This window comes from Rousettus aegyptiacus, unplaced genomic scaffold (assembly GCF_014176215.1).
Source record: "Rousettus aegyptiacus isolate mRouAeg1 unplaced genomic scaffold, mRouAeg1.p scaffold_m13_p_7, whole genome shotgun sequence".
NCBI classification, from domain to species: Eukaryota; Metazoa; Chordata; class Mammalia; order Chiroptera; family Pteropodidae; genus Rousettus; species Rousettus aegyptiacus.
Genome location: NW_023416310.1, coordinates 61,319,843 through 61,391,931, shown reverse-complemented (window position 1 = coordinate 61,391,931; position 72,089 = coordinate 61,319,843). Strand labels below are relative to the sequence as shown.

The 72,089-nt window shown below is 34.6% G+C and overlaps 1 pseudogene; it reads left to right on the top strand.

Moving 5' to 3' along the window:
* The first annotated feature begins 30,511 nt into the window (after positions 1-30,511).
* On the top strand, positions 30,512-30,629 carry LOC118606150 (annotated as a pseudogene).
* Positions 30,630-72,089: the final 41,460 nt, after the last annotated feature.

The window sequence follows — 72,089 nt, the reverse complement described above, 5'->3', positions numbered from 1 at the left end:
AAGAAAGATGTAAAGTCAATAATCTAAGCTACCATTTTAGGAAACTAGAAAACGAGAAGTAAATTCTATCTAAACTAAGCAGAAGAAAAATAGTACAAATTAGGGTGGAAATCAATGTAATTTAAAGTAGGAAATCAATAGAGAAAATCAACAAAACCAAGAATTGGTTCTTCCTTAACTTAATAAAAATATAGATAAAAAACTTACAACAGTTATCATCCATAATAGTGAGAAATGAATGCTTTTCCCCAGGTGTTTTCTCTCACTATTCCAAAATGCTGGAAGTCTTAGCTAATGCAATAAGACAAGAGAAGGAAATAGTAGGTATAGAGATTGGAATGAAGAAATAAAACTGTCTTCATTCACATATGGCATGACTGTCTATGCAGAAATTATTGAAACATGGCAAAATAGAAGTCTGATATGCAAAAGTCAATTGCTTTCCTGTGTACATTTACAAAAACACAGTTAATAAAAGAGTTGTATCTTAAATATACAAAGAACTCTCAAAACAGAATAATAAGAAAAACCCCAATATAAAAGTGAGTAAAAGATTCTGATACCTCATCAAAGATACGCAGATGGCAAGTAAGTACATGGGAAGATGCTCAGTATCATATGTCATTAAGGGATTGCACAATAAATAACAATGCGATGCCACTACACAGCTGTCACATTTTTTATAATGCTAAAATGTAAAGCAGATGCAATACCAAAGGCTGGCAAGGATGGGCAGCAGCAGGAACTTTATTCACTGCTGGTAGAAATGCAAACTGGTGCAGACATTCTAAAAGACAATTCAGCAATTACACCCACCTTGATATTTATTCAAATGAGTTGAAAACTTATGTCCACACACAAACCTTCATATGAATGTTTATAGTAGTTTTATTCAGAAATGCCACAAATATGAAGCAAGCGATATGTCCTTCAATAGAAGAATGGGTAAGCAAACTATGGTATATCCATACAGTGGAATGTTATTCAGCAATAAAAAGAAATGAAATAGTAAGCCATAAAAAGACATGGAGAAATCCTAAATGCATATTACTAAGCTAAGGAAGCCAATGCACATGCATCTACGTTATGACTTTCCGAAAAAAGCAAAAATTTAATCACAGTGAATAGATCAGTGGCTGTTAGGAGTTAGGAGAAGGGGAGAGAAATAAATGGGTGGAGCATAGGTGATTTTTAGGGCAATGAAACGAATGATTCTGTGTGATACTAAGGAAAGATACATGACATTATCTGAAAACCTATAGTACCGTACAATGCAAAAAGTGAAACCTAACATAAACTATGTACTTGGTTAATAGTAATATATCAATATTGGTTCATCAGTTGTAACAAACGTACCACAATAAAACGCAGCATTAATAAAGGGGAAACTGAGTATAAGGTGGAGATGGGTTTTATGGGAACTCTGTCTTTTATGGTCAATTTTTCAGTAACCTTAAAACTGCTCTAAAAATTAATATATTACTCAAAAAATAGATGTAAAAACACAAGAAAATTTTATAACATAGACTTCTGAAAACCTTTATTTATCTACAGAATGTGTGTGTTTTTTTTTTAATAGCAAAGTTTAATAGATTTGTGAGGGGCAATATCTTTATTGACATATTAAATTAAAAATGACAGATTCATCTATGCTGTATATTCACAGCTGGTTGTCATATGCAAATATAGAATATCTTCTATTCTCTTGGGTGGTATTGTGCATCGATTTATTTTTAAGGTAAAAAAAACGGATTCACTTTCCATATAGTTCATATATATGTCACCAGTTCTTCACACTACATAAATTGATCCTGGAACATCTGTGAGAAGCCTTAAATACCTCCTGTGCCCCCAAGGGAGTAAATATGACTCATATATAAACAGACACTTTTTTAATATTTAAAATCCCTATCAATTTTATGGCAACTATAAATAACCATTAATTTACAACCCTAAAACTAATTTCTTCGATTATGCTTCATATAATTATATATATTTTAAATGCAAATATTTGCTTATAAATATTATTCAAAGAACTAATAAGCTCTTTTAAATACCAAAATATCTCACTTTCTCTAATTATGATAATTTTATAGCTGGATAAATAGCATGTCAGACTGTTTGCTCCTCCCTTACCCATTGTGGTGCACTCAAATGGGAAATCTAAAAAATAAAGTCTGTGGCAGATTTTCCAACTGGCTTCTGCTTTGAACATTGAATGCTAAGAAAATGTGTGTTTTCCTATGCAGCTACCATACACAGAATCATTCAAAATATAAGATACACTATTTTATATTGCAAAGGTATTTATAATTGTTCTATAGTCATAGTTTTCTCATAGCAGTTATAGCACTAATATTAGTTATTAATTAGAGGAGTACATTATATTTACATATGAGAATATGGTCTTGCTATAATAGATGAGATTGGTTAATTTAAAAACTAATTTTCTGCTTTCATTAACCACAATCATTTCTATGGAGATTCTGTTCATACGAGGCCATATTTTTCCTTTCTACACCCTTTATATTGCCCTGTGCTTGCCATGCCTTAATAGCAGTGCATTTCAAAGTTTGGGCATTTGCATAGAAACTTTCTATAGAGCACAAATGCAGTCTCTCTATCCCTGTCTAATTGTCTTTCTGCCTGTCTGTCTTTCTTTCTCTATCGCACTCTCCCTTTCTCACACACACACATATATACATACACACTCACAAACACACAAATGTGTGTGTGACACAAACATTTCCCAAAGCAATATTTAAACTTAGCATGTGCAAATGGCTGACAAGGTACAGTAATTAAAAGAAAATAGGGTTAACTGAGCTAGAATATGTAAAATAGAGTGCCAGACATAGCAGTTCTCAGAAAATACTTGTTGAATGAAATTAATGAACATTGAATGTTTGGCAGTGTTATTTACAGTTTATGAATTGTTAGATATAAGTTTTAAGATGCAGAGATTATGGAGATGATCAAATATGTATATTGGACTAAAACATGCCAGAGGACATTTAAGAGGCATATGGCACAGTACATGAATTAAAGAAATGTTTAACGATCATCTGCTACTCAAGGAGTTGGAGATAAAGACAGCTGTGAACAAAAGAGACAACTATCTCTGCCCTCGCAGAGCTAACATTCAAGTGGCCAAAGACAGGTCTCGAAGAAGGTAAATAAGAAAAATGTGAGCTGCTGTTGAGTGTTATGAAAAAAGCAAAACAGAAAACAATGAGGGCAGGGCCAGTGCCATGTTATTTAGGGTTTACTAGCGGGAAAGTTCTCACAGAGACATAAATGTTTGAGTAAAGAATTAAACAAGATAGCTGCATGAGTACCAGGAGAAGATGTGGATTGGGCAGAGAGAAGAGCAAGTGCAAAGGCCCTGGGGCAGAGGGTGCCTGGCATGGTGAGAAACAGGAGTCCAGTTCAAGTTAGAGAGGCAGAAGGAAGGGAGACAATGCTTGGAGATTTAGCATGAATTGGAGGACAGATCCTAAAGCAGTTTGGAGACTGTTTTAAGCAATTTTAATTACCTCAGAGAAAAATTAGAAACAGAGGGTTTAAGAAGAGGAATCACATGGTCTAACTTTAGGATTTAAGAGACCCCTACACAGAGCAAACAATCAAGCTATTGCATGGTCTGACCTAAATCCGTATATGAGGTGTGACAGGCAGAATAATAGCGCCCTGTAAAGATGTCTACATCTTTATACCCAGAACTTATGAATATGTTAAGCCACATAGTAAAGGGAAATTAAAGTTGCTGATGGAATTACGGTGGCTAGTCAGCTGACCTTGAGGAGGTTATCCTGGGTTATCTGGGTGGGCCCAATGAATCATAAGGTCCTTATACAAGTAAGAGGGAGGCAAAGGAATCAACCAGAGAGAGATCTGAAGATGCTAGACTGAAGGCTTTGACATGGAGGAGGGAGCCGCAAGCCACGGGATGTGGGAAAGCTGGAAGAGCCACAGAAATGGATGAATTTTTAGATCTTCCAGAAGGAGGAGCTGCTATGCCAATGAGATCATTTCAGGTTTCAAACCTCTAGAACTGCAATAGAATAAATGTGGGCTGTTTTAAGACACTATGTTTGTGGTAATTGGTTATGCAATAGGAAACTAATACACGAGGTATTTTAATAAACCGGGCTTAGGACAGCCACAGAAAGATGTGAGAAAAGGCCTGGAAAGGTCCTTAACGGGCTTCCAAACTCTCCCCAGGTCCCAGCATGTCCTTAGAAGAGGTGCTGTGCTTCTCAGGGGTCCTACTTCTCTGCTAGTTTTCTGCTGCTTCCTTCCAATTACTAGCTGTATTTTGTAGTTTTAGTTACCTTTAGAATCTTTTTCAATACTGACCAATAAAGTCATCTAAACATTTGTATCATGATCCTATTATTGTGAAATATGGTTGTGTGCATGTGTGCATGCATGCACGAGTATGTGTATGCCTGCCTCTATAAATGCAAAGGGAAAGAAACTTCTGCAATATGTGTTGCAAATAAACAAGAGCTGGAGTTGGACGTCCAGAAGAAACTTCTTTTTTCTACTTCAGATGTTTTTCATGGAAAGTGGTAGACAAGAATAATTTACACACAAACACACACACGCATTCACTGTGTACTAAATACAAATTCTATTTTATAATTTTGTCAATGTTTCAATCAAGGATACAGCAAAGACATTTTGAAGTCCCTGCTACCAACCTGAAATGTTGGTGAGTTTTTGGTTGGCCAGATATCAGACGTTAGGTAGATCGTTTTGACTGTGGGAAGTCAGAGTAAGATGTTTTTCCTCTTGGTCAATCAGAAACAAAAATGAGGATAAATGAGTAGCAATGTAGACCTCAAAATCATATACTCTTTTTAGTCAAAACAAATATGGAAAATTTCATATGGTGCTGTCAGCTGTATTCTTCGGTGATAGATCAATGAAGAGATTTATAAAGATGAGTGTAATTTAGGCAGCCTGAATCGGCATAAGGAAAATGAAAAGAAAAGAAAAAAAGAAAAAAAAACATTGAAATGGGGCTTATCTTATTTACTCAGCAGTTGATAAAGCCTGACAAGTTAATTAACTCACTTTTATTAAGGTTACAATATCATGTGATATTTCGGTTATAATACACTTAACCAATGTAGACAATATTTTTAAAAAATACTACTGAAAAAAACAGCAATTAAAAGTTCATATTTTAAAAATTATTTAAACCAAGTGACCTATATTAAGTAAAATGAATTAATAAAATTTTGTCCATAAGACTATTTTTAAAACATGAAACCACCGTAGAATGATGGCAGAATATCAGGAATGGTTTAACATGTTCAGAACAGGAATGAGAATAAATATTTTATAACATAATACAAAGGTATTAATATTTAAAACCCTTCATACTTTACAAAATTCTCAATGTAATTTATGTTTCTGAAATAATGATATCAAGTTGATATACTTGGTGCATTTTTCAGGTATTTTCGCAGATTAAGAGTATATGTTTGTTATCCCAAACCCATCTTAACTAATTTCATTCTCAGGGTCAAAAACTTTCTGAAAATAACTGCTCTTGGATGTTCATTATTAATAGTGTTCCTCTCTCGTTAATAGTTTATGGTGAGCTCCTCAGAATATTATGAGACTGTAAAAATTCTTTCCCAATAAATGTGTCTATAGTAATAAATTGAATGCAAGTTATAGTCTATGAGTTCCACATTGATTTATGCTTGTCGTAACAAGTAGCTGTGCATGGTCTGTACAACCTAGCGGAGTGCGGTGTGTGGCTGACTATTAGTCGGTGCATGAGATACAGAAATAATCCAAACTTGGAGGAAATAAATAGAAAATTATATCAGAATATTTTATTTAATTTCTAAACCAAACCTGAATAGGAAACCTCTTCTTATTCAACAATTTATTCTTCCAGAAAACTCTTTTATTTGAGATAGGAACTAGAGTCACTAGAATGTGCTTCTGGAAGTGATTAAGGTTTAAAGATGAGACGTGCAACTGAGATTTTTGGTATATATACACTTGGTGCATTTTCATACCTAGTAAAACCTTGCATCTTGTCTTCTTGTGGTTCTGTTGTACATATCATGGACATAGGTTTCCATATCTAAAGTGAAGAAAATCTCTTTAAATTTTAATTATGAACACTGCAATATCCCATTCTTATGCAATCTATAAATTCTGGATGTAACAACTTAGTTTAAATATCAGGATAAAAAATGAAAAATTTAGTTTATCATGATATTCCCAAACGTACTAATGATCAGTATTTTCATATTCAGGATAAAATATCAAGATAACGAATTATGTTTACCCACGTTTTTTGTTGGATTTTCTCAACCTTGGTTAGTTACTTTGACATCATGTATTTCTCTCTCTTAAACTGAGATGTGAATCAAAAACAAATGAAACATTTTGAATTATTTCACATTTAATCATTATTTACAAATAGATATTTTTGGCATGACTTTATGTTAGATCTAAAATAAGCAATTAGTACGTTTAAATCAAAGAGTGCATTTAAGTTAGGATGTATACTGTGGGTTGAATAATATAAAATATTTTAAATAGTTTCACATGATTTATCATCTTCAACACAAGTTTGTCATACTACAGTTGATGACAAGTAGAACATCTCGCCCACAGGTGAGAAATGAGAAATTCAAAGGCCAATTGAACATAGTATAATTTCACTGTGGGTCAGTGCAAATTTACGCAACACAGGTGTTTCCATAATCTCAGTGCATTGGAAAAGGACAGTATTCCATGCTCAACAATGTTCAAAGTTCCATCTGGGTACTTTGCTGCTATCATAATAATATGTAACTTATTGAAATGTAAAAATTATATAAGTAAACTCCTAAATTATCTTGAAAAATGCCTTGCCTTCTTGTGTAAGAATGTTTGGGATCCTTAATACACTTACGTTCACTTTTGAGTTATCTTAGTAGAACCTATTTTAATAAAATTTTGATGACAGATTACCTCAAATTTCAAGAATAAAATGTACCATTTAAATAGTGCAATGACTTTTTAAGAACAGAAAAAAATGTATGAGGTAATTTTACATCTTATAATAGAAATATGATGACATATTATATTAACAAATATATATTAAAACAAAAACTAGAGTAGAAGAGTAACCCTTCTTTCTCTTTAGGCAATGCTCATAAATTTCTAAAATTGCCTCTGTAACTTTCTTTGTAATGTAATGTTATTTATGTCCTCTGTTTCACCAAAGCTATACAAACTCTCTGGAAAAACATGGAATTGACTTTTGCATTGCTGGAACATTAGTTTCCTAGCTTTTCAAAAATACCAGTACTTCTTTTAGAAAGTCAATCTCTTCATAAATTAAAGATGACATAATTACTTGTTAAATTAGAATAAAATATCAAGGTATTTGAAAAAGAAAAGATACCTCACAAAATTATCAAAGAGTACAACAAAAGTTCAAGTTTAGAAAACAAAATCTTTTGTTTGAATTAGCCTACCTAATCATTGGTCACAAAAGGAGGCAGTGGGGAATTGGTCCAATCGATCGATAAATTTATTTGATATATACAACGCAAGCAAAAGAAGGTTCGATGTGCTTTGCTTAGTTTTAACTTCATATTAATGGGTTGGTTTGAATTCCCCCCTGTGCGTGTCCAGCCCTGTCTCTTTCCTCAGCCCTAGCCTCCAGCTAATTGTGCTGGACCTTTCTTAACCGACAGACTCCCCACATCCTTGCTCACCATGCCAGGACACCGTTTAATCTCTCATTTGTCAACAGGTTATGACTCACCAAGTAAATTAGGAGATTTGAATAAACTATAAATCACACAATTCACAAATACTGCAAGATAAGTATTCTAACTTTATAGATAACATGTTTTGTATATTTTTCCGACATAAATGTTAAAAATTGGGTCTTTTAGACTATAGAAATAAGAAGCAAACATACATTCTTGAGGGATTTAGGGAGTTGAATGGCACACATGTGTCCCTATAGCCCTCTTTACCTCCCTATACTGGCAGCCTTGCTGTTCAGAGGCCAGAATGGCCACCACCCTGCTCTTCCTGGGGTACGTTTGAAAAAAGGCAATCCTCCCAAGAAAATACTACCCATCTCTGTGTCAGCTCCAAACAAACTACAGCTATTCTTGAGAGTCAATCATTTCTGCCCATTTCCTTTCTCTTCACTCTCTCCATTTTCCTCTCCTCTTATAAGTCCCTTTTCTCCCTCTCATTCTTCCTCCGCAGGCTGGCAAGTCTGATAAATATCCACGTCATGACCGAGCATCATTACTCTGTGAACTCTTTCGAGAGTTTAAGTCAGTAAATATTTTCTCCAAAAACATGTAATATAAATGGCCAGAAAATAAATGCTGTGGTTTACCATGTTAAGGAATTTATACAAATTTATATTGAAATTATACTCTGTGTAAATTACAATACCATGAAATAGTAGCCATTTTCCCCAAAGACATATATATGACAAAAAAAATGTCTTTCTAGTAATAAATAATAGCATTAAAGGCAGTGAAGCAGTCATAAAACACAGCCCCTTTGGCATCCCTTAACCACCAAACACAATCATAGAGTCTGTATTAAATGGAACTTAATTAAAGTGCAATGCCTCTTCTAGAACTGGAGTAACTTTTCAATCTGTGACTTTTAAATGCTGTCAGAAGAGGAGTCGAGTATTTCATACACTGATGGGAAATATTGCACAAGAGAAGAGAAATGAGAGGGTAACAAGTTAAAAAGTAAAGGCCGCGGACCATGACACCCAGCAAGTTAAACTTCTAACACATGGCTGAGATGCTCAGGAGGCGACTGTGAGGTCACAGTTCCCTTTATTAGTTGCTTAAAAGAACACATATGAATAAAGATTTCCATAGTGAAACGTGCTACTAATTTATTGAATAACTTAACATTTGCTTTTTTCTCAGTTTTCTTTGGTAAATGCTTTGAAATGATGGTTGGGATTATATGAAAAATTTGACTTGAAAATCCACATTCTGTAATTTGCTTCTATCTCCTGTAAAATAGGAAATGATAACATGAGCTTTCAATGCTTAACAAGGATGTTGTTATAAAAGGCTAATTAAAATGCATTCAACAGTTCGCAAAATTTAAAGAATATAACAAAATTGGTTAGTTATGAAAACTTCATATCATTCAGAGAATCAAATGTGGTATATAAAAATAGAATTTTTTGTATTGTTAATATGACCATAATCATTCTGATTGCTCTAAGTCTTCTTGTATTTAAATGCAAAAGACTGCATCTCTAAAAGCCATGTCTGTACTGTGATAATACTCAGTACAAAGGTAAAGATTCTATTAAGCAGCCTTTTGGCTTCCTTCTAATAAATCACGGCAAAAATACTTTTGAAGTCTATAGTTTTCTATTTTATGCTACTAAATCTTTTACTTTTCTAAATGATCTTGCTAAATCTTAATCTACCTAGAGCCTTTATAATAATATTAAAGAAAAATTTATTTAATCTTTTTTTGTTACCTCTACAGAATCACAATTCTGCAAATGAAGGAGGCCAAAACACTCATTGGGATAACCATGTACTAAACTTTATTTTCATATATGGCAAGAACATATTGATAAATCTAACACATGTCTGAGCTCAGTTACTCTCCCACCTTATTGGAAAGTCTGCTCTCTGAACATATTTGTTTGTGTACACAGGTGACTCACCCATGCCAAATCTCAGGGGTACACCTAGATTCACCAGCACTTTCCGCATGAGCCTATGCTTCAGGTTAAGGCTGCCATTGCTTAGGAAGTTGGTGTCAATTGGCCATCCTTACAGGATTAGAAATCTATCTCTGTGGGCCCACAGGTATGGATGGGAACTGTAGTGTGCTTCCATTTACCTTACTTCAAACGTTGATTACTTTTGTGAGTCACCTATATGATAGAAAACAGTGTGATTTGAAAGGAAGTTCCAGAGGGTCCTACGTTAAAACCTAGGTCTTTAACCTCAGGATACCATGTCATTGGCAAGAAGACTGCTTTCACCATGATGGGCCTCCACAGCTAGGTTAGGGGGATAAGGAATGCTTGTATTATATTCCAGTTATCATTTCCTAAATTGGTATCTCTTCGAAGAAATTAAACCACTCTGGCTATTGAAGCTGCTTGGAAATGAGAATAAATAGAACACGTTAGCCTCACTGCAGTAATCAGTCACATTAACTGAAACAGGCAAATCTATCTGAGGGGCACACTGGTCAGATTTTATACATCAAATAATTATTGAGCATTTGCTACATCTAGGCTTTCCTTTAAGCTGTGGGATATCTATGGCGAGGTGAACCTTCGGCCCACACAATGCTTACATTCTGGAGGACGTGGTGGTGGGATAGGGCTTCTGGCACTTCTGACGGCAAATGCTTTTTCAGGGTCAAGTTTATTTTCCTGGTAGACTTTATATTATGACTGTATTGCAATGACAAATGTTTACTTCCAGCATTATATCCAGGTCAACAGTAGAGATGATGAATGTCCCTTCATATCTGAGGACACGCTGACATGGGTTTTAAAGACTTTTCAGGAAGAATCAGGATTCATCAATAAATTAGGCATAAAAACTTCGGCACTTGCCATAGAATCTATTATGCTCTTTTAACAATTGTAAAGAGCTTAGGTTCCTTAAAGAAACTCATTTTATAAGTCCTAAAGAAATTAAGAATCCTTCAGAGTAATTCTTGTTTTAATAAACTTGAAGATTGTGATATTGTCTTTAAAAAAACTAGAGATCTCCTAGTAATGAATAAGATTGCACCCCTGTGATATCAAAGTTACTGGTATCTATTACGGTATCTTAGGACTCCTGTTTTTCTCTACTTCCCACTCAAACCTTGGAGATGACTTTAACTTCTACACTAAAGAGTTTTGTGCAATCTATGGTTATAATAGCTACTTCCTTAAGAAAGGAATAACATTTAATTATTTTTGGCTTTAGGAAAAGAAATTCTATTACAGTCTCTTTTTATTGTTTGTCTTCTTTATAATATGTGCTAATCTAAGAATAATTGAAAATTTGTACTAAATTTTATGTTAATCTATTTAAACATATATTCCTAATTTGAAAATAATAGGTATCATGGTGTTTTAAAGATTAAATGGTAAGAGTCTAGTATTAGTTCAGTTCTTAAAACAGACCTCATAACTAGAAGTAGATATGTCCTTAAAAATAAACTCAGGATGTTACTTATTTACTCAGTAATAGGATAAAGGTCTCTCAAATCTAAATCTTCCCATATTTATGGAGAAATATTGCATTCCACTGCTCTTTTGGTTCTATTGATAATATGTGAAAAGATTTGGGTACATTTAAGTCTAATCAGGAGAAAAATTAAATAATTTAATGGGCAAAAAATCTGTACTGCCTAGTTCCTGTCCTCAGATAAATGTGTGTGTTGGGGTGGGGTGAGTCAGAGACAGAGATATAGATAGTGAAATGCTAAAGAGACACAGAATAATAATTTTGGAGAAAATTAAGCAGTACCAAAAGAAATAGGGGGTTGTTTCTTATTTAGCAAGGAAAAGTAACTTTTTTTACAACCCAAGTTCGAGAGATAATGTACCTGGAAGCACCAATGTTCACATTCTCTGGGTCTGGGCTTTTCCCCTAAATGTAGAAGGTGAAAGATAAGCCCACGATAAGTAATATTTAAACCCGAATTAATTTTATTGTTGCACACAAGATTCTGCGAATTCCTTAATTCATTGTACAATCTAATTACAGCTTCATTTCTCCGAGGGAAAATATATTACCCTATCTTGTCAAGTTGCTTTTTGATTATTATCTTCTATGGCTACTGCAGAGCTGGATCGCAGCCCAGTCGTTTCTTTCACTCTAGTCCCCTCTGTATTGGACACTGAGTACTGCAGTAGGTTTGATCATACTGCATTTAATATTGATTATGGAGTCTAGCAAATGAAATGAAATACTCAGGCTCGGATGTTGTGGATACATTCCTCACATGTATTCACAATAATGCACCTTTGTTAATGGATTCAAATTGCAAGGGAGGTTTCACATTTAAAATTCACTGGGTTTACAGCCATATGATGGTTAAAGAAAAATAAAACAATCTGCATCCAATTTTTTTCTGAAACATTTATATATCACTAGCCATCAGCAAAAAGTGTTTTGGTTATTTATTTATTTTTTTCCAACCCTGTGGATATGTTCTTTACTGGGCGCTGCTTAGAATTTTTTTTTTTTAACAAATCCTCTGTGCTTCCCTACAAATCCTGATTAATGTTGAGGTGGCTGCTGTCAAAGAAAACAACGGAGGGATTCTTGCCTTGGAGAGGAGACCAAGTATAAGCAAAGGGATAAAAATGCAGAGAAAAAAAGCTCTGAATTCCTTCCGTTTCTGCTTTCTCTTTTTCTCTTTCTTTTGAGCTCTGGGCTTTTCTTTTCTTTCTCACTGTCTCTGTTCCAGATGCGTCTCTTCTTTTACTACACGTTCCTGTATAAACTCAGAGAAACGCTTCCAGGGCACTGGAGACAGTCCTCTGTAGAATGTGTGCCATCCACTGTCCAGAAAACAGTCTCAATAACAAGGAATCCTAAGTGTTCCTGTTTGCTGCTCCCGCCTCCAGCATCCATTGCGTCTGCCTTCAGAGCCATGCTCCAGAGTGGCTCTGAGTACTTGGGAAGGCTAAGGTTTCTGCCAAGGTGAACACACAATTGCAGCAGTGACGCCACAGTTTGACCACAGTAACAAGCCTCAGGGGGAGTGCAGAGGCCCCGTGTGCCCACTCCCCCCCCCATCACCTGCAGACCACCACCTGTTCCCACTCTGGTGACTTTGATACTGTATGGAACTCAGCTAGGGTCATGGGCCACAGAGACTTCCTGGTTTCCAAGGCTTCCAATTACTCAAGGGTATCTTTATCAGAAAGCTACTGTTTTCCTTTTTAAATTAAACATGCTACCTTTATTTTTAAAGTTAACAGTCAGTGAACAATTTTGCTGTGCTTTTGTGGGAGGGATTTACTTTTTATTTTTTAAGTTAAAGACATAAAAGTAAATCTAAATCACTTTTACAGACACTAGATATGATTTTTATCCATTTGGGGACGATTTTAAAAAACGAGTCCCAATCGTGCAAACATAAAACTTTAATGTGCTCATAGGTACATTGCACGGACTTGAGCATTGCATTTGGTTCTGCAATATTGACTTCAATTGCACACGATTTGTTGCCCTTGACTAGATTCTGAATCCCTGCCCCAACCAAATTGAAAACATTTGATAGGTGCTATTGAGACAATTTTTAATTCACCTTTTTAAAAGAAAGCCTTTGATCAAAAAATTGGAATTTCTGTATTAATCTCTTTGAACTACATATGGAGATCAGTGTTCAAGCTTATTTTTTCAGACAAAACTTTAAGGAGGGAGTGCATTATCCACTTGTTAAGTTCTTCAGTGCTTTTTGAAAAATCTTTAAAAGAATTTTCCATGAACTGAAGTTTTATTGCATTTCCGATTGGAGACATGAAGAACATTTAATATAGGCATATGAAAAAGAAGCCACCAGGGGAAAAAAAATGAAACACTGAAGAGATTCATAGTTGATTCAGTATCCAAGACAGATAAGACCCCAGTGACATTGGATATCAGATGAGGCAAATGTCCATTCTAATAAAATAAAGAGGGAATCTTTGAAGACAAATACATCTTCTGCCTAAAGAAACCACTTGTACTCCACATTGGATGAGAATGCCCTGCTCAGTGTGACTTGGGTTTAAAGAATTTTGGAGGCCATGACAGTTTAGCTTTCTCCCTGATCAATATTTAAGGCTTCTTATCCCGTCCCAGACACTGTTTGCTTTATTTTAACACGAGTATTTTCAATCTTACAAACACAGGTATATAGAAAAGTTCTCTTCTCCATTAAGGGCTTTCACTGACATTTGGTTTCATTGTGTGCATTAAATCTGTGTTAAAACACAACCACCCAATGTTAACAAAAACGGCAGTGAGGGACCTCTGATTTGCTAGCGTATTTCCTTTTAATCAAAGACACCTGTTTTTTTACAGCCCTAACTCCAAATGATTCAATCTTCTTCTTTTTTTTTTTTTTCCATTTTTTTTCTCCACTCCCCCTACCCTCTTTTGAATAGAAGACCTTCCTCTTCTCTAGCTGGTACCATCAAAATGCATTGGTCTCCTCTGCCCTCCCAAACAAAAGATGTAAACAATATTCATGCCGGGAGAATATAACTTAAGCAATTCACAGAGTATACAAACATTTATTGGTACAAAACCTGCAACATGAGTTTTTTGTTAAATTTTAACAGTGTTTTCTCAAATCTTCAAAGCTTGCCTTGATGGTTTGCTGAAGTAATTGAACCGCTCTTGAGTTGTTTTATATAGGACATCTTATCTTTCTTTCTTTACCCAGGCTGTGGCTTCTTTTCTATTCCCATGAAATCCGTGTACACACTTTAGAAGCCCTCCTGAACAAGCTGGCTTCTAACTTTCACAGAGCCCTTAGCACAATTTGAATACGAAAGAGATACTGAATAAAAAGCTTTAATCTCTTGTCTGTTATGCTGCTTCCTTGCCTCTCTTCATCCCCTCCTCTTCCAAGGGCTTTTCTGTGTGAGGAAAAGCAACACTTTCTGTTGAAAGTGAAGCGTGAGGCTCAAGAAGATGCTTTTGCCAGGCTGGGATGGGAACGCGGCTCCTGCAAAGCTTCCCCGTCAAAATTTAGCTCCATTTGTGCGGCCCTGCCTTCTGTGTAAGCCTTTGCAGGTAAAAGATTAGTAAAGAGCTCTCCGTGAACAAAAATCATTCAATCAGCAGAATGTACAGGCAGTATCAGATGTGCTCCCCACCTCCGATACCGCAGGGCTCTGTCCTCTGATACCTCTGCCCCTCGGTGAGCTGGAACTGCTTGAAAGGCTTTTCTGTTCTCCGGGTCTCTTGTCAATTTGAATGCCAGGAAATGAGCCCCCTTTGTGAGATTAATTAATAGCAGGAGCAGATCGGCGGAGCCCAATCGCCACGCAACGGAGCTGTAATTGCTACTTTGTGGAGAGGAAAGAAAAAAAGTTGGGGTTGCAGTTTAAGAAGAGGGTTTAAGGAAAGTTCTTTGAACTAGAGGTCTCAGTGCACTGGATTAAGGCAAGAAGCAAGGAGGCCTTTGAAGTTTGCTAAGAGGTTTTGGGAGGGAAAAAATTTGGGTGGCAAATGGAAGCTGGCAACATCAAAAGCGAGCCCTCGCACCGCGCCTCACCTGCTTGGCCCCGGAAAGGGGACCACGGGCTGGACAGCGGCTTTGTGGGGGTGACAAGCAGGGAAGGCGAGGCGGTGGGTGGGAGCTTGTTTATTTGAGCTGCTAAGGGCACTGCTGCTGCAATGCGTGGGCCGTATGCATATATAGACGTGGGCACGCTCAAGTAGAGGTGCTGCTTTGAGACCCTGCCCTTGACAAGCACAGAAGGAACGTACAATAGAGTAAAGGATGGCAAAGCTGCTGGCTGTCATCCTTCCACGCTGCTCTCCCTTCTAAGAACTTCAAAGACATTTAGAAAAGTTTCCCTGCTTATCGCTTAGCAGTGATGTATTGATAAGAGGAAAAAGAGATGCGATCATTCCAGAAATCATATCCCTACCCTGTCTGGAAATAAGAATCAGCATAGGCCAACTATTCACAGCAGGGGCAATATCGCCCCCAAGGGGGTGAAACTGATTCTTGTGGGGGAGGGGGCGGGGCGAAATACAATCATAGACATTATAATAGTTTACAGTGCATTGACGGATATACAGCGTATCTTTGCTAATAAAATTTCATGGGGACAGGACAATTAGAAATAAAATGCCTAAAAATGATCTTTAGAAGACATCATAAAAAATTAAAAAACAAACGCTGGGGATCAATGGTATGTGCAAATTTCTAAAAAGCAGCATGAATTTCTCATTTTATGAATCGTATACTAACTAGAAGTTAAAAAGCGTTCGCATTTTATATGTTGGTTTTGTGGGATTTTAAAATATTTTTGGTACTTAAAATATTTTTTATACTTCCAAATCTCATATTATTTTTTTCTAATTTTGTTAAACTTGTCAGACTGATGGAATTAGAAGTTCTACATATTTTAATTGAAAGCTTTAGTATATTTCAACTCTTACCATTAAAGTTTGAATATAAGCTCAGATATTTATGGAAAAAGTAAAAAAAAAAAATTAACCTTCCTCAATTTTTTTTTTTTTTTTTTTTTTTTGCTATTTTGTGAAATATTTCAAGTTCTAAACAAGCATTTAAAAATGATCTGGTAGATTTACATGTTTTATAAATAGAAGTTATCCTATTGATTCAAACTTTGTATTCATTTTTCTAAGCAGATATGGCTAGCATTAATTTCAAATGATAAGAAATATTTAAAGAGAGGAGCAAAAAATATTATCTAAAATTTCTTGGCTTCAGATCACTTAATAATTTAAATTTAAGGGCTTTGTTTTCATTTCTAATTCAAAACTCAACTTCCAAGATAAATACATAAAATTTTAATGTGTACATATTTAGGACTATAATTTAACTATAATTTAATAATCAGAGAATCTTGAGTTCCTATGCTTTTAATACTTTTAATAACAATGTTCCATTTTTCTCCCATTATGATGACAAAGAATATTTGCAAATCGAGAACCGATCGTATTCTGGATTGGAAAAAAACCCAAAACTTTTCTAGGTGTGCCCTGCAGTTAGATGCCATGTTTCTAACCATCATCACCATTCAGAACATTTATTCTCTACTGACTTTGAGAAAGAAGTTTTAGAGGCTCTCCCTTAAGGTAGGTGCCTGTACAGAGCAATATGCATAGGGAGCCATTGCTCCTTTCCCATGTCTTTGGTCTGTTGTGTTCAGAAAGGTATTCAGTAGAGTGACAGTCTCAGCAAAGTGTACTGGCGCCATTTCGGGGCTTCCTTTTCATCGACGTCCAATACCACTCCATGCTGCACCAGCAGGTTGGCTCAGCCTAGCATTCAGCCCACAGTGAGCAATCGATAAATGTGTTGACTGACCACACTGCTGCACCCAACACATCAACCCACTGACTTTGCAGCCTCATTACAGAATCATCTTGGGGGACCTGCCATTTTGAAAGTTTAACAAATATCTTTAATACAATGAGTGGCTGAATAAAGTAGCTAGTAATTATGAGTCCATTGCCAGAATTCCCAATCCTCAATCTTTCCAAACTTGCAGAGCACACGTCTCTGTTTCAAATAAATGCCCACGTCTAATGGCTTACCTCACTTAGAGAAGACCTTTCAACTCTATGCATAATAGAAATTATGCACACATAGGAATATGTTCAATATAAATGACTTGAAATATATTTCTTACAATATTGCCTATGCCCTAGTCTATGAGCTGTCAAGAAGTTGCATATAATTACGCTCATTAAGAAAAACAGACATATATTCAATTACCTTCCTGCTGCCAATGCAGGAAACGTAATAGCTTCCTTTTTTATTATATCGAATATCTTAGTTTATGCCACGCATGTTAAAGTTTACCACTCCTTGAGGCTTGCAACTGTAATATTTTTTAGCTATTTGGAGGATTATAATTGCATGCACACATCAATTATGGATTGGATTCAGCATTTTCAGATAACTTCCCAAATCACAAAGAGAGCACAGTGGTCTCCAGGCATTTCCAGGCCAGTTTGATTACAGGTGTAGTACACACAGCCTCGTTCTCTGTGATGAGGGCTACCCCTCCCTGCCAGGTCTCTGGGAGAAGCACTGACCACTGCTTTCGCTAACAATTTCTTCCTATTCCCCAGAGATGCCTTAATGAGCCCCTTGGACATGGCCAAAGGCAATCTTGTTCCCTGGGCCAGTAAGGTGAAAAACCAAAGCTTTACCTACCAGGCAAGCAATAATTAATAAGGTATCTTTGATTCATCTCAATTCATTAACAAAGTTACAAGTTTGACGGCCTCAAGGAACACAGTGTTTGTCATTTCATTTACAAGTATTGAATGAAACACGCATGCCAAGGTATGTTAAAAAAATTAACTTACAACAAAAATAAATGAATGTAGAATACTAATTGGGAGAAAACGACTGACAGATACTGCAAAAGATTGATTTTAGGAAAAACGGAGAAATCTGTTTTTTGTTTATTTTAAGGACAGGAAATGAATACTGATTAGAGATGTATAGGCAGTTGCATTGGGCGGCATTTGGTAATGTTTTCACTGGATATTTGATTTGTCTAAGTTTTTCCCAGATTTTAGATTGGATGCCAGTTATCAGAGTTAATTTTTAGTCTAATAGTTGGATTTTCCTGGCTCTTCAGTTGCAAGTAATTCAAACCTAAATGTCACCTGGCCACAGCAAGAAATACTTAGTTTCTGTAGGCAAAATAGAGCTGAGATGATGTGGTCAAAGAAATATTACCCAAATGGGTTTGAAGGAATCTTGAAATACTACCATTTTATTTCTTAAATGTGTTGTCTGGATAATGTGTGTGTGTGTGTGTGTGTGTGTGTGTGTGTGTGTGTGTGTGTGTGTGTATTTCCCCTCTAATCTGGAATGAAAGCAAAACCAAAACAAAACAAAGTCATATTCCTAAATAAACAATATTAGTTTAAAAAGAAACCGCTCGGGGACAGGGATGGCATATTTATCATTCTAGGTGCCCATGGAGCTGTTGCATAGAATAGCCATCCCTTTAGATGGGGGAGGGTATATCTCATTTGCATTTGCTCTGTTCTGGTCTTGCTTGAGTCCTGTCTCCACAGTGAATAAGGTAACTGTGGAATGCAGCGTGGAGGTAGCATAAAGGTGATGGCAGAGTCAAGTTGACTCCCTAATCAGCTTTGCTGGGACCACTGCATGATAGATAGCCTCTGTGGAGAAATTTAGATAATATATACAGCATCTCCTGGAACTGTCTACCACATATAACGGCTGGAGTCGAACTATTCTGAGCCTTCCGGGGAATTTTGGAAATACTGTAGTGAGGTTGCAGTGACATCTAAAGGCAGAGTCTTCAACGTGTGCTGCACGTCTGAACAGCTTGCTCCTTTCTACAGATGCTTTCAAGCGTAGCCTCTGACAAATTCCTCCTAAAATCTACACAAAGCGGTTTTACCTCAGACCTTCCCTTTTCTCAGTCTACTGTCATTAGAGAGGGAATTTTCTTGCCATCTGGGAAAGGCTCTCCTGTGTTCCATATGCCATCATTGCTATCATTGCTGTAAGGTTCTCTTCTTCTCTGCACTTTACATCCTTAAAAACACTTTCACCACGTGTCTTGAGGCCAAACCAAGCTTAAGTACATAAACCCATCTCGAGTAAGAGTGTTCACTCCCATAGAGCCAAAATCCAGTCAAATGTACTTGCCTCTATGTAATCTTCCTCTTCTACTTTCCTGGACCTGAACAGGATGATCCAGAGGTTATATGAGTTTCTGCTGAAGGGTACACACTGACCAAGCCATATACTACTCTTGTGAATTGCATAGGACTGCCTTGCCAATCTGGTTAAGGAAATAATTCATTTTTAATGTTGGGTGCTCACATTTAAAGTGTACTCTTTTTTTGTTTTGTTTTGTTTTAAATAAAATGACATTTTTCTTGGAAAATTCAGTAGACTTCTTTCCTACCCTCCATCACTAATGGCAGAGACTTTACCTTTAACATCCTGCAAAGGGGGCTGCCTTCCCACCACCACTTCCCCAGGCATCCTGGTCATAGACGCTTCAGCGAGCTCCTCTCTCATTTCGCCTGTGTCCATAAGTCAGTGAATCTAAAATACTGCATGCTTTGATTAGTCTTTACTATCCTTAAACGATCAGATTCATCGCATTGGTAAATGTGGGTGAGGGAAAGAAAATCAGACCATGTGCACAGGCAACAGGGTGTTTTGTAGGCAGGTGATTCCCAGCAATGTTAGAACCTAAATCTGTTTTCTTAGCTCCCCATTGCAGGAATGAGAGTTTTTCTTTTCTTTTCTTCCCTTTTTAATGGCCTCTATGAAAGACCTATAAGGTTGAGTTGAATAGTTGGAAGATAATAACTCTAGTGGTAAAGGTCCTTGCATTCGTCTGCCACCCTGCCCCTGGCAGTAATCCTGGCTTTGGGGATCTAAAATTTCCTAAAGATGTATTAGTGTCGTATACACATGTGCTCTTGTATGCTCATAATCCTTTTCACTAGCTTCTTAACTGCATGCTTTGTATTTAAATTTTCCTTCTGACCAAGTAAATCCCTTTGGATGAAGTGACAGCATCTTTTCAGCACCCATAGCTGGTGACAGCTGGTGGAGAGACTCTGAAAGACTGCAAAGTGTTCCTTACTAGCTTTCTTCAAGACCAGTGCCAGCCACCAGCTGAGCGATTTGTTAGTTCTCCCTTCAGGCATCAGTCAGTTGAAGAGGCTCACAGTAAATGCTAAAGAAGAATAATAGATATTAATATAAAAGACAATATCTGTGCTTCTGGCTTACCCATGCCTTTAATTAGGTACTTATTTATTATATGTGAACATGGAACCTTTTCATTAATTCTGGTGTAACCCTTTATTAATACTGTACAAAGTATATTTTGGCATCCAAAATGCAGTGAAAAATGCAGCTTTGAAAGCAATAATTGCTGATAACCTTTGAAAGAACGGCTCATGGAGCCAGATGCGTGTTGTTTCCCCTTCTTCAGAGAAGTTTCCTTGTGAATATCTAACTTGTAATACATTTTGTTGTTTTAAATGAAAATTGAAAGATGTCTTTTCGGGGGGGAGTGGTTTCTCTCTGGCAAATTGCCATTATTAGATTATGTAATGAGGTAATGAGAACGATTTGAAAGTAAGAAATTAGACTTTGAATTGATGTGGACATTAGCTGTAGGTCGGCCCTCATGTGGAATTATTTAGTTTCAGATAGTTACCTAACCAAATGCTATTTTTATATTTTCTGAAAAAGCAAAATAAAATAATACTTTCAAGAGAACAAAAGATACTGTTTGCAAGCAACGTTTTGTGGTAGATTTTTCTTCATAAAGTTAAATCCCTAAATACAAAATCATTTGCTCACATATAGAACAAAAATAACATGCAAACTGATATTCCACTTCTAAGGATATCTGGTTATAGATTTTCATTTACATAACACCCTTATTATTATTATTATTATTATTATTTTACCATTTTTTACCTACTTTTTCCTTAATTATTTTAAGGATGAAAAGAAATTGAAAGATTATTTTATCTTTCATGTCTGTCTACGTATAAATACATCTTGAAATTGGGCATTGAGAGAGAAGGAGGATGGCTGTTGAGGAGATGTACCAGATCCCTGTGGAAACTTGACAAAACTTAAGCTGTAATCAAAGGGCTGAGTGCTGGTCATCCCAGAACCTTGAGCATTTCTGCTTGAGATAAATAATTTGACAATGCAAAATTAACAGGAATGTCCACCATTAATATTCTGGCTTGGCATTTTAAAAAATTAAACATAAACTTTCATATGTATATGTGTATTTATACACACAGACATTTATATATACACAAATATATATATATATATATATAAATGTGTGAGTGTGTGTGAATGTGTGTGTGTGTATACATAATTTCCCTTTTGCATATCCGATGTTTTTTTTTTAATTAACAGAATTTTACTATTAAATGAATCTGACATTCTGAGAATATATTAAGAAATTTGAATACTATATTTTATGCTATGATTCAGATTTTACAAAATCTGTTGCACTTGAAAATTTACTAAGTTAAAAAGGAGAAAATTAATTCAAAAATAAAGGAAAAAAATCATGTTACTCTACCATATATTTTGGGGTTGTTAACAGTGTATTAGCAGCAAAAATGATTCTGTACCTTTTACTAAAAGAGAATAACACAATTCAGAGTTTTAAAATCTGCATTTTCATGTTCGTCATTGTGCATTTAACATGCCATATTTTCTTACAACTGCACCTCTGAGTGGAGGGATGGGATCCTGCACAGAGTGGGGAAAAAGAGAATTGGAGACTTTTACAATTATAAAAATGTTATTGCTAAGCCCCCGAAGTGCATACTCTGCAAACATCAAATGATATCTTTTCCTGGAATATGAGAAAAATTACTAAATTCAATAAGCCTAGTATGTTAAAAGGATATTAAATAAGCTGTTGAAAGGACAAACATTCTTCTATAATCAATTAAAAGCAAGCAATCAGCTGATAATAAAATTGAAATCTGAGTTTGTTGCATTGTTGCTTGAACCAAAAATGCACATGGACTTTCAAATATTCAAGTATTTCACCATCATTTCTGTGTGTGTGCCTGCTGAATTATTAATACGGGGCTTATGCTGTGCTCACCAGCTACTCTTGAATCCATATTAGTAAGCCACAATTTGATGTGTCATAATGAAGGGTGAAGGAGATGTCTAATAAACCTATAATCTATCCATCGGTGAGCACACATTGATATCTGTTTCTTGATCTATAACTTTTTGCACTGAGTAAATTTATTTAAAATAGGCTTTGTGTTTTTATGTAAGAAATTGCTTGTTTTTAATTATTTTTTTATTTTTGCTTTCGTGGTTGTTAGGGGCATACACGCATGTGTGCTTGTGTGTTTTAATGTGTAGTTTTGTGTCCTATAATTTTTTGGTGCCTCTTTACATCACATATTCAAATGCAAATATACACACGTATATGTACCACATACCTGTATATGTGGTGTCTGTTTACATTTTCTGTCATGTAGTTATCAAGCACACAACGTAGACTTAAAGGATGTCAAAACTGACAGCCCCAGCATGATGGATGATGCTGTGCTAGACTGATTCTTACCAGGTGTGGTGTGATGGGAATTCAAATGCTATTCAGAGCTCTTATTTGTGTTAGCAAAGTTTTGCTTTCCTGTGAGTTTTTTTTTTTTTTTTTTTTTTGAGGAGGGGGGAGGAGAAGAGGACTTCTGAACTTGTAATCTTAAACCTTTTTGTAAGATGTTTTGAATAGTTTAAGCAAAAATCCATGGAGTTTTCTTCCAATATGTACATCTGATGCATGTTATCCATTTTTAGATCATTTACTCTTCAACACACATTTAAGTAGTCTCAGGTTATTATGATAAATATTTTCAAAGATTTTAAATTAGTGATCCTGTTATCACTATTCTTTTGGGTATGCAAATGTTTCCAGTGACCCCCTTAACTGGGCAGAAGTGACTGCTCCCTGCCTGAGTCCATGAAAACACCAAGCCAAAATTTTAATAAAAATTTTATTTAGATATTTTGAGCCAGCTACAAGTTTGAGGGGTGACTGAAACATTCTCTGGTCTCTATGCAGACAATGCCTGATCTCTAAATTAAATCTGATACTTGATTGGACCCTCCCTACTGGGCAATCAGGGCAGAAGAGTGAAGATCTGCATGGCTGTCTTGAATTTGTTCCTCCAGAGTACATGTCTGCACCTGAGATAATCCTGGACGTAAACCGAGTATGCTGCTATCAGAATGAAGGTTGTTCATTTTCCATAACTAAATTCAAATGTCTTCTGATAAAAAATAATGTTCTTTTCTTTTTGGCCATTTGAGTTTGGAATGAGAGCGCTTAATAGGTAAATTTATGCTGCATAATTCCACAAAACTGGATGACCTGCCTCAGGATGCTGTCAAATATAATCTGTCATCAACAGAGGGGAACTGGCAATTTAAGTCCTCAGTGGACCTGAGGGATAGGCTCTTAAATTCCCCCATTTCCTTGTTCATCTTTCCAAAGAACACTGATTTAACTCAGCCTTTGGGTATAGATGGTCTCAGAAGCCTGTCCCACGATCTGAGGTAAACTGCATTCCTCACCAAAGTCCCAAAGAACAGTAGAACACAAAACCACTACACAAATGCTACAATATTTACAACTTTGATCTCTCTTCAAGGATACACGTGAACATACAAATAAGTGAGGAAGCAATTGATTCTAACTGCAATGAATTGGAGCCATTTGTGAAGGCTGACTGAAGACATTCGACCATCTTTACTCGACAGGTGATATAATTATTTCCTGGAAACTGTTGTATCCTGAAGGTCAGGTGTTGAGATTTCCAGCAACTGTAGCTGGAAAGCGCTCATTAATGCAGACACAAAACTGTTGCTTCTACAATTTTTTCTACTACGTGGTATCAACTCAGCGGACTTGAGTATGACCAATGGGAATTATTTGGCAATCCTCTAAATTTCCCATTACATGTTTTCATTATTATTTATTTTGACTTTTACCTAATTTTACCTTGTTTCAAAAGCGCTTGATACATAACCATCAAATGCCACAACCACGCCCCATCCTTACTCTCATAACTCTATGTACCCATTTCCTATACACTTCCTTGCCAATTCTGTTTCTTTTGCCTTCTAGGCAATATTTTCATTTCACCCTTTTATGCCAATCTGCCCCCAAGAACATGAGACTAACCATTAAGGCCTGTTTTTCCTAATTTTGGCTTAATCCAGTTAGGCGAGGAACTTGAAGCTAGTCTGCCAGCCCTTTCCAGGGAAATGGGAAGTTGCCAAAGTTGCCCTATAACAGACAATGGAAGTGTGGAAGAAGAGAAAGGCAATGATATCTAAGTGCATACAATGATGAGATGCTTTCGTTCTTCCTTACAGTTCCCACATCCTCTCTAGCAACTTGCCTCTTCTCAGGCTTAACGTTCCGTCTCCGTTCCTACTATTGCAAACTAGTTTTTCTTATTATTTTTATGTGAGCATAGGGGTAACAAGGTCTGAACAGTGGTTGAAGAGATAGATAGCAGGTATAATTATACAGATGTACACAGTACAGTTCCCGGCCAGGACAGTGGTTTCAGAATATAAGGTGAAATGACTTAACTTATGCTTCAGGGAAAAGTATTGGAGACTAAATACAAAGTCATCCATGTATTTGGTAGAGAAAGTTCTTACTAGGAAAAAAAAAAAAGAAGAAGAAGAAGCAGAAACCGAGCATGGCATGTACATAAGATAAAGGTTCATAGAGAAAGACAAAATGCTACATACTTTCACCAAAGAGTAAAAATAAAGCCTATGATAAATTGTCCGAATGAGACACATTTAGAAGTGAAGAACTGCTAGTAATGAGTGTGCTGGGACAACAGATGCACACTGGGACCACCCAACACACCAGTATATTTTTTCATCCCTACTATATATCTCATTCCACAAATATCCAATGAGAACCTACAATGTGCTAAATATGTGGTGTAGAGGTTGGGGGTTGGGTCCTAAATGACAGATGTCTGTGTGGAACTTGCTAGAAATCCACCCTCCAGTGGGCCAAGAAAAACCTTTCACAGGGAAGTATGTCATTGGAGGCATTCCTCTACAAACTACCTGAAGAAGGTGCTGAGGAGGCTGCTAGCCATCGGGAGTTCCTGGCTGCCATGTCCTGTAGAGACCCCTGTATGGGGGACACTGTGTGTCCTGTAGGAGCCTGGCCTGGCAAAGCTGTGGGCATTGCAGGAGCCTGCTGATGAGGACACTGGAATCAGGAGTCATAAACCCTTTCTCCTGAAATGTCTTTCTAGCACCCTCTACTGACGAAACTTACCATTACCATAACTGACCAAGAAACAAATATTAAAAGGGCCCAGAGCCATTTTCACAGGTCAGGCAACTGAGAGAAACTTTAGAGTTGAGAGAAAGCAATGCGTTTCTAACTGGCCAACACAGTTAAAGCACATCAATCAGAGGCCCACTCCTCAGGGGCATCTCCTTTGGGTGTTTCGGGTTTTATGTGTTTACTTGTAATGAAATGCTAATTCTTGCCATTCTTCATGTATCAACTTTAAGCGCTACCTACCAATACCTTACTATGACGGAACAAGAAATGTGGCCAGCATTGCTTCCTTCTCATTCCAGTGTTTCTTAGTTATGGCTGTAGTGACTCATAAACCTTTAAACGATATACTTAAACCTTCTTTATAACCATCATTTAAGACAGTGGTTTCTGACCCCTCACTCTCTGACAAACATCAGTGTCTCCATACTTCCTTGCAGTTCCCAAATCCTCTGTAGCACACCTACCTCTTCTCAGGCTTAATGCTACATTTCCATTCCTACTATTATAAACTAGTTTTTCCTATTATTTTTATAATTAAGTCATCCATGCTTTGTCTGGTAGTCATTTCTGAAAATCAAATCCTAATAATCTTTATTTTTAATGTTATGATTATATGTGTTCAATTTTGGAGTATTATTCATGGGAGTCAGTGACACAAATGTAAACATTAAGAGAAAATATATAAATGTTAAATGAGAAACATGCTATTCTTATGATCATGTAACCAATAAAACTTGGAGACTTTAGAAACCTCAGAATTATGGTGAATGATATAGTTGAGATGTTCCAAATATACACATTTTTTCAAATCTAATTCTACAGCAGTAATTCTAAACATAATTCTATGCAGTAAACTATTATTTTTATTGTTCATTCCTAATATACTTTAGATTAAAATTACAAACTATTGTTAGATGTTGTTCATAGAAAAGTAATCTGTGTTCGTAGCATTAAATCACACAGAGAGATGCTCATATGCTTCCATGTGTATATTTCCTCATCAGTGTTCTTACAGAAATATAGTCACGATTTTAGTTTACTTTTTTAAAGAAGAAATTGTGCTATATATATTATTTTTAAAATATTGTTTTTATTTTGAAATTACTTTTTGTTGGACAGATGAATTGCAAAGATATCACAGAAAAGTCTTTTATGCCTTTACTCATGTTCCCTAATGCTAAACTCTTACATGACTGTGGATTATTTATGAAAACTAATCATTAATATTAAGTAGATCACAGGTTTTTATATTCCATAGTTTTTCCCACTTATACCCTTCTTCTGTTCTAGGACCCAACCTGAGGTACCACATTGTGTTTACCTTCTTTAGTATCCACCAAGCTGTAACAGGTTTCCTTGTTTCCTTGTCTTACTTGACCTTGGCACTTTTGAACAATATTGGTCAGTTATTTGGTAGAACAACTCACAGTTTGAACTTGTTTGATTTTTTCTCACATTTATGAGAGTTTATGGATTTTAGAGGAGATGTCATAGAGGTGAAGTGCCCTATTCTGTGCATGATGTACAAGATGTAATCAATATATTACCGTTAACTTCGATAATTTGGTTAAGGTGTGGTTTGCCACATTTCTCCACTATAGTTACTGGTTTTATCTTTTCACACTTAATTCATTAGCAGTGACTAAGTCTAACCAACACTCAAGAAAAGGAAATTAATTCCCAGCTCCTTAAGGGAAGAATTTCAAAGAATCTGTGGATACATGTTAATAGCACCATAAAATTAACACATATTTGATGGTGATATTTTAAGGCTGTATAAATACCCTGTTTCTCCTCAAAATTTTGTCGGTGAGTATGTCTGTAATTATAGTCACTGTTGCCTCCTAAAGGAAATTTTCTATTCTCCTCATTCCTGGGTTCTTCTAATATCTAGAAAGATTTTATTTTTAATTTGCAAACAGTAAAAATTTTTTTATAGTGTACAATTCTACAAAATACAGACTCATGTATCTACCATACAGTACAACATAGCACAGTTTCATCACTGCAAAAGTTCCACTGTGTAGCCTCTTAGTTGTCAGTGCCTCCCTTATCTTTAATTCCTGAGTACCACGGATATGTTCATAATCTCTACAGTTTACCCTTTCCAGAATGCCCTATAAGTGTAACCATAGAATATGTATCCTTTGTCTCTGGCTTCCTTTACTTAACAAAATGCATTTAATATTTATCCATGCAGTTGCATAAGCCAAAACTTTATTTCTTATATTGCTGAGTAGTATTTTGTCATATAGATGGGCTGTTGTTTATCCATTCACCCCTTAAAAAACATCTAGATTATTTCTAGTTTTTGGTTATCATTAACAAGCTACTATAAAGAGCTATGTGTAAGTTTTTGTGTAAATGTAAATTTTAATTTATTTGAATTAATAAGTAAGAGTAAGAGCCGGGACCTATAGAGAGTGATATTTAACTTTATGAGGAAAATGCCAAACTATTTTTCACAGTACCATGTTGCATTCTCTCTAACAATGAATGAGAATTTCTCTGCCTTCCACCATTGTTATTGTCAGGTTGTTATTGCTGCTGTAGTTGTTGAGTTTTGTTTGGCTATTCTATTGGGTCCAAAATTTAGTAAAAATACTAAAACTGTAGTTTTAATTTCCACTACCCAGTGACTAATGATGTTGAACATCTTTTCATACGCTTATTTGCTATCTATTTATCTTCTTTGGTGAAATGTTCGTTCAGAACTCTTTCCTTATTTTCTGTTGCATTCTTAGTGTTTGTCTTAAAGATTTCTTAATATAGTCTGAGGACAAATTCATTATCCATTATGTGATTTGTGAATATTTTCTCATAGTCTGTGAGTCGTCTTTTCATTGTCTTACATTCATGTTTCACAAAATTAAAGCTTTTAGTTTCAATAAATCCTAATTTATCAAGGTTTACCCCTTTTATGATTTGTGTTTTTTGTGTCATATTCAACGAATCATTTAGTAACCCCAAATAACACAGATTTTCTCATATGTTATCTTTTGGAAACTCTAGATTTATTTTTATGCTTAAGCCTATGATCCATTATGAATTAATTTTTGTATATGTGTACTCACTTGTTCCTATACTGTTTCTTGGAAAAACCAGCATTTCTCCATTGGATTATCCTTGAACTTTGTCAAAAAAATAATTGATCTTATGGATGTGGGCCTAATTCTGAGTTCTCTATTCTTTCCTCCCCCCTCCCCCTTCTTAAATTTCTACTCTTTTTCCACCCCTGACCTATGGCTGTTGCCGTTTCCCCTTAAGAACTGGATCTCATAAGGTAGGATGTCTCTTCCTGCACCAGGGTATGGTCCATGGTTCCATTTGGAACATGAACCCAAGACCTTCTGGGTGTAAAGTAGATGTACTAACCACTACACTATGGAGTGACTCTTGAGTTCCCTTTTCTGTTATGTGTGTGTTTATCTTTTTACCAATACTATACTGTAATGATTACTATATCTTTGTAATACATCTTAAAATTAGTTGTGTGAGTCCTCCAACTTTGTTTTATTTTTCCAGAATTGCTTTAAATATTACAAGTCCTCTGAATATCCAAATAATGTCAAAACAAATGTCAATAGCTCTAAAGAAATATTATTTTAGTTTTTCAGGGAGAGTGCATGGAAACTATAAATCAAATTGGAATAAATTGATAACTTAATTATATTGAGTCTTCCAGTCTATGATCATGGTATATATCACCATTAATTGAGTTTTTTAAAATTTCTTTAAATAATATTTCATAGTTATCAACATAATGATCCTGTATGTGTTTTGTGAGTTTCTACCTATTTCATTATTTTTGGTGCAATCATAATTGGTATTTTTCTTTTTTGTGTTTCAGATTCCAATTGTTAATTTCCATTCAAATTCGTATACATTTTTTCTAATTACAGTAGTTAGATTCCAGTATACTATTGACTAGAAGGGGTGAAAACGTATATGCTTCCTTAGCTGTAACATTTAGTCTCTTATTTTTGAGTACAATGTGAGCTGCAGGTTCTGAAAGATGTTCTTTATGAAGTTAATAACTTTCTTTTTATTCTTAGTTTTCTGAGAGTTATTTTTATTATTATGAGTGTATGTTTAATTTTATTAAATAAATTGTCTGCTTCTATGATTGATATGATTGCTATCTGCTTGATATGATTATAGTTTTTCTTATATGTTTTCACTGTTAATATGATACATGTACTGATTTTCAAATGCCAAAGCAACCTTTTATTCCTGAGACAAATCCAATTTGGTCATTTATTATAAGTTTAATTTGCTAATCATTTTAGGGAATTTTTGCATCTATAATACAAGATATTTTGGTCTTCAATTTGGTTTTCTTGTGATGTCCTTGGGTTTGGGATAATTTGGAAAGTATATTCTTCCATTCTATTTTCTGAAAAGTGTGGAGAATTGAGACCATTTTTTTCTCTAACTGTTTAATATAATCCAGCAATAAAACCACCTGGTTTTCATTTTGGGCAGGTTTTCAATTGTTAATTCAAATCCTTCAAGAATATAGAATTCTTTAGTTTCCTATTTCTTCTTGAGGAAGTTTTGGTAATTTGTGTCTTTTAGGGAATTGATCTATTTCACCCAGGTTGTTGAATTTATGTGCATAGAGGTATTCACAGTATTCACTTTTTTATTCTTTTACTATCTGTGGAATCTCCCAGTCTTTTCTGAGTGGTCTGTATGTTGAGGCCTGCCTTCAATGCTTCTGCAGGTGGTTTATAGCTCTGAGAGATACAGCCTGCTAGCACAGAACCTCACGATTAGCCATAGGTGACAGATTAGAACCTTCTCAGGTCCTTCTTGAGCTCATTCACAGTTGTATACATACATGCTCATCATCTTCCAAATTACTGGGTATATGTTGTAGCTATTAAAAGTCCACTATAAGCCTATGGTCATTCTACCCTGACAAGTCTGATCCTGTCTGATCTCAGAAGCTAAGCAGGGTTGGGCCTGATTAGTACCTTGATGGGAGACCATGTAGGAAGACCAGGTGCTGTAGGAGTAAAAATAAATAAATAAAAATAAAAAATAAAAGTCCTCTATGGACAACCTTTTCTTTTAAGTTTTTTGTCACACAAATACTTTCTTTTTGTCATTTTCAACTTCTAGAGACTCTCTGAATTCTTTGATTTGTGACCCCTTCTTTCATCTTCAAAGCCATTAAAGTGGTATCTTCAAATCTCCATCTCTCTCCCTCTCTGTCTATTTCTCCCTTCTGCTTCTGTCATCACATCTCTTTCTGTATGTCTCTGACTCGCCTGCCTTTATCAGTATTCTAGCAATTATACTAGGCTCAACTAAATAGTCTACTCATCTCAAGATCTGTAACTTGATTACATCAGCAAAGTCCCTTTTGACATGTAAGGTAAGCTATTCACATGTTCTGGGACATTAAAATTTAGGGCATAAACATTTTTAGTGGGTGGTACATTAATCTGTCAACTGCATATGGATTTTTATTTTAATTCTATTATAATCTAAGGACATACTTTGTGTGTTTTTTATTTTTTTAATTCTCTAATGTGTTTTTTGTTATCCAATTTATGTCCTATTCTTGGTGAATTTTCCATTGCTCTTGAGAAAAATATGTATCCTCTGTTGCTGAAAGAAATGTTCTATAAATATCAATGTGGTCAAGTTGGTTGATAATGCTGATCTGGTCATTTATATCCTTATTGATTTGCTATCTATTCATTCTCTCAAACATTATATGATCTCACTCATATGTGGAATCTAAAACAAAACAAGCAAAACAAAATCAATCTCATAAATAGGACAAATTGGTGGTTGTCAGAGGTGGGAGTTGCTGGGAGGGTTAAATGGGTGAAGGGGGTCAAAAGGTACACACTTCTAGTTATAAAATAAATAAGACATCAGAGTGTATCGAAGAGTATAGTGACTATGATTAATAATACTGGATTACATACTGAAAGTTGCTAAGATAGCAAATCTTAAATGTCCTCATCATGAGAAAAAGAAATGTGTAACTATGTATGAAGATGAGTGTTACCTAGATTTATTGTGGTGGCCATTTTGCAATACATACAAATATTGAATCATTATATTTTGAATCATTATGTTGTATACCTGAAACTGATATAATGTGATATGTGAATTATAGCTCAATAACAAAAATAATAATAAATAGTATTGAAATTAGTTGGATTAAGATGATGGAATAATCAAGGACTTCATCCAATCTTCATTTTGGTTCTTATACTTACATATTTTACGTAATTATAAATACAGTGTGTATTCCAAGTCAATTTGTTGGAATTGCTATGTGATAATCATAGGGCAACTTCAATGTTTCATAATATTCCATAAAACCATTTTGCCTTAATTTACTTCATATGTCCATATTATTCTGTATAGTTTTACATAATTTTATAATTTTTTACCACTACATTTAATTGTGAAGGAAAAAAAACACTACTGTATGAAATTCTTTTTTTAATTTTTTTCTCAAGAAAAAAATAAAACGATTATTCATCAGTTTGAAATAAAATCTATCACTTTGCCAACTATTTTGTATTTGTTTTTTGTATATATTCTCTCCTCATTTCTCCTTCTTTCTCTGGGTTTAAATGAACATTTTTTGACAATCTATTTTAGCTAGTCTATTGACTTATTATTTATATGCCTTATAAAGTGTTTTAGTAGCTGCCCTAGTCAATTGCTCTAGTCATTGTTGCACAATCTGGGTCTATTAATATTGACCTAATAATAATCTAGGTCAAGTAATATTGTTTCATGAGAAGTGTACAGACTTTATTATGGAATATTTTCAATTCTTCTCTTCCATCCTTTGTGTCATTATTGTCATATATTTTACTTTTTTACCTCTCAAAAACAAATAATGCACTGTTATTATTTTTGCTTTAAATGTTAATTGACCTTGTAATTAAAAATATGGAAAAATAAATTTAAGGTTATTTCATTCTTTTTCTCAGTGTCCTTCATTCCTTTTTGTGAATCCAAATTTCTGACCTATAGCATATTCTTTTTGCCTGCAGATATTATTTTAACATTCATGTTGAATAGTTCTAAAATTAATTGCTTCAGTGTTTATCTGAGAAAATCTTTCTATTTTTCATTATTTTTGAGATATATTTTTGTTGAGTATTGAATTATTGATTGATAACTGGTTTTGGGGGTTTCGAGGTTTTGTTTTTTTCCCAGCACATAGCGACTTTGCTTGCATGGATTATGATAAGGAATCTGCTATACTTATTGTGCATGTTCCTCTCAAGATAATGTGTTATATTTATCTGGTGTCCTTGAAAATATTCATCTATTGATGTATCTATTGAATATGATATATCTAGAATTTGAGGATCTAACTTCCCAATAGAGGAATAGTGTTGAGGTAAATGAAGTGGCTTTGGCAGTGATGATGATACTCAAGAAATACCGCAACTTTTCACCTGCATTGTCAGGTGCACTGGGAAGTCATGTGACTAATTCTGGCCAATGAGCTATAAGCAGAAGGGTCATGTGTCACTGGCAGAGAAAAGTATAAACTGGCAGTGGACTTTCCTGCTACAGAAGCTAAGGAGGCTTCATTTTCAACGTGATGAACCCAGAAGATTATGTAAAATCTCTCAGCTTTCGCCTCTGAATGACTACTTCTCCTTACATCAGATCAGCAGTACAGGTGAAAAAACTGTTTTGGTAGTTAAGGAACCGAGATTTATGGGTGGATTTTTAACTTTAGTATGTCCTAACCTGTCTTGATAAATAAGAATACCATGAGCAACTTTACTCCAAAAGGGAAACATGTAATATTAGAGCTTTACCTTTGAAGGTAAAGACCAATAGGCACACAAATTACTAATAGAGTAAAATAGTAAATTTCAAAAAAAGCAAGGCAAATAAGAAGCATTAGAAAATTTTAAGAAATGAATTTTAACCCAATTGGAGAATCAGGGACACCTTCACAGAGGAGTTAACACCTGAGTTAAATTTCAAAACTTAAAATCATGTGTCATTTTATGCTTAAGATGTCAGGAGCCCAGAATTGTCATGATCACTCAATTAATGGCAGCATAAAGACCAAACTTCAGGTTTTCTTACACACTGCCTCTGAAGTAGCACTTTTTTTATTATGATAAGAATCTATTCATTAAATAGTTTTGATTAGACATCAGAATTGACCCTTTGCAATTTTTAAAGATGACAAGAAATGAGAGTAATGAACTGTTTGAAGAAACTTCTTAACGAATGTAGAAAACTGTCCTCCTCTTAACTTCAGATGATTTTCTCAGGATCTTTTAGATATTTAGATATTTAGACAGGATCTTATAGATACTCTGACAGCATACCTCTACCTCATCATTGAAGCGTCAAAGAAAATAAGTGAATATATTTAAAAAGGATGTAAATATATATGAGACTTTAATCAGGAAATTGAGATAATCATTTAAAAAAAAAGCATTGCTTTTATATCAGTCATTTCTTATTTCCTTTTAGAAATTGTCTAAAAAGCCCAGTGTAGATGCTCTATGTTCAGCTTCAATAAATTAGCTCTTGTAACTGGATCCAGTTCACAAAACTGCTCCAGTAATTTTCTCTCTCCTATATGATTGTCATTTTTGTCCTAATCATCTTGTTAGAAATGTTGTTTACTTGCTTAACAAAAGAGACTATTATGTGAATAAAAGAAGTTAGCAGAAGCTTTTGGTATTAACTACCTGTGTCAGTACAAAATTTCTCCAGTTAACATTCCTAGAAATGTTTGTATGTGTTCTTATAATATCTTAAAATACTTAAATGGTATTTTTTAAAAATTTTAATTATATCACAAAATTTGATATCACATTTTAATATATATTTATAATATTAATATACAAACTGCCTTATAAATACATATATATAAAAAAAACTAATAACCCTACAGACTAAGTAGATTCAGACTTCTTATTCCTAAGACAGACTTGAGAATTTCTTGGAGTCCCAACAGACTTTGTGGTTCCAATTTTATGCACAGTTATTTGAGTGTGTGACCATGATGAAAGGCTGTTCAGGTGGTGCCATACACAAAGACTTCCCACAGAAAGAACAAGCATCTGAAATCCTGTCTTCTCTCAGCTCGCCAAGACTTATGTCCTAGGTGAAAGGAAGAACATTTACTTCTGCACAGAAAAACATAGGGTCACTATGTCATGAGTTCAAAACAATAAGAGTGACAACAAAGTCTTATGGATTTTAAATATACATAGATTTAAAATTCATGAAACTAACACAGTGGGAGGAGGGTGATTGAGTTTAAAGAGTTTTAAAACCCTTGCTTTTCTAAAAAATGATAGAAATATTAATTTATATCAAACTGTTAAATTAAAAAAGAGGTTTAATGTGTTGATGTGGATATTCACTAAAATAATAGTAACGTAATCCATACAAGGGGGGAAGTTGCATAATACACACCTGCTCACATATTCAAAAAGAATATTAGTAGCTACATAGAGAATTCAAATTATTTTAAACGGAAAAAAATTAAAGGAAAAATGTAAAAGAAATCAAATGCAATTGTTGTATACTTCACAGTTTAATGGTAAATAATACTTCTAAGATAATAAAATAGAATGAAATCTACATATTTCACATTAGAAAGTCACCATATATCTGGGGGAAATGTTAAGAAAATACAAAAATATATAAAAATAAAAATAAAAAATATATAAAATAAGTAAAAAATATATAAAATATATAAAATAAAAATAAAAAATATATAAAATAAGTAACAATAACTATATAACAAAAATATAGAGAAAAAAACATAAGAAACAGCTAAAACTGTTGAAAATCATGGCCTCTGAAAATCAGAGTGAAGACGGAAAGAAGAGGGAGCTGATGATTTATTTGTCAGATTTATTTAACTTTGGAGAAGTGAAAAAATCAAATTAAAGTAAAAAAAATATAGAAAAATCTTTACGAATGCATATGAAAAAGAGCATAGATGTTTAAGTAGTGTGGCAATTTAAAAAGCCAGATGTTAAAAAACATTTTCTATTAGATTACTACAAGAAATGGAATGACTTCTTTATTGGGAATTATTGAGATAATTTCAACAGATGACATAGAAAAAGAATGACTAATTGATTTGAACTTTACCTCTCTCTTTTAAGATCAACTTACCTTTCTTCAAACTAGAAATGGTAGAATAGTCCTTAAATCTTGTAGGAGCCTGGGTTACTAGCCTCTCAAAAGAAAGTATATTATACAAATTTTAGAATGTTTACTAGATTCTCCCAAAATCTTAGATAATTTATGAATATTTTAAAAATATGATCATAGGTAAGCAACTTAGGTTTGCCAAGGATAAACCAGTTTTTTCTAATTACATAATCAAAGTGAATGGTCCCTCTATGTAGCAGATCTTGAATTCTACAATACATTTAATAAAAATCTTTCATGATATACTATATACACGGTCCAGGAAAAGGTGAGCAAAAGTAGTGGAAGGAAGATTTGCCCATACTATTCAACTAGATCAACTCTTAATATAGTATCTTCAGTGCTAGTTCCAGGCTTCTTCTAGCTTCTTGCTTTGAGTAGTGTTTTTGTTGTTGTTGTTGTTGTTGTTGTTTTTATTTATTTGAAAGAAGATGTCAATGATTGTGAGGAACTGACCATCATTGGGTTATATCTGAGGTCAGAACACTATACCTTGTATACTTAATTTATGTATGTATGTATGTATGTATGTATGTATGTATGTATGTATGTATTCTAGGTGAGGTGACAGTTGGTTGACCTCACAGATTGCAAAGATCTTGTCAGCTTACAATCCCTTATTTTTTTTTTTTTACACCTATAGCACCTGGTCTTCCTATGTGGTCTCTCATCTAAGTACTAACCAGGCATGACCCTGCTTAGTTCCCGAGATCAGAAGGAATTGGGCTTGTTCTGGATAACACGGCCATAGACTAGACTCAATTTAGTTTGCTACAAGTTTAATACTGAAACATAGCCACTCCTTTGGTCTCTAATTGTTTACAATAGCTAATTATTAACAAGCTATCTGGCTTACAAAGTCTAAAATATTTATTCCTAGCTAACCTTTGGGTTATATGATACTTTTAATGCAATTAATATTTTATAGAACAAGTATAATTTTTATAATATATAACACATCCATGATTTAGATTAAGAGGGTAGAAATTAAAAATATTTTTGACAGCAAATAATAAACTTAACTGACAATGGCTAATTAAATACAGGAAATTATCCTTTTTGAATAAAATCAGGTCTAAACATAGTAATCCAGGGCTTGGAGGCTGCATACAGATGCCAGCCAAGATCCAGGCTTCTTCTAGCTTCTTGCTTTGAATAGTTTTTTTTTTTTTTTTTATGTTCATATTCATGGTCACAAGATAGCTATTGCACCTCCAAGGATCACATCTACATTACAAATAAAACAAAAAGCAATAGGCTTCCTTCTGATGAGGGTTTTTCCTTTTTCCTTTGGAGGCAAAGATATTCACAATAACTTTCATGTGTATGTTTCATTTGTCATGGTGTATCATTTATTCAATTAACCAACAATCGATATCGATTGTTCACCAGACTACGTACAATGAAAGGTATTAATGGGATAGTAATAAGTAAACATAAACAAGCTCACCAATTAATGAGATTGCAACCTACAAATGAAAGCAGATGGCTAAATAAATAATTATAATGAAATATAACAGATTTTATGATATTGAGGTATATAATATAATGGGAAAACATCAGAGGCCTAAAAAAGTTAAGAAATACTTCCCAGAGGAATCGAAGTCCAATATAAGCTTTGAAGGATAAATAAGAACAAATATGTACTAGGCAAAGAAAAGCCATATGCTATGTCCCAGAAGTGACATTTTTGGAAAAACGTCCAAAAACTATAGTATTACCAGAATGTGAAGTGGGTATTGGGTGGGAGACCCGTGACGGGGAGATGTGAGAGTTCATCAGAGGCATCACATGCATAGGACGTCCCCTGTTAAGGAGGTTACCTAAAGGGTGTTTATTCCATTCCCTGAAGGTCACCTGAAGGGCACTGGGAGGCTCCTATGGCAGAGAAGTCCTTAGAAAGGTTCTTAGAAAGGGACTCTAGAAGACTTGGTGACTGGTGACTCTGGAACAAGACAGTGCTGTCTGCCCTGGTCAACTGGCTGTTCACTTGAGAGAATAGAGGTGATACATGCAAAGAAAGGACCATTATGAGTTTAGCCTGGGCCATATGAAGTTTGAGGGGCCTGTAGTCTATATAGATATATGTACATTCAAGATGGGGAATTAGTATGCAGCTGGATGTCAGCTTTGAAAACTGCGTAGTTAGAAAATGGAGATAGATTTTGGGGAATCTTCAGGGTCTAGCTAGAATTTAAAGCTACAGGAGTAAATGAAATTGCACAGGGTTCTTGTGGAATGAGGGAGACCAGGGCCCTAGGATGCATAGCTTGTAAATACTAACTTTAAGGCAGAGATTCTCAAGAGATTGCCAGAGTTAGGAGCAAATTGATGTTTTTTCAGTCTTTAAAAGAAAAATCTCTATGGCTGGAGCCATGAAATTTTTATTCATATTAAAATTCATATTTTATTCATACATCCCAATTCATGTTGAGAACCAGTGATTTGATGCTTAGCCAAACAGGGGAGAAAAAAGAACAGGAAGGAGGTTTTAACAAAAAGAATTGAGAAATTTTAGGAAAAACAACAGAGGGTGAAATTGTTTCATAAAGAGATAGTGGTCAATAGTGACAAATGTAATTAAGAGTTTGAGTTAAAAAACAATAGGAATTACTATTGTGTCAAACCCAGGTATTTTGTTGCTATCCTTTGGAAATGAAGTTTCAGAGGTGTCAGAAAATCTGGAGATAGTCTGCCCTGAATAAAATATAAGGGGGGACTAGGAGAGAGGAAGTGGTTGGAGGAAAATGAGTAAGGAGACCTGAAGACACTTTCGATAAACGTGGTTGTGCAACATAAACCAGATACAGATAGGAGAGCAAATGGACAGGCTTTCTCCAAGATAGGAGAGACTTGATTAAAATTTTAGTTCAAATACATGGCTAATTGCTTTCTTTTTGTATGTTTTTTTTTTTTTTTGACGTTTATTGGGGGTCATATTGGTTAATGATATTATATGTTTCAGGTGTAAAGTTCTATCACACATTATCTGTATATTGCATGTGTGCTTACCACCACCCAAAGTCTAATCTCCTTCCTTCACAACCCCTTCCTCTCTGGTAACCACCCTTCTGTTGCATGTGTCTATGAGTCTGTTTGTTCCATCAATTCATTTGTTGCTTTCTGTTTTATATCTCACATGTGAAATCACATGCTTTTTTACCTTTCCTATCTGACTTACTCTGCTCACTGTAACACTCTCAAGATCCATTCATGTTATTGCAAATGACAGTATTTTATCCTTTTTTACAACTGAGTAATATTCCATTGTATATTTGTACCACATTTTCTTTATCTGATCATCCTTTGAAGGACACTTAGATTTTTTTTCATGTCTTGGCCATCACGAATAATGTTGCAATGAACTTAGGGGTACATATACCCTTACGAATAATTGTCTTCAGTTGTTTTGGGGTTGACATCCAGAAGAGGGATTGGTGAGTCATATTGTAGCTTTATCCTTAATTTCTTGAGGAAACTGCATACTTTTTTCCAAGATGACTGTACCATGAATTAGACAGTGTTTTTTTTTAAAAAATGAAACCATTAGTTAAATTTTTTTTCAATACTTTAGAATAAATTGTGTAGTATACACATAATTTGTTTTGTCTCTTTGTTTCTGTAAGCCAAATACAAGTCAGAATATTTTTTGCATTACAATATGTGTTTTTTACTAATTTAAAAAATATTTGTGATAATCTCCTTTTTTAAAAAAGAAAAAAACACTATCTATTGTCAATCTCTGGCAGAGAATAGTCATTCAATGGACATTTTGAATGAATCAAGGGACGAATCAACCTCCGGCCTTCCAAATCTTCTTCTAAACACATTCCCCCTCTTGTATTCATAGCTCAGTTTCTACCTGAGGAGAGGAGGAGCCACATAAACAATTAACATTCATTGAGCCTCTTTTACTTGCCAGATACTGTGCTAAGTCTTATAACTTCAGAGCAATTTAATACTGTCTCTAACTCATCTTTCACTCATAGTCTATATTCGTAGTTGCAAGTCAAGTTAATTCTACTCATAGATGCCCCTGGATGCTGCCTTCACCTCTGTTTCTCCTGACATTGCCTTATCCTCTGCCTGATGCTCCCACCCCTGGACACCTAGGGAGCCTCTCATCTGAGCCCCCTGCTCGCAGTCCCTCTCCTCTCCTTCCACCTTTAACATTCCTATTAACATTATCCTCTAAAAACCTCAAAATGGTTCACATCACTGACCTGATTTCAAAAATGTTGATTACTCCTGATTAGTTCTAGGATAAAAATCTGAATTCCTTAGCTGATCTGTGCTCACTTTAACCTACACTTGCCCACCCTCTCCCACCACACATGCCCCCACCACCATGTGTTCTTGCTGTTCCCTAATCCTTCCAGGTCCCTTGTCTCCGCCTCGACTCAGAATGCCCTTTCCACCTCCCTCTTTTCAAATATATCTGCCCATTCTTTAAAATCTAGATCAAATGTCATCTTTTTAATGGAACTGCTTTCACATCCCCAAGCACCATTACTTCATGTCTCTGTAATGTCATTCATTATAGTACATTCTTATTTGCCTGTTAATTAATCAAGTTGTCCCTCGAAACAGGGAGACCTGTTCTATATCCACACCCAACTGTGTTTCCAGTATCTGCAAAAGTGTCATATTCAAACTTATATTATTTTGCGAGAGTTACCATAAAAACATACCACAAACTAGGTGACTTAAACAATTAAAATTTCTTAACTCACAGTTCTGGAAGCTGGATGTCTAAAATCAAGGTGTCTGCAAGGTTGACTTTTCTAAGGCTTGTGAAAGAAGGATCTGTCCCAGGCCTCTCTCAGTGGCTTGTAGATGATCGTCTTTTTCCTCTTCTTTTTCACATCATCTCTCTTCTACATGTGTCTCTCTGCCCAAATTTCCCATTTTTGTAAGGACAGCAATCATATTGGCTTAGGGGCTCACCTTATTCAGTGTGACCTCATCTTAACTGATGATATGTACAAAGACTCTATTTCCAAATAAGTTGATATTCTGAGGTCTTGGGGAGTTAGGACTTTACCATATGAATTTAGGGTGCACATATTAGTCCATAAGAAATGTACTGAATGTAAGAGTGCTAAATTCCTGAAAGAGTACATAATGAAGGAATGAATAGAGTTGTCATTTTTTCATATATATCTCTTTTATATTTATATGAATATATATGTTTTATTTATATATATATACACACACATATATATATACACCATAATTTTTGCAATGTACCTTGTAATTCCCTTTCCTTCCCAATTCCATCTATTATTTTCTGTTATTGATCTCTGTTATATTGTTCTATTTTCCAATCTACTTCTCATATTGCTGCTACATTATTCTTTTTAAGTGCTATTTATATCAATTCATTTATCTGCTTAAAGGTTTACTATGTCTTACTTTCTTGCACTTTATCAAAATCTAAAACTGCCCTAAAACTGCCTACTTTTAAGAATAATTATAATCTGGATCTATCTTATTTATTACATTTTAGGCAATGTATGGATTTGGCTTAAATGAAAAGCTACACTAGAATGGAGGAGTCTTGAGAGAAACCAGGATCTAAAAATCGATGGCATATTTTTAGGTAAAATCTAGAAGTAGGCCCCAGGAGTTTCTAGGGACCCGTAGGCAGAACAACATGTCAGAAAATTTTGATAATGCAAATGCAAATATTCCATCAGGAGGGTAAGAAAAAGTAGCAATGGGTCCCAACAGGTGGGTGGAACCCAACAATAGGAAATCTAAAGACAGGTGACATTCTAAATTGCAGGTAAGCAGGCTGTACAGGAAAGTGTATCGGTTGGTGGAAAAACACAAGACACCATGCTGCAATTCAGGAGAGGCTCTAGGTTTTCTGAATGAGCCATTGGGCCCATGATAGCAAACAAATTAGAACCTAAAGCTAGCACAAGAACAGTGGTGTGGCACAGGAATGTTAATGAAAACCTATGCTTGTGTAATCAATATTCTCCCCCAACCAGAAAAGATAAACAAATAAAAATATAATTTTGTGGCAAATTTTGAAGAGAGACACAGAGGTTTATGGTTTTAAAAATTTGTGACATGGAGTGGCACATTTGTGAGAGGAGGGAGAATGTTTCTTAAAGTATCAATAATCTTTTTCTGAAAGAATAAGTACTGTGGACAGGGAAGTAGTGTAACCACCTAAGAGAAGTGGACTCGGATTTTGAGACAATCTTCCCAGTTCCTTATATGAGCTATTAACCCTCTGATGGCCTTAGCCTCTCCTGTATAACAAAGGTGACCGTCCCTGAACGGCATTCTTACTCTTGTCTTCTTCAGTTGTCTTAAAAACCAAATGAAATAATGTATGTGAATATTGCTATATTGACCAGGTACTTTTCAAAAGCATGTTACTGTGTCCCCATCATGGAAAATAACATAGAGATGACTAATACAATGGTAAAATACTAGTAGTATGGGAACTAGTATTTAAAGTGTTTGCCACTTAAAGGAAAATTCGACCACACAGAGGTATGTTTTTCAGCCTGTCTTCATTAGCTTTTGCAGATTTGGCCCTAGTCCAAGTCGTGCAGCAGCTTTAGACTGAGACTGAGACAAAGGGCGAGTGGTGTTGCAGGAAGATGGTGAGCTCAAGGCAGACATTTTCCTCCAACCCGTCTTGTCCTCACCCCATCTCCCTTGGGTGTCTCTCCCCCACTGCGAGCTCCTCTCCCCTGCCAGTGACAGTATGAGATATTGCATCTGACGAAGCACAGCCAAATATTTGATTTGGACGATTACACTGAAGATGCTTCATCACAACTGTGGGTGCCCAGATTACCAACTCCTTGCTCTTGGCTTCCGTACACTCTGTAGTGAGTACAAACTGCATAGAAGAGCTCATTACAACACTGATGGAAAAAATCCCAAATGGCTGATGTGGAGTGTCTTGTTTGGGGAAGAGTTCACTGATGAGGAATAAGCTGAGGAGGCAAGATGCTGTTGTTTTTCCTGTCAAGGCAAATGGTACTAAGAACATGGCAAGCGTTTTTTACATCTTTTTTTTTTTTTTTTCCCTTTCTAACTTGGTTTCAGAAATTCTTGGCGATGATAAAGCAATTCCTTTTCTGGGGAGATCACAGAGGAACAGTCACAATGACTCCTACCCTTCTTTCCTTGACATATGACTGTCTCCATTTCAGTTAGCATTTGTGATTTAAAAAAAAAAAAAAATTGCAGAACTGGGAAGGATTTAGTCTTAGCTGTTTCTTGTAACCCCCACACCAGTCCTGGTTGTTTCTAACATCCCTTGTGTTCTTAGTTTCAGTGTGATTGAAACATAAATAAAACTATTGTGCCTAATTAGCACAGAGAATGCCTTCTTTATATTTTTATTCCACAAGGGACATCTTTTGAACTTTATACAGAAACCTTGAAGTTCCTAAAGAAGAAAGGAGACTAGAACTTCAGATTTCCCCACATCTGCTTATGAAATGAAAAGTGTACAGTATTTGCATTTGAAATGTATAAAAGTAAATCTTTTATTCTAAAGTATCCAATATTTCTGTCATTAGTGTTTCAGTAGTAAGGGTATTAATGGGAAGTCCAGGAGATTCACTGAATTGCAAGATTGGTGATGCCTTGATCATTACACACATGCATACACATATCACACACTCACATATGTTAATTTTATCAGAATGTAAATAAATGTGCATTCATTCCTGTACAATTATGATGAAGTCCACATTCTATGTCTATGACAGTTTTTTTAATGTACTCAAATACATATTCCCATATGTACAAATATAAGCCACATGCCAACTTGTATGTATACCTAAATTAAAGTCTTTAGAATGACTTAGGAAAAGAAATATTATGCAGCAATAAAAAAGAATACAATTTTGCCGTATGTGACAATATGATGAACCTATATGGTATTATGCTGAGTAAAATTAAGTCAGACAGAGAAAGACAAATACTGTATGATCTTGCTTGTGTGTCAAATCTAAAAAATGAAGCAAAACAAATGAATAAAACAAAACAAAAACAGACTCACAAAAACAGAGACCAAAGGGATGGTTACCAAAAAGGAGAGAGTGGGGGCTGGGTAAAAAATGTGAAAGGGAATATAGTCAATAATATTGTCATAAGTTTGCACAGTGACAGATAATCATTAGACTTAGTGAGGTGATCACACTGTGAGGTTAAGCATGTCAAACCACTATATTGTACACTTCAACCTAATATTTCTTAATGTAATATTTTATACCATTATACTTAATAGAAAATAAGTAAAGCTAAAAAATGATTATGCTGTAATGTTAAGGGTAAATGGCAAAATATAAAATTACATATTAAAAATAAGATTGAAGTAATTAAATGTGAGTGTATTTTAATAGACCTCTTTTCTTGATTTTCATAGCTTATCCTTAAAAAAAAAAAATCAAGCCATATGAGAGGAATCTGGATAACATGCTGTTGCTATTGAGTTAGTTCATCAGCCATGCGCTAATCATGCCAAGGTCGAGGCAAGCCATTCACGTGTGCTCCGCTCCAAAGCACCAGGCTGCACTTACAAACCCACATCGCTCATGCGATAGATACATCACAAAGGGATTGACATTCAGAATGTAAGCACTGAAATTAAATGCCATGAGTTTGAAGCCCGGCTCTCTACTTTCTAGAAAGGTGATTTCCAACAAGCCATTCAACCACTGAAAGCCTCCCACTCCTCACCTGTAAAATTGGAATAACAATTGTATCTCTCTCATCAAGCTGTGGAAACTGATGGGAATATAGATAGTATAGTGCCTAAGAGCTTAATGAACCAGAATTGCTGCAATGGAGCCTGGGACAAGGTGCAGGTGGTGGTGACATGCATTACTTTGATGCAGGAAACTAAGGAGTTGAGTTGAGTGGATATTTCATACAAATTCCATCTAGTGATCACAACTCAGTAGCAAATTGGAAACCCCGGTTCATGAATTCAAAGAACTTGTCCCTATAAATTCAAAACTAATGGAATAATAACAGATTTATTTCCCAGCTTTCTTCCCCCTGATTATTGTTTGACATATCACAAAATGGATCCATGGCTTAAAGCTCAATTAAACTTTTTGTGAAAACATGAAAAAAGTGTATATGTACATATGTGTGTATGTATATATGTATATATATGTATGTATACACACATTATAACATATATAGTATTAATATATATAGTATTAACTTCAAAAATATAGTCAACTTGTCAAAAAAGAAATATATGCACAGTAAAGTTAATTAACTGTATTCTCTATGCATTCTATTTTAACTCTATTTTTTACTGTCTTTTACTCAAGTATTGTTTCTTAATTCCTTTCTGTCTCACAGAACATTTGAATAAGGAGTCAGATTCAATTGTTTTATCTAAAGTTCTAATTCATCATAACGATATTAAGACCATAAATAAGAAACTATATGGTGAGCCTAAATGTTTTCCAGAAAAATAAGTAATTTGTCTATGTGATAATTTATCTTATATTATTAAAAGAGTCAAAACTGATATTTAGTTGAAGATGTACCTTATTCCCAGACCGTTTTTTTTTTCCTGTGTTCACCAATGCCACAATTACTTCTCACATTATTGGTTTACATTGCCTCTTTAGGTTATTTTTCTCATATGATTCAGTTAATTCCCAGAGAAGTCAAGGTCACATATAAACAAAACTTCAACTTGTTAAAATGTAGAAAATAAATTAAACCAATCATTTTCCATCATCTCCCACGTTCATATTTGTTTCTCCCATGCAGGTAATCATTTAAATAAATTCAACATGTGATACTGAAATGATTCGTTTTATAATTTATTGTACTATAACCTAGAATGTATCTAGAATATCTACTCACTGTACCTTTAATAAAACCAAATAATGAAGTTTTATCTTAATTTCCTCCTCACCTGATACTGAAATATCAAAATGTTCAAATCAGGTCACAGACAATAATTATGAAAGGATAGCACCTATGTTGAACTCAATATACTATTCTTTACACTGCTAGTAGATGTAACATAAAACCATGTAGCTGGGGATAGAGAAATAAGAAAAATTTCCAAATATAGATTTATCTGCATTTTTGAAGAGTAGAAAGGAAGTGAATAATACTATGAAATGTTGTTTACCACAGAGGAGAGCAAGAGCAATGCATCTTGGTGTAGAGAGGGCCAAATTTCTTCCTTCTTTCCTACCCCTGTCACATGAGTTTCTGTTGAAGCTTAGCTAAGGAATAACTATAGGTATCTGCCATCACCCAGTAGCTGTGTGAATTTGAAGATATTTTCTTTGTATCCCAGAAACCAAGGCATGGCCTCCCTCCTGCCTTCTTGGGTTAGAGCCCCATTAAGCTCTATTTGATCTTCCAGCTATGGCACATTAAGAGGACAGGTGTATACCAAAAGAATATTTTGATAAAGAACAATATGATACTAATTTGAGGACTGAAACAAGAAGTAATGCAGCACAAATCGGTATCGTGTCCACTGATATATTTCAGTCATGGGCCAAGGTTGTAAAACAGCATTATTATTTGTAGCAACCATGGAATAGATTGTTTTCAGGTTTCATAGTTCAAATTTTTACCTATAAATGTTGCTCATGGCAAAAAGAGATAGATGGATGATAAACAGATAGATAGATGATAGATGATAGATAGATGATAGATAGATAGATAGATAGATAGATAGATAGATAGATAGATAATAGACAGATGTTAGATGAGAGAGAGAGAGAGAGAGAGAGAGACTGAGAGAGGTGATAGACAGATAGACACACAGACAGAGAGACAGTTTTTAGTGGTATTCTCCATAGTCCAAGGGAGACCGTAAAGCTACAAGAGGGGAGACAAAGCTCCCTCTCAGGCATAAGGAGTGCTGGGAGTGGATTCTAAGTACATACAAAGAGAAAGTATTACAAAAGTCAAGAACTGCTGAGGGGATGTTTTCTGCATCACCAGTGGCTAAAGTAGTTTCATATGGTCTTTGCTGTTCTACAGTACCTACTATGCTGTGATGCTTGATAAGCATTAATGGAAGATGAAAAATGCATGAAGGGACAAACAGGAGCCCAGTACCAGAGGAAAGGAGATTGAGAACTTGAGAACACTTTCCTTTCATTTCCATTCTAAGCTGGATAAATATAAAGACTTGGAGGAGCATAGGAAATCCTCAAAACTGACAGGATAGAAATAGAAGGGGGCAGGAAATTGAGAATGATTTTGAATTATTCTGAACCTACTTATTACCACTTCATATTTCAAAAAGAGTTTCACAATGACTTCTTCTTTTCAACAACAAGAGGAATAAGACACATCAAAGGGCAACAGAAGTTCAAAACTGTGGAGAAGCATGAACTTCAGCTTTGGGAAAAAATGTAATTAAGAAATGAGAAAAAAGAAAAAAAATGCATACAATACTTTGCATGATAAATAAAATTTTAGATCCAAATACTAGAAAATGAAAGAGAACATGGGACAAGGAAAGAAGTCTGCTTTTAGTTTTTGTTTTGCTTTTTACATTGATATTAAAAACCATGCTTGAGATTGGGTTCGGGAAAAAAAAATGTTTATTGCCATTTCAAGCAAAAGAGAGATGATACAAGGGATTATATTTCCTGTAACCGGATCATCACATCTGGAGTTGGAGTTCTGAAACTCAAGTTGTCTGGAAACGCACTGAAGTCAACAGGAGAACAGGTGCTTGAGTCGTGTATCGTTTGAACATTAAGGAATAATGGCTGGCTGATACTAGAGGCACCATGGCCAGTTCTTCTCTTGAGAAGCTCAGTTCTCTTGTGGATATGTGCTCCTTTTTAATGAGATTTTTTAATCAAGAAAACATCGTCAGATATTGAATATAGGAAGTAAAAGAAAAGGAGAGGAGAGAAAAAGTAGATAGTTTTTAATGATGATAAAAGTATGTCAATGAATTCTTTGTTTTGATAGGACAGTTATCGAGGTGACGATGTTAACATCAATAACAATAATAATGATTCTTATCATATCAATTTACAATGTATCATCAGGCCTCGTATGCCTAGCCACAACCACTACCCCAGGCTTTACTTGTATTAACTAAACTCAATTTGGCCTTTTAATTTAATTAACAAGTTAATTAAATAATGATGATAATTTATCTTGTAAATAATTTTTGATGATTATTTTAATGCCTAAAGGTAAAATTGATAGGTTAAAGAGTTCAGAGTTTTCCTGAAGTAAAAAATGGGAGTGTGTCAACAACAAAGTTTCTTGAAGGCCAAAAATATTTGCCAAGGTGGTTTTACAAAGCAAGAAGCAGTATATTTCTGCTTCTTTAGTCTCCAGACATTCTTCACTGGCGCAAATGGCTGTAGATAAAACCTCTGCTATTGATGGGGGTATTCGCCAGGTATGAGAAACTCCCTTTGGTGACTTTACTAAATCTTTCTGCCATCCTAAATTTCCCAACCACTTAGATATTTTTTCTAACTTAACTATATCTACTCTCCAAGTGCAAAAATCTTGTCTAAACAACCCCAACACACTTCTATTTAATCTGAGATTGAGCAAAGGGAAGTTCAGTTTCCCAGGAACACCAGGCCCAGGTTTTGAACATACCCAAAGTCGATTCCTTAAAGCAGTACATGTCCTTGGTATTATTTAGTTATAAGAGTTTTTTAAAGAATAACTATCTACTACATGCCTAAATAAATCTAAGCATATTGAATAAAATAGAACATATCATGTTAAATATATAGATGACTTTATAAGAAAGAAAGGGAAAACATTCATTAAATCCAAAAATAGGGAAACCAACAACCTAAGGGATAAGTAGGCACCGATGCTTTAACAGTGATGATGACATTTGCTTGTCTGTGTCACCAAGCAGTGTGTATTTCAATGAAGTGAAGACAAGATGGAAAGCTAAAACTGAGATAGTAACTAAAACTGGATCAGAGTTAGCCTTTAGCAAAAGGTAGTTTAGAAAGAACAATCCTTCATCTAATAAGATAAGAGAGCGAATGAACTTGTCATAGTCTAGACTTTGCCTGGAAAAAAAAAAGTCATCCTCTAAGAATTCATAACCATAATACAACCCCCATTTGAGTTTTGGATTTAAATTTATATGACTTGCAAGGTCCAGTAAATCTTAAATTGAGGAATGAAAATGAAATCTCATTCCAGATTTAAGAGAACCAAGAAATATATATTCCCTCTCCACAAGAAGTTTAGATATTGGAATGATAAGACATAAATTCTAAAATAATTATGTTTAAAATAACAAAAGAAAGAAAAGTCAGATAGATTCAAAACTTGAGACAGGAACTCGGTGTTAGAAATTCAATATATTTGAAAAGGAAAAAAGAAAGCACCCATTAATAAAAAACATTTTACTAAATTTAAACACTTGATGAGTAAGTTAAACAGCACATTAAACACAGATGAAGAGAAATTTGTTATATCAATAGATAGATTTTAACAGAGGCACCATGATCTGAGCAAATCAAAACCACTTGAAAGGACAAGTTAGGGTACTTGCATTACCAGCTCACAAGACCTTTTTTATAAAGCAGTAGCAATTAGAATACAATGATGTTGGTGTAGGGATAGACAGGTAGTACAATGGGGAAAAAAATAATGCTCAGAAACAGACTAACACAATATATATACAAACCTGATATATGATATGGCAAATCAGTTAGGTAAGAATCCACATGTTGAAACAACTGGTTATACACATGGAGAAAAAAAAATGAAGCAGATTTATACTTTACATGGAAATTAATTTCAACTTCTCTTCCTGTCTCCTTCCATCAGCTCCCTCCTCCTTCACCTTTTAGGAAAGCAGTATTTTAAAACATTTTGCTTTATCCTGATATTTTAGCATTAGCACATACATATTTACTTAATTTAAGTAAACATGTATTTACTTATATATGAAACATTACATTTATACTATGTATACATTATAATATATTTTGTGTGCATGTGTATATATGTATATGTATGTAGATATATATACATACACACACACTCGCACACTCTTTTTAGGTATATGTGTGTGTTCATACTTCTTCCTCTTCTTAGATAAATAGCAGTACACTACACAGTTTTCTCTATCATGCATTTTTAACCTGCCAATATAACACTATATAGATGTATTCCTTGTTCCTACAGTTACATAATACTCCGCTATGCAGAATATATACTGTATAACCAAACAACTTTGCTCCTCATTTTATGTCCCAGAATACCTCTCACCCAGGTGGATATGAATATCTATTGTCTATAAAAAAAGATATCAGAAAAATTCAAACAGCCAGCAACAAAGGAAATGGAAAATCATGGTTATTCATCATAGAAGAGAATGTTATGCAGCAGTGACAGTGGATGAGCTTATTAGACGTAAACTTAGATAACTTACTTAAACCCTCTAAGCTGATTTCCTTAATGGGTAAGTAATGGTTACATAATAAAGAAATTGATAAATATTAAAAAAGAATAGTGTAAGAAAAATGTTTAGTACAATAGCTGTCACAGATTAAGTGGGGGTAATTATTAATGCTATTTGCCAATGTAACCTGGTGGAGGCTGGAAGATGGTGTTGTGTGTTACTAAGTGGAAAATGGTTGATTAACTGTTGCCTCAGCCATCTTGGAAGGGAGATATGTGCCCTAGTGGATTCTAGCTCTCAGAGAAGAGGTTGAAAGACGAGATGTTAGTAGCATGTGTTGGTTACTATTAGCTGCATTTAACAAGTTACAGCAAGAAAAAGATTAATTCAAAAAAGAACTGGTCAATTTGAAATCAGAAATGAAAGGGGAATAAAGAGATACCAGAAATAGAAGGTTTTATAGGCATAAAAGGAAAAGTTGCTTTTTGTGCCTAAGGAGTAAAATATAAAACTGAGAAAGTCTTGAGCAAGAAGATATATTAGAACGTAAACTTGCAGCAAGAATAAAATCAAGGGCATAACTTGAACATTCTTTTGTTAAAACACCTGAATATATTATGGTATTTCAGAGTACAGAGTACAATTATAATGGGGTTACATCTTAATAAGTCCATCATAAGCTGAAGCTATCATAAGTCAAAATGTATATATTACACCCAACATACCAAATATTATAGATCAGCCTAGCCTACCTTAAGCATGCTCAGAACACTCTCATTAACCTACAGTGGGGCAAAACCATCCCCCTGCCACTGCCTGGCATTGCAGCAGAATATTATACTGTGTATTCCTAGCCCAGGAAAAGATGAAATTTGAAATTCAAAATATGGTTCCTGCTAAATGTATATCACTTTTGCACATCATAAAGTTGAAAAAATCTTGTCAGGTACTGTCTATATATACATTATTAGGTTTTTAATACCCTGTAAATCTGGTCAATTGGACAACATATTTCAGAAAGAAATAAAGAAGATTAAAGTATGGTTCTGAAGGATAAGTTCATAGGTCTCACAATTAAGTTGAGAGTGACAGGGTCATAAAAGAGAAAAAGTAGAGTAGCAAATTATTAAATATACCTAGAGAAGAATTATGGGTATATTTCTTGTCATGTGAAGCCAATTAAAATCAAAGTGTTATATAACAAATCCACTGTATTTTTAAAGAAGTTTAAACCAAAGAAATTGTAACAATGACCATAAAAAAAAAAACTGTAAATAAAATGGTCCATGATCTTCCATCGTTCTATGGGCAGGAAACACTTGGAGAAAGTAGCTTACTCCAAGGAAAATGTTATTATACAACAGCCATTTGAGATATTGCCAAGGAGTAAAGTTGAAAAGAAAGAACCTCCCAGAGGGTGGACTTTGAGCTTCATATCCTATATTAAATGAAGTTAATAGTGGGTTGGTTCCCTTAGGGAGAAAGTGAGTGTTTTATGCATTTCTGGGTCCCATTCGTGTCGGTGGGGCCATATGACTAGTTATAGCTGTTGAGTCGTGAACAGATGTGATAGTGCAAGGCACTATGGGACAAGAGCATTTAAGTGAAAATAGAGTAATTCCTTGCCAAAGTCTCGGCCAGTTGAGATGGTGGCTGATTCATCACCCATAGTGCTAGAGTGAAGAGAACTGAGGGACAGTCCCAACTATATTACATGGCACATGCTACAGAGAAAAAAAAAATACACTGTATTGATGTAAAGCAGGAAGATGTGCAGGTTGTTTATCATCACAGAATCACCTGATTTATTATAACTTATCAGTGGGGACTCAGTGCTGTAAAGGGAAATTAGTAGAATGAAAATTTTCACGAGTAGTAATACCGATATATTAGTTATTAATGGTAGCTTGTTACTTTACTAAAAGTTTACACTGGAATGCATATTGGACACTTTACATGTGTTTATTTAATATGTCTCCTTTGCTGAACTGTGTCATTTGGTGGGGGTGGGAGGGTCCTTCAGTCTCTTCTCTCTCAAGACTTCCTGTTCTCTCATTGAGCCTTATCTTTTCTCCTTCCTAAATATTAGCAATAATTTAATGTATTCTTCTTTTTGTTATCTTCATTTTACATTAATTTTTCTTTACATTTTGGTGAAAAAGGGGAGAGCTTTCCTTGTGCCATCTCCACTTTTGTGCTCTTTCTTAAACAAAGAAGAGTCCGTTTTAGAGCCACTGGACACCAACAGATAGCGAAGGCACACTCTTCCTCTGTCACTGACCTCTGATCACTGGCGAAGGTATGTCATCTCTCAGATAGAGGCAGGGGTGTTGTACAACCCAAGGAGGCCTCTCTGGTGGTCAGATTTAAACTGGAGAATCACTTGATTCCAAAGACATTATACTCTTCGATATTCTGTCTGATTCTCTGATACTTTGGAGAGAATGACCTGATTCTATGAAAATTTCAATCAGTACAGAAACTACAAGTAGCCCTCATTCTCTTCTCTTTCCTCTCTCAATGGATCTCCACACTCCTTTCAGGATATCATGTTATATCAGTAGGTCCTCACAGTAAGTGAGACCTGTCTTACTTAACACTTTGAAGACAGGAAGTGACAAAAAGGATATCGTTATAGGTTGAACTGTGTTCTTCTGCAAGAGGTGTATTGGAATCCTCACCCCAGTCCCCAGAATGTGAACTAATTTGAAGATAGAGTATTTATACAAGTAATAAAGTTAAAATGAGGTCATGAGAGTTGGCCTTAGTCCAAAATGACTAGTGTCTTTACAAAAAAAAATTGATAAAGACAGGCAAGCATAGAGAGAAGGTGATGTGAGGAGACACATGAAAAAAAAAAAAAACAGATTTCAAGAGGGCTTGAGCAGATCCTTCTCTCACAGCCCTCAGAAGGAGCCAATTCTGTTTACACCTTGATCTCAGACTTCTAGCCTCCAAAACCATGAGACAACAAATTTCTGCTATTTAAGACACTAGGCTGTGGTCTTTTGTTATGGCAGCCTTAGCAAACTAATAGCCGCATGTTTAAAATGTCTATATTTGTATTAAAACTAATAATTAAAGACACATCAACAATAATGCTTTAAACATAGAACTTTAAAAATAGTATGTGCCTAAGGAGCAAGGACTTTATGATGATTTCCATGGGTACTCCCCAAATTAGGGTTCTGGATTTTTTTTCCAGAACCTCTGCTCTAATCTTCTGATGCATTGTGATATTTGTGGCAGAACCCCTGCCACCCTCTGGACTCTCAGTCTATTTTTACTGACTTTTTAAAATGTTAGATGAAAATTATATCTAACTACAACATTATATGTTTGTCATTAAAAATAACAGCTCTCAATACCTCACCTGAGGCACCTACAGATTCTATTCAAGAATCTAAGAGAACAAAAAATTAAAAATCAGACATCTACAAAAGCAGGAAAACAGTCTAGAGAAAGGAAAGTTGGGGACAGACTTCTCAGATGATTGAGATGCCAGCTGTTGACCATGTCTAATGAGGATAAAGCAAATAATTCCTGTGTAGGGAAACAACCTGGAAATAGGTTTTTCTCAAAATGTTGTCACCAAGCTTGTCATTCTCTGGTCCCAGCTCTGACACTGTAGCTCATTTGGTTCAATCACAGAACTCCAAGACTCCTCTGTTTCCTCACATATAAAATGATGGCATCAAGAAAATTAAAGTAAGATCTCACCATAAATTCTACGATGAAAATATATAAATTGTAGTTTACAAAAAAAACATGATGGCTCTTAAGTATTAATAAAATACAGTATCAATGAATTAAGTTTTATTGGCCAGTTGCTTTGAAATTCTTAAACATGAACATTCTAAGGTAACTAAAGGCTCCTTAACTTAACCAAAATTCAGAAAATGTACAGTCTATATCAAATGGTATTTACTTTTTATAAACCACTCTATAGTAAAATAAAAATGAGTCACATAAAACATTGTATACTGACATTAGGGGTTGGTATCACTGTAGTGTCCTTGCTCCCCACAAAAACACCTAATACACAGTTATTTATGCACACATTTGCACTCACATGCATGCATACATATAGTGTGTACATTTCCTGCCCAATTTTCCAAAGATGTAAGTAGAATTAATTCTGCTTTCCTCACATTATTATTGTAGAAGCTCAGACACAGAAACACCAGGTGATTTGCTTAAATTAATTTAGTGCAGGTTTGTAGAGACAAGAAACAAATCAAAATTCCCCAAATCCCACTCCAGTGATCAATAGCAAACTTCGATGTCTCTAGCCATTAGAGACATTTGGTGAAACATATCAAACAAATATAAGGATGAGGTCATCTTTGATTGCACAAAAGAATTTTATTTTCTTTCTTAAGATCAAAAAGAAAGAGAAGAAGGAAGGAAGGAAGGAAGGAAGGAAGGAAGGAAGGAAGGAAGGAAGGAAGGAAGGAAGGAAGGAAGGATAGAGAAGGAGAAAGGAGTCCTGAGAAGACGTTATTGGCTGGTATTGTCATGCTGCATCCTGAACACTTTTCTTGTGAGAGCTGCCCCAATAAAGTATCACTACTGAACAGACAAAATGCCTCTTGCTGTGTAGGATTGAAAGAAAGATAACCAACTGATTGTACACTGTGTCAATTGCAAGAAAAACTGTATCTTTTTCACCTCCAAAGTCAGAAAGCCCTTTGAATACTTGGGTAGGATCTCCTCGGAGGAATCTATTTTCCATGTAATGGTGTGAATTGCCCACATGGAAACTAAATATTCATGACTTCATGAGAGAGCTAAGCTTTTGTAAAAAAAGAAATGGATTCTAAGTGCACTTTATACATTTTGCACAAGCTAGTATTTGACATACTTTATATGTTCTGAATAGTATTATACTTCAAATAAATCTCTACTGACATCATTTCAATAATGTTATATCCTTAAAACCCATCTGATAGGTGAAGTGCCCTTTTTGTGGATTAGCCAAATAGAGATATGAGGAGGGATGTAGGAGAGAGAAGAGCAAGCAGACCAAGAAGGCAGCTTCCTCTCATGTTCTTTGTTGGAATTGTCCTTCTTCTTAGAGCTTCTTTCCTTTCTAAGCATCTTATAAAGTTGCATGGAGCTTCTTAACGGCTGGATGCCTGGGGCATTTCTCAAAAGAGTTCGTACATAGTAGAAAGAGTTATTCTTGCTCTCTTCCTTTATATGGGGGAGAATATTAAGCAAAGCGGATGACATGGGGCAGTTTCTTGGACAAATTGAATCAGGTAGGAAAACAAGGTTTGGTTTAGGCATGTACTTGTAAAGATGATTCTAGGAAAAAGCATTGCCTTATAAAGCTGAATAATCTGTCGAATCTTATTAGGATGATCTTTGTATGTGCAGAATCACACTTGTTTCCCTTCATAGCCCCTTCCTCCTCTATCCCTCCTTCAGGAACTAACTTTCTGCTCACTTCCAACGTATTCTCTGATTTTGTTCAATAAGATATAAAAGCCACTCCAATGAAGAATTCTATGGTTGATGTGTAGTTGATGAATAAATGACTCTGACTCTATGTGTGAAAAGTAGCATCAAAATAACTAAGAAAAGTATTTTTTCATTTTTTAAAGTACAATAAGTTCTTAGATATCACTAATTACTCGAAATGTAAATAAATTAAATTCTCTGATACAAAGGCATAGAATAGATGAAAAGATTTTTTTAAAAAAGGCCAACTTATGCTGCCTACAAGAGACTCATTTCAGGACACCCATAAGTTCAACATAAAGGGATAGAAAAGAGATACTCCATGAAAATGGAAACCAAAAGAGAACAAAGATAGCTATATTTATGTCATACAAAATAGATATTATGTCAAAAACCATAACAAAAGACAAAGAAGGTCATTATAAAATATTAAAGTCAAATCATCAAGAAATTCTTAAAAATCATCAAGATGATAGAGCATTTGGAAGTATTTATGCACCTAACATCAGAGAACTTAAGCATACTAAAAATGACAATAGATCTGAAGGAAGCAATAGACAATATAATAATAAAAGAAAAATTCAATACCTCATTTTCAACAATGCATAGGTCATTCAGACAGAAAATAAATGAGGAAACATTGGACTCGAACTATGCTTTAAACAAGATGAACCTAATGATTGTAGAGAGAACATTTCATTTAATAGCAGAAGAATACACATTCTTCTCAAGAACACATGGGACATTCTCCAAGATATATAATATGTGATGTCACAAAACAACTCTTATCAAATTTAACAAGATTGAAATCATGCCAAGTATCTTTTCCAACACAATGGTATAAAACTAGAAATCAATAACAATGGAAAACTTGAAAATTCACAAGTATGTGGAAAATAAACCATACATTTCTGAACAACAAATGGTTCAACAATGACTTGAAAAAGAACTCAAAAGATATATTGAAGCAAATAAAAATGTAAACACATTATAACAAAATTATAAGTTGTAGCAAGAGCAGTGCTAGGAGGAAAGTTTATAGTGATACATACTTACATTAAAAAAAGGAAAAATCACAGATAAACAACATAACTTTACACCTCAAGAAACTAGAAAAACAAGAACTAAGCCCAAAATTAGCAGAAGGAAGGAGACAACAATGATGAGACCAAAATAAATGAAACAGAGACTAGAAAACAATAGAAAGAGCAATGTAGTAAAAGTCTGCTTTTTGAAAATAAAAATAAAATTGACAAACCTTTAGCTAGATATACCAAGAGTTAATAAAAAGAGGACTAAAATAAATAAATTATAATTAGAAGAAGAGACATTATCCCTGATACCACAAAAATACAAAGTATCATAAGAGACTAATAGTAACTAATTAGACAACCTGAAAGAAATATATAAATTTTTAAAAATAAAGAACATACTAAGCCTGAATTATGAATAAATTAATACTTTGAACAGGTCAATAATAAGAGAATGAATCAGTAATTAGAATCTTCCAATAAAGAAAACCCCAGGACCAAGGGCTTCACCAAACTCTTAGAGAAGAAAATTTTGAAAACTCTTCACAAAATTGAAAATGAGGGAACACTCCCAATTTTATCTTATAAAACCAGTATTACACAGATAAGGACAGTACAAAAAAAGAAAACTACAGGTTGAAATCCCTGTTAATATAGATGCAAAAATTCTCAACAAAATACAAGCAAACCAAATTGAATAGTACACTACAAGGCTCATACACTATGATCAAGTGGGCTTGATTTATCTATGGGATGCAATAATGGTTTAACATATGTAAATCAACAAATATGAGAACCACATTAATAGAATGAAACACAAAAATTATATCAGCATTTCAATTGATGCAGAAAAAGCATTCAATAAAATTTGACTTTCATGTCAAAAATTCTCAGCCTATTGGATAAGGAAGAAAAATATCTCAACATAATAAAAATTATGTATGACAAATTCACAGCTAACATTATACTCAATAGTGAAAGGTTGAATGTTCTACATTCTTTTCCTCTAAATTAGAACCAAGACAAGTGTTTTAATTCTCTCCACTCCTTTTCAACATAATATCACAATAGCTAGAGCAATTAGGCAAGAAAAAGAAAAAAAAATACATGCGGATTAAAAACAAAAGCAAAATTGTCTCTGTTTGCTGATAATATATCATATAGAGATTGAAAATCTTAAAGATTCAACCAAGAAATTGTTGGAACTAATTAAAGAATTCAGTAAAGTTTCAGAATACAAAATCAGTAAACCAAAATCTTTTGCATTTCTACACCCCACTAATGAACTATCTGAAAAAAAAAAACTAAAGAAAGTAATCCTATTTATAATAATATTAAAAATAATAAAATATAGTAATAAATTTAGCCAAAGGAGTAAAAAAATCTATGTACTGAAAACTATAAGATATGGATGGATGAAAGAAATTGAAGAAGACACAAATAAATAGAAGGATATCTTGTATATATGGATCGGAATATTGATAAATGCTCATACTACTCAATGCCTTATGTAGAGTCAATGAAATTCCTAACAAAATATAAGTGGCATTTTTCACAGGAAAAAAAATTCTAAAAGTTGCGTGAAATCTCAGAAGACCAAGAATAGCCAAAGCAATCTTGAGAAATAAGAAAGTTGGAGGTATCAGACTTCTGATTTCAAATCATATTATAAAGCTATAGTAATCAAAACAGTATGGCACTAGCATAAAAACAAACACATAGACCAAAGGAATAGAATATAGCACCCAGAAATAGTTCCCAGTAAATATCATCAACTCATATTTGACAACAGAGCCAAGGATACTCAATGCAGAAGATAGTCTCCTCGATAAATGATGTTGATAAAACCAAACATCCACATAAAAAAAGATGAAATTGAACCTCTATTTTACAACATTCACAAAAATCAATTTGAATTGGGTTAAGAATTTAAGCAATAGGTATAAAATTGTAAAAATCCTAGAAAAAAAAATACACTCCTTGACATCAGCCTTGGCAATAATTTTTTTGGATATGATAAAAAAATCAAAAAGTTGGACTACATTCTGTACATGAAAATAATTTCAATCAGCAAATTGAAATGGCAACCTACAGAATGAGAAAAAATATTTGTAAATCATGTATCAGATAAGGGGTTAATGTCCAAAATATATAAGAAACTCCTACAAATAAATAGCTAAAAAAGAAAAAGTTAAAAAATCCAAACAAGATGAACCCTAAGAGGCCCACATCAAGACACATCATAATTAAAATGCCGAAGGTTAAAGACAAAGAGAGAATCTTAAAAGTGGTGAGAGAAAAGCAATTAGTTACCTACAAGGGAGCTTCCATGACTCTGTCCAATAGAAACTTTGCAGGCCAGAAAGGATTGGCATAAAATATTCAAAGTGTTGAAAATCCGGAATCTACAACCAAAGTTTACTTTATCTAGCAAAGCTATCATTTAGAGTCAAAGGACAGATAAAGAGCTTCCCAGACAAGAAATAGATGAAGGAGTTCATCATTAGCAAGCCGATATTATGAGAAATGTTAAAGGAACTTCTTTAAGAATAAAAAAAAATCAAATATGAATAATAAGATAGTAATAATTATGTATCTATCAATGATTACTTTAAATGTAAATGGATTAAGTGCTCCAATCAAAAGACAAAGGGCGGCTGAATGGATAAGAAAACAAGGCTCTTACATATGCTGTCTATGAGAGACTCACTTTAAATTGAAAGACAGACACAGACTGAAAGTAAAAGGATAGAAAAATATATTTTACAGAAATTGAAATGAAAAATAAAAGCTGGGGTGGCAATACTTATACCAAACAAAATAGACTTTAAAACAAAGGTTAAAACAAGAGGCAAGGAAAGACCCAATAACTACATTTTTGGGTATTCTCTGAAAAAAAAACAAATCACTACTTTGAAGGGACATATACATCCATATATCCATTGCAGTATTATTTAGAATAGCTAAGAGAGGGGCAACATGGATGTCTACCAAGGGTCAGATGGATAAAAGCAAGGTAGTACATATATACAATGAAATATTACTCAGCCAGAAGAATGAATGAAATCTTGCTATCTGCTACAACATGGGTGGACCTAGAGGGTATTATGTTAAGTGGAATGTCAGAGAGAGAAAGACAAATGTCATATGACTTCACTTACACATGTAATCTAAAGAACAAAATAAACGAACAAAGCAAAAACAAACTCATAGATACAGAGAACATTTTGATGGTTGTCAGATTGGGGGGAGTTGGAGGGATGGATAAAAAAAGGTAAAAGGTTTAAGAAGTACAAATTGGCAGTTAGAAAATAGTCATGCAGATGTAAAGTACAGCATAGGGAATATAGTCAATAATATTATAATAACTTTGTACAGTGTCAGGTACTAGATTCATCAGAGTGATCACAAGAAGTTATATAAATGTCTAATCACTATGTTGTACACTCGAAACTACTATAAAATTATGTGTCAAGTGTAATTGAAAAAAAATTTAAGTATTTAAAAAAATGTATGTATAATGTGAAAATAACTAACTAAATAATACATCAACCTCATAGAAAGAGGGAGTAGAATGGTGATTGACAGGGCCTGAAGTGTAAGGGAAATAGAGAGATGTTGATCAAAAGATATTAACTTCCAGGTATAAGATAAGTAAATTCTAGAGATCCAATGTACAGCATGCTAACTCTAATTAACAATACCATAGTGCATGCTCGGAAGTTGCTATGACAGTAGAGTTTTAATATTCTCACCATAATGACAACAAAATGGTAATTATGTGAGGTGAAAATGTGTTAACCTGATTGTGATTAATATTTCATGGAAAATACTTATATCAGATCATTACATTGTATACCTCAAACTTACACAATATTATATGTCAATTTAATCTCAATAAAGCTGGAGCAAAAGAAAGATGGACAGTAAGTATTTGTATAGGTGTGCAGTGCCCATTTTAAATGTCCTTACAAAGGGATATCCAAGAAGGACCTGAAAGAAGGGAGGGAGTAAGCCGTACAGTTATTTGTGGTACAAACTTTCCAGGCAGACATAAAATTAACAGTAAAGCAGAGTGTGGACTTGAGGTCCTAGGTCGCAGTTTCAGGAAACTCCATTCTCTCAGCTCAGTGGACACAGCCAGTCCTGGGACGGACAGGCCTGAGGCAACTGCACCTGGCAAGTTTCAAGAGCAATAAGGTGCTCAGTGTGTCAGTAGCAATAGAACCAATATGAGGAGCAGGTAGCTGAGGTCAGAGTTTAAGGGGACCCCTAGAAGGGCTCCTACGCCTTGCAAGGAGCTTGGCCGTCATCCGAGTAAGACGAGAAGTCACTGTAAGGTTTTGAGCTGAGGAGTAGTCTAAAATATAACTTTAAATAAAAAAGAATTAATATATAAGAGTGAGATAAAACTGCTAGATGATATAAACTTGCAGATGATATAATTAATATCTAGCAAAGTCAACAAAAAAAAGTTAGAAAAACTAGAGATAAGAATCATTATTGAATTCGAGACCAACTTTTGAAAACAATAGTGTTCCTCTATGACAAATGTACCAATAAAAAACATTATAGAAATGAATATGTGCTTTTTAAATACAAGTAAAAAAATCTCTGTACATTTTCTAAACCTAAAACCTAACAACAAAAATGTTCATGGTCTTCATAAGCAAAATATGAAATTTTTATTAAAGACATAAAGAAAGATTGAAATCAATGGAGATATATCTCATGTTCCAGATTGAATATTTAAAGGTATTGGCTATATCCAAAGAAATCAACAAACTGTACAAAAAGTAAAAATAATTTCTTCCTTTAGGGTAAAGTTAACACAGGCTCATTGCCCATTATAAAATGTTTGGCTCCTTTAGCTTGAGGTTCTTTTCTTATAACACAACCACTGTGTGCGCAGGCATCCCTGCTCTTTTCCCATCATCTTTTGGGAACTAGGGCTCATGCACAAAAATGGCGACCTTCTGGCTACTTTTATTACTGCAACTGTAAAATATCCTTTGTCTCTGACCCAGTAGTATAATGTCTCTGTCAGTATCTGTGTGTAACTATGGTAAACTAATTTGTTAACTTGCAAGTAGGTTATCCATAGGGGGGATAATAAAATTGGTCTCCTCTTGAAACCACACATCAAAATCGATTTCAGCTTAAATGCAAAAGCCAAATAATTAAAACTTAAAGAAGACATTATAGAAAAATCTTTATGACCTCGAGGTAAAGAAGAATTTATGTCATCAAAAGTGTGAATTATAATAAAAGTGGTAAATTTAAATTTTTTAACATTGAGAATTTGTGTTTCTAAAAAGGCCATAATGAGATTGAAAAGATAAGCCATAAACTGGGAAAAGATATTGCTAATACATAATTGACAAAGGATTAGTACTCAGATTAACTAAAGAACTAAAATTATCAAGCAGATAAAAACAAAAAATCAATTTTTTTGAAAAGCTTATAAATATATATAGAAAGATGCTCAATCTTATTTGAAGTCATGGAGATGCAAATTATAACTAAAATGTGATACCTCTTCCCATACATTGAATTGTCAAATATTTTCTTAAAATTCAGTACATATCAAACATTGACCAGGATATGGAATATCAGAAGCTTTTCTTTACTGCTGGTAAACATTTTTTTGGGAAACATTTGGCTTTACTATTTAAAGCCAAAAATATGCATACCTTTCAAGTCTCCTAAATCTGATCCTAGATATATAGCCTAGTAAAACAGTTGTAAGAGTGAACCAACAGACATTGTTCATAAGAGTAAATATTGGAATATATCATGCAGGCAATCCTGGTAGATATCTGGGCAGAGGGCACGGCAACAGTACACTATTCAGATTATGATATCTCTGGAATAGAAACAAGTACTTCTCTAGCAGAGAGTTCAACTCTGTCTCGATATTCAAACTTCTACTCCCATCATCACTGTCTTCTCATTTCTCATTGGCCTGAGATATCTATTGATTCTTCTATCTATGCATTCATAGAAAATCTAAAACCAAGGGGTTAAAAATTTGTTAAAGTACCTACCAGATAAAGAAGAAAAAAGAAACATTGATTGCTCAACAAATTATAAATTTTGATTACTATAGCTCGAGGCCAGCAATATTTGTGGTGTTTCAGGCCCAAGGGTGCCAGGCCAACTGTGGAAAAGACAAAATTAATTAATGTTTTCTGAGATTAATTAGAAAATTAAATGGAAGTATAATGAAAACCAGCATGGCTTAGCTCATTGGATTTGTAACTGTGTGTCACTAAATCTCAGAGTGGTTCAAAATTTCTAGGTATTATTTGAATATCAATGTAGTGAGATTGGCTGTAATCATATTTTTTTTCAACTTTAGCACCTAATTCCAAGGAGAACTACTAGGAAATTTACAGTATTGTAAAGCATAGAGCCATTTGAGAGCCCTGGTCTGAGTTAATGTTCTTCAAAATACCTTTATACAGTATAAACTAAAATACTCCAAACTTTTGGTGAAATTTTGAAAAAACAAAGCAATAAATGCTTTTGGTCGTGTAGGAGCAGCATGACTTCAAACTTGCTGCATGAAAGTTATGTGACAAATGTTTTCACCTTCTTCTTTGACCTTAGGTTTTTTGTTGTTGTTCTATAAAGTGAGGATTGTATTTTAAATGTAAAAGAAATGTAATTATCTTTTATTAGACTTACATCCCTCATGACCAGTAAGTAGTCTAAAGGTCATGTTTAAACCTTACTTCTGCCCATTTGTCAAAACCAGCTTCTCTGAGCTTGTTTTTCCAGTGTTCTCACTCTCTCTTGCTTGTGTCTCTAGATGTCATCTAGATGATATAACTTCTATTGGGATAAAAAAAAAAAAAAAGAGCAACCAAGGTCATCTTTTTGGTATCAGCTAGGCAATCATCAGACCCAGCATGTTACAACAGATAATTGATTATGGAATATATTATGTGTCAAAATCCTATGATTAGCAATAGAGCAGGAAATGTCACCCGATTTCACTCCTATGTTTCATTTTCTAATTTTGTTGGGTAGGGGAGAATGGTCTAATACTTTTTCTTTTTTTGTTGTTTGTTTGTTTGTTTTAAACACATCTGGTACAATATAAACAATGGTCACTATGAGAAATGTTAAGCTTTGAGATGATTAATATCATGAAATTTAAATAAAAATTCATCCAATTGCATTCTTTACGTCATTTGTAAAAGTCGTCTTTTTTAAATCTTTCCTCAGATAGTAAGAATTCCTTATTTAAAGACATAGGTTAAAAATAAAAACTAAAATTTGTCTCATTTTAAATCAAATGAAGTCATTTATCACGATGTATTATTAAAAATTTTAGTATTTACATTAGTGTCTTCCAAAGAGTCCTCACTAGAGCCTCATTTGATAAGATTTTTCATGAAATAAAATTTTCTATGATGAATAAATCTGGGAAACGGTAACTTCTTAGATTTACCCAATTTGTAAAAAATGTAAGTCCTTCAGAATTCTTGCAACAAAAGAAACTAGTTTAAATTTGTGCAAACAAATTTATATGTACATAAAGTTTTAATTTAATATCTATTTAGATTTTTAGATACTTTATGTGTCCCAAAACAGAAATTGAACTATACTTTAATGTTTCTATCAGAACCCCATAGACACATAAGTAGTATTTGGTATACCATGGTTCAATAAGTCAACTTAACCCTAGACTAGAAAAAAGAAAATTTTAGTGCCAAGACACATGTGCAAATATGATAATCTTCAACACCCCACATCATAGATAACACCATATTGAGATATAATCTCGGAACCTACGATTACAATTGTGTTTAGTAATTTGTATATTTTAGGCCCCAAAACAAATCTAATATGGTTCCTGGGCTAATTCATTGTTCTCATCACATATAGAAGTATAACGTTAGTTTTGCAGTAGTGGGCATACTTTGGAGGTGTTAGTATCACCTGGGAACTCGCCTGGATCCTCTCCTGTCCTCATGGTCCTAGTCTCCTCGTTCTTCATTAGCCCTCCACGCAATTTTGATAGCACCATGTTTGAGAAGCACATCCCCATTGAAATAAAAGTTGTCTCCATTTTATTCTTTCATTTTTCAGCTCCTTTCTCATATCGCACTTCTTTACTAAAACAAAAGACACAAAACCTGTCCCTTACCTCTTCCATTAATGACACAGTTTAAAGTGATTTGCTCTGTTTTGTTTCAATCGCTTCTAGAATGGTCAGGTATCGACCTCATCTCTACTCAATCTAAAGCCCATTCAGAAAAATTACAACCACAGTTGAGGTGAAAAAAAAGCAGAATTCGGACTTCAGGCTTCAAATATAAGAAAGATTCAGTGCAGAAGAGTAAGATAGTAGCCCAAGAAGAGCAAGTTGTCTGAGCTCTCTGATACAGTGGGAGAGGAGGGGAGATTAAGCATTTCTGGTGAATGAGAATGGCTTCGGGGGCGGGGCATCACAACCCTATCTCAGTCACACTAACAGGGAGCGAAAACAGAAAACTGAAGTTCAAGATGGAATGAAGGGAGATTCAGTTGTTTGTTGTCATTGTCACGTAAATCTAGTTTAGTTTAGCCTTAATCTCAAAGATGTTTTGTGACTCCCTTAGTTTCCACTGCCCAAGGAAGAGAAAACTTTCATACCTGCATTTCTCCTTCTAAGAGGCGAGCCCTCAATTTGCTGGAGTGACTGAATCCCACACAAGACTTCATGCTGGTTTACACGGAAGTCAAGTATGCTGGTTAGCACAAAAACCTCTTAAAAAGAAAGGAAGGCCTTCGACAGCTTTGCTGGGAAATCACTGCTTTGATAAAACTAGGCCCACAAGAGCATACACAGAGAACTTTAGGAATTCCTGAAACTATTTTTTTTTTCTGTTTTAAAGGAAGATATAAAACTAACAACAAGAAAAAGGGGTTTCCTATTGCATTCAAACTATAATGTGCTCTTGAAATTACAGGTCAGTTACACCCCCTCTGCAGGTTTGTTTGTTTGTGTGTTTGTTTGTTTGTTTGTTTCCATCCTCCCTCCCTGCTTCTGGGCTCCCTAGCAGGACTTTGGTTTTATTATTATTTAGGTAGCACTATGGATAAAGACTTCAAGGAATAAAATAGCCTTGCCAAGACACTTTGATGGCCTTTTCACTGTGTAATTATACTGACTCTTGATAACACTAAAGGCACCTGTCTTATTGACGATGGCACAGAGGCCTTTTCACAGGGAGATGGATTGTTTCTGTGGGCCTTGACGGTCTTCAAATGATGTGAGCACAGAAAAGAGAGCAGAGTGAATTTTATTTTAACTCATTTTATTTCTGAATTTATTTCCCAGCAGCTAGGAGGTGGTGACTGCCCCAGCAGTCAAGTCAATTGTTATCTGTGGAACTTGATTATGTTTGGACCCAGTTGCTCATTTTGAGCAAGACACAGTTAATGAGGAGAGAAATGAAAAGTGCATTGAGTCACAGTGTGTTTGTGGTAATTTGTGACACATTTACTCCACTCAGTTCTTTGTTTATTCCTCCCCCCTCAGTGCAGGTTCTGTAGAAAAAAGGAACAGATAAGTGAATTCACTGGTAGACAGTTAAGGGTGTTGAAGGTAATGAATCTCTCTCTATCTCTGTCTCCATTGCTGGCAGTAATTGGGGCACCGTTCATCTCTACAGTAAAATGCCAGCAAAGCTCATCTTAACGAAACATCTTTTTCTTCCCCTATTATTTCACAATATATTTTTTTTATTGACACTGCTAGTTTTTTTTTTTTTATTTTTACCATGTCACTTTTTTTTTGGTGTGCTCTTTGCCACTTTTCTAAATAATAGTCCATTAAACAGTTCACAGTGTGTGTTCTGTAGAAATGTAAAAAAGTGATTGGATGATACTAATTAAGGAGAGATTTTGTTTCCACTTACTGCAGATCAATGGTGGGTTACATTAAAGCTGCATTTTGTGATGAGTTTAACACAAAAGAACAGCTGTGTTAAATACATATTTCAAGACGTACAGGTAGGTCAAATAAGCATTCTTCTCTTCGAAAAGTCTGTATGTTATAACTCTAAATTCTACTTGCAGAACTGTGGGAAGACACAAAGGCTAATTACTCACTATGGTCATTATTAGTTTTAGAAGAAACTCTTCAGATAAAATTGGGATATGTTCACTTACTACTTCTAGTTCTTACTTTAATTCAGGTCCTTCACTGTGTTGGCTTTACGGTAATATTTTTCCAGTCAGATTTTCAACAAAATTTCCAACTGAATGAGATGTTCTCTTTTCTTTTTTATGATGATTTTGAATCGAAGAGGAGAAATGTCAGTGCGTTTTGGTGACTTAACCATAACTATCCTTATGATTATCTTTATCTACTGTGTGATAAGATTTACTTATTTCTCCAGGAACACAATTTTCTTTTTTACTAGTTTGAGGTAATATGGCCCATTTCTGTGAATGACAATCAACGTCCATTAAAGAATATTCTAAACTTTGAGGGACACAAATACTTAGATTAGCAGAATTATAGAGCAGAGAAAATATCTACATCTGCCACATAATTTTAGCCTGCAGTAGTTTCCTTTCAGACTGTATGCATGCAACCTGTATTTATAGACATTTCGTTTGGTAAGTTATTTCTTACAGCAATTGCATTCTTTCTGCCTCTTTTTTGATATTTAGATATATATAATAGATACCTTATAGCAATATTTTCTTTACCTACAATGTCAATTGCCTACAACAGTGTCCACCGAGGTATGGGTTCACATGGTCTCAGATATTCTTACAGATTAAATTATGCTACAGCATTAATTTCTCAAGACTATTTCCTGCTTACATTTGGGAATAAAGGATGGATTTTCTAACTGAACGTGATTGGTTAAAAGACTTCTAGGGTAGAAGGTCTCTGAGAACCTCCCTGATTTCACACGTGGCTTGCTGGATGACTCAGGGCCAGTGGTCCTGCACGTCTAGTCACCTGTAAAACTCTCCTTAACGGCGAAGAGAGTTACACGGAGTACAGGTATGAAATTGACTTCAAAGGGATCATTTACCTGGAGACACATGCAAACCTGGGTCTAAAGTTTGGTAATCAGGCTGTGAAAGAGCAAATTTCTTTCAACGTGGGAACGAGATCTCGGGAGGCTACAGGTGCTTATGGGGTTCTGCTTTGCAGGGGGGGCCCATAAAAATTCATATCGGTCTGAATAAAGGAAATCATCCTTCACATTTTTGGCATTCTAGGGCAATAAGATAAGAAAGAAATGAAATTTCCTAGTGTGATATGAACAACATTGTATTCACATAGATATATCTTTGTCTTTTTTTATGTATTTTTTCCCACATCTATTTCGATGTTTTCCTTTACATCTTGAACTTGCGAACTTGCATCTCAGTTACATCTGTTCTCCTTAAATCAGACCTCTTCTGAGGGCTAAAGAAAGTAGCTTATGGGGAAGCCCTTTGCAAAATACACATCACCACTGTTAAAGTAACTTTGTCAGTTTATTATGGCATGGCTATGATGGAATTTGGCACTATACATAGAGTAATTGAAGTTATTTTAGTTTCCCCTCCCCCCACAAATATGTATTGAGAACACTTGCTACATGCCAGGCAATGTTTTTGGCTCCTAGGATACAGCAAACAAACAAACACAGCACATTTCCTACTCTTGTGGAATTTATATTTTAACATAATATCTGTATTCTCATCGTTACCTTTCTAGTCCAGGAGGAAGAAGGTGGTGTGTGTGTGTGTGTGTGTGTGTGAGTGTATGTTGCTATTTAAAAAAAAAAAAAAAAAAACAAGCACCGGGAAATCTTTCCTTATTTAATCCTAAGATTTGAGTGGGTTGCTAATAAGTGGAATGAATATAAAGTTATGTCAGAAACTCTGAAATCCAGAGTTAACTTCATTTTATTCTGTGTTCTTCTCCCCTGCCATGTGTGTGGGGATGGCTATGCTCTCTTGTGGATTGGAATGGGAAACCTCAGGATCTTTTACTTGCAACTCAGAGACCTGAATTTAGACATTAATTCCAGACTGCGCACCACAAAGGGTACACATCTCTCAGGTGCAGAGTAAGGGCTAAGATAGGAATGTGAGAACGTGAGGGTCCAGGAGCCTTAGAGTGAGGCCAATATGTTTGTGCAGACAGCAGAGATATTGATCACTAGCTAGACCCTGGTTAGCTGAGTATTGTTTGGATAAAGGTGTGGGCCCAACAAATAATCAACAATTGCCACAAGGGAGATGAGAATTGGCATGTATGAGAACTAGGAAAACATAAATATCAAATAGAAAAACCTAAAATCTAGTATAAATTCTATTTTTGCTATTTGAATCACTTGAGATTACTTAATACTGTGACACTCATCCAGCCTTTACAAATAAGTAGAAATCTCACAAACTCTAAAATATTGTTGTTGCTAAAGACTGATTATTGTGCCCCATCCTCCAAGATTTATACGTTGAAATCCTAAATCCCGATGGAATGATATTTGGAGGTAGGGCCTTTGGTAGGTGATCAGGTCATGAGGGTGAAACCCTCATATATGCAATTAGTGCCCTTATAAAAGAGAACTTCCTCACCTCTTCTGCCATATGAACACCAAACACTGAATCTTTTGGTACCTTGATTGTGGACTCCTCAGCCTCCAGGAAATAAATTTCTGTTGTTTAATAAGCTACCTTGTTGTGGTATTTTTGTTATAATAGCCTGAAAGGACTAAACAATTGTAAAGAATAAAATACTCGTGGGACCATTTTATAAACTATAAAGCAGTTGTAAATTCTAGTTCATACATTGTCTCACTAGTACATGTTTTAATAATATTTGAAACACAGATATGAGTTGGCAATCATTTATTACACAGATTAGTACCAGAGCTGCAGGTGTTTGGGGAAAAGAAAAATCAACATTTATAGAGTGTCCCAATGTGCTTAACTACTCATTTCTTTCTAATAATGAGTGAGAATATCTTCCCTCCTCACCCCAAGTATTGTTTCAAAGGTTTACTCCAAATCATTTATGATAAATTTTCTAGAATAAACTCATTAACTGTTTTATCACCTCACCCAAGTGCTTCATTTTTCTAGATGATGATAAAAGCATGAAAAATACATGTTTAGGGCCAATATGCATTTTTAAGTGTTTGTTTCAAGTACATTTAAAGATAATAATGAAAGACCTTCTACCATGATTTGTACAAGGTGGAATATGTGCAATAGTTTTGCTCGAACTCTCTTGCAGCCCCATTATAACTCTGCTCACATTGGCCCTACAGTATTGGCTTCTAATGATGTGTTTCTATTCTTATTTTTATGATATAGCAGACATCTGAAAGGTCTATATTGAATAAGGAGTGGGTTTTTTTGTCCTTAAGAAGTAAGATTCTCAAGGGCAAGAGCTGTAACGTGTAACATGGTTTACACCTCATTTCCTGGCACAATTCTTTAACACATGATAGACGGACTGTAAAATGAATGAGCTAGGAAGCTAAACGTGTATTTTTAAAAAGTAATAGAAATTGATATAAATATTAAATAGAAATATTAAACTTTTAAATTATTCTAAGATGTACACTTATTATCTGCATGTATCTATATGGTATCTCTTATTTTTAAAATTTGTGCTAAAGTACAAACTGGATCAAAGTATAGGTTTACTTGAAGAAATATTGTGGCAGTGTGTAACACTAAATGACATGCTAACTAACACGGGGGTCAAAAATCAACATTCAATCACAAGCTAACATCACTATCATAGGATGATACTGTGAGATATAATAATAAATATGAAGCTTTTTCTAAAATGTATTTAACTATTATTACAATTTGACTATAAAAATAGTCATCGAATTGAAATTGGCATTAGAGTACAGGAACAAAAGCTTCACACACTATCGGCTTTTCCATTGTAGTTACAATCACTGCCTTAAACTAAATTGAGATTCATTTTCTATTAGGGAAAGGGGAAAATGTGATATTTGGGGGTGGTACATAGTTTCCTAATAATTTACTCTTTTCTTCATGCTAAACACATGCTATATAGTCTTTATTATATTTGGATTGAAGATAATATCTCTTGGATGTTGTGCATAATTTTGGAGGTTTTTTTTTCTGACAGTTTCTTCTTTTAACTTTCAAGTGACAAGATGGACATTCTATTTGTAACTCATTTCCACAAATTGAAAAACTCACTGTTCAATGGAACTAAATAACTAAAAAATAGAAACTTTGATTGTTATAATCCACCTAGTCAATTTCTTAAAAAAAAAAAAGTCACTAAAAACATTGAACTCCTAGAGAAAATACAGGATTAAATTCCTTCAAGTCTCTGGTCATAACAATTTCATCAACATAACAATAAGTAACCTTGTTTTATGTGTGTTTCTGTTTAAAAACCCTTTATTTGCTATATATTGTTAATTTATTAACATTTAACTCACGTCAACAGCACCTTAACTCATGCCTGAAAGAAGCTTAAGAAATACATATACTTTTTCTGTAAAGCACGTCAGTCTTCTTGTGCTATGAACATAGAAGGCATTATTTGAGATGGGGAAGTTGCCAAAAAGATTGCAAAAATGCAAAAAGTGTGGCACTAAATAGACCATGAAAAGGAGCCTTGTTTACTGTATGATGTCTGCAACAAAAGAGCAGAATGTCTCCCTGTTGGACCTTGGCTGAGAACACATATATAAGGCAGGTAGCATTTTTTGCTGCTTTGTGCATGTTTGAATGTGACCCTTAAAGTGTAGGCTTTGATTATTGATTTTGGAGTTAAAGGTTAATTTTAGCAAGTAGAGAGTTTGAAAATATGAAATCTATAAGGAATGACTGTAGTTTTAAATATCGTATTTTATGTTATGATTACTCATAGCAAAAAAAAATACTGTAAGAAAAGAAATATAAAACAGGAGTGTAATTGTGTTAACATTTTTTATTAACATGCGTTGTGCTCAAAACATATCGTTATTCCTGAATTTAGCTAACTCATTTCCTTTTACATTTAACTGCCAATCTATTTCATTTTAGCTGTCTATCTGAGCATCCCTAATAATAGGTTCATCTATAAAATTAACAGCTTTAAGAGTTGTCAAAAATTATTCAAGCATTTTCACTTGCAATAATAACTATACCTTTATACTTCAGCAGAATTTTATCATATAAAGCACACACAGAAAATTCTCTATTTCTTTCTATTTTTTTTTCCAAAAAAAGTATACTAAACTTGAATGATATGCCTTGTTTCTGTTCCAGACCTTATACTCACTAGATATGATGACTACAAGATTACTGACAATATAAAATTCAGAGGAGGCTAAAATGATGGTCTTCTGAAGGTCAAGGCAAAATCCAAAGCCAGATTTGAGGGGCTAATCCACTACTAAGAAGT